At 55.3% G+C, this 66,994-nt stretch overlaps 4 protein-coding genes, 1 long non-coding RNA gene and 1 other non-coding gene across 10 annotated transcripts; 3 read left to right on the top strand and 3 right to left on the bottom strand.

The window, feature by feature from the left end:
* Positions 1-380: 380 nt before the first annotated feature.
* On the bottom strand, positions 381-11,239 carry TRUB2 (TruB pseudouridine synthase family member 2). Of its 2 annotated transcripts, XM_004757206.3 has the most exons (8): positions 11,029-11,239; positions 10,534-10,665; positions 8,510-8,584; positions 7,277-7,338; positions 6,025-6,106; positions 2,431-2,503; positions 1,797-1,933; positions 384-1,067 (listed from the first exon to the last, which is right to left on the bottom strand). In XM_004757206.3, the coding sequence occupies exons 1-8, from the start codon at positions 11,237-11,239 to the stop codon at positions 742-744; spliced, it is 1,098 nt and encodes a 365-aa protein (XP_004757263.1). In that variant the 3' UTR covers positions 384-741. The 2 variants fall into 2 exon arrangements, with proteins under 2 accessions (XP_044938434.1, XP_004757263.1); XM_045082499.1 differs by lacking the exons at positions 10,534-10,665; positions 11,029-11,239 and adding an exon at positions 7,648-7,712 and having other exon boundaries at positions 381-1,067.
* Positions 11,240-11,524: 285 nt separating this feature from the next.
* On the top strand, positions 11,525-20,289 carry COQ4 (coenzyme Q4). The gene is made up of 7 exons (XM_004757208.3): positions 11,525-11,639; positions 11,713-11,844; positions 13,186-13,282; positions 13,813-13,915; positions 18,457-18,586; positions 19,070-19,163; positions 19,669-20,289. The coding sequence occupies exons 1-7, from the start codon at positions 11,570-11,572 to the stop codon at positions 19,841-19,843; spliced, it is 801 nt and encodes a 266-aa protein (XP_004757265.1). The 5' UTR covers positions 11,525-11,569; the 3' UTR covers positions 19,844-20,289.
* A 5,343-nt stretch (positions 20,290-25,632) lies between these two features.
* Positions 25,633-25,723, bottom strand: TRNAR-UCU. Its single transcript is given in 2 exon segments — positions 25,633-25,668; positions 25,687-25,723. It is a non-coding gene; the product is annotated as a tRNA-Arg (tRNA).
* A 308-nt stretch (positions 25,724-26,031) lies between these two features.
* Positions 26,032-40,405, top strand: SLC27A4 (solute carrier family 27 member 4). Of its 2 annotated transcripts, none has more exons than XM_013058703.2 (13): positions 26,032-26,393; positions 27,701-27,867; positions 29,968-30,362; positions 31,808-31,966; positions 33,466-33,535; positions 33,626-33,717; positions 34,743-34,852; positions 35,079-35,288; positions 35,548-35,674; positions 36,326-36,463; positions 36,630-36,794; positions 36,889-37,035; positions 39,545-40,405. In XM_013058703.2, the coding sequence occupies exons 2-13, from the start codon at positions 27,707-27,709 to the stop codon at positions 39,700-39,702; spliced, it is 1,932 nt and encodes a 643-aa protein (XP_012914157.1). In that variant the 5' UTR covers positions 26,032-26,393; positions 27,701-27,706; the 3' UTR covers positions 39,703-40,405. The 2 variants fall into 2 exon arrangements, with proteins under 2 accessions (XP_012914157.1, XP_004757262.1); XM_004757205.2 differs by having other exon boundaries at positions 26,032-26,374.
* Positions 40,406-47,972: 7,567 nt separating this feature from the next.
* On the top strand, positions 47,973-62,627 carry URM1 (ubiquitin related modifier 1). 3 transcript variants are annotated; one of them, XM_013058701.2, is made up of 6 exons: positions 47,973-48,095; positions 52,209-52,279; positions 59,805-59,886; positions 60,663-60,777; positions 61,196-61,244; positions 61,577-62,627. In XM_013058701.2, exons 1-5 carry the CDS (start codon positions 48,028-48,030, stop codon positions 61,220-61,222), a joined length of 363 nt encoding a protein of 120 aa, XP_012914155.1. In that variant the 5' UTR covers positions 47,973-48,027; the 3' UTR covers positions 61,223-61,244; positions 61,577-62,627. The 3 variants fall into 3 exon arrangements, with proteins under 3 accessions (XP_012914155.1, XP_044938435.1, XP_004757243.1); XM_004757186.3 differs by lacking the exon at positions 60,663-60,777 and having other exon boundaries at positions 47,974-48,095; XM_045082500.1 differs by lacking the exons at positions 60,663-60,777; positions 61,196-61,244.
* A 1,208-nt stretch (positions 62,628-63,835) lies between these two features.
* Positions 63,836-65,357, bottom strand: LOC101685209. Its single transcript, XR_199791.3, has 2 exons — positions 65,013-65,357; positions 63,836-64,200 (listed from the first exon to the last, which is right to left on the bottom strand). It is a non-coding gene; the product is annotated as an uncharacterized LOC101685209 (long non-coding RNA).
* Positions 65,358-66,994: the final 1,637 nt, after the last annotated feature.

Consider the following 66,994-nt stretch of genomic DNA (forward strand, 5'->3'; position numbering starts at 1 on the left):
AGAGAGAGAGGAGGAAGCAGGCTCCCTGCCAAGCAGCAGCCTGATGCCGGTCTCAATCCCAGGACCCTGGGATCATGATCTGAGCTTGACTGAGCCACCCAGGTGCCCCTGGATATTCATTCTTCTTCTTCTTTTTGTTTAATTTATTTGACAGAGAAAGGTCACAAGTAGGCAGAGAGGCAGGCAGAGAGAGTGGAGGAAGCAGGTTCCCTGCAGAGCAGAGAACCCGGTGTGGGGCTCGATCCCAGGACCCCGGGACCACAACCCAAGCCGAAGGCAGAGGCCTCAACCCACTGAGTCACCCAGGCACCCCAATTTTTTTTTTAAAGATTTTATTAATTTATTTCTCAGAGTGAGCACAGGCAGACAGAGTGGCAGGCAGAGGGAGAGGCAGCTTCCCGCTGAGCAAGGAGCCCAATGTGGGACCTGATCCCAGGACCCTGGGATCATGACCTGAGCCGAAGGCAGCCGTTTAACCCACTGAGCCACCCAGGCGTCCCTGGATATTCCTTCTTAAACATATTACAAGTATTTTGATCTGTCTTATCACTTATCATCTGTTCCTCCATAGGAAAAGTTTTTCCTTTTCCGTGGGGTCAAGTCTGTTGATCTTCTTTCGTACAGTTTCAGAATTTTCTGTCACATGTAGAAAAGCTTCCCTTACTCTTGTATTCCACAGTAAGCTGTTCCAGCTCATGAACAATTCTTATCCATCCACTGTCCTGCCAGCCGCGGGGTCTGTCAATGCCCAGCACAGCTTTCCAGCCCCAAGGCAGAGCTCGGCCCCCTAGAGTCCCAGGGCCGGCCAGGATCCTGAAGCTGCTGGGTGCCCAGCCCTGGCCCCAAGCTCCTCTCCAGCTCTGCAGCCACCCGGGGAGCTGCAGCCTGGATGGCATCCTCGATGCTATGTAAGTCCCAATGGGTCCTCAGGAGGGCATCGTCTAGGGTGAAAAAGCCATCCCGTGTGCGCCGCACTTGGGAGCAGACGGCGGTGGTCTTCAGCTCCAGGCCGATCTCATGTACCAGCCTTCTCAGCTGCTTCTGTGTCTCATGCATGCACTGCACCTCTGTAGGGGACATACAACAGATCCCAAGGCTGGGTGCACAGCCTCCGGTTATCTTATCTAGATCGGCACCGGAAGACCAAGCTCTCCAGGGCTTTGCTATTCAAAGGGCAACCCAGGGGCCAGCCCTTAAGGTTGATTAGATGTGCAGAACCTTGGGTTCCACCCAGACCTGCGGAATCAGAGTTTGCTCCCCATCCCCCAAGACCTTCAGGGGATTTGTGTGCAGGTTAACTTCCAGAAGGCAGCTCTAGTCTAAGACTTAAGGCTCATCTGTAAAATGGGTGGTGAGGAATCTTAAGAGATAATGTACTCAAGGTGCTTATCATTGGGAGTCCCGGTGAGCACTCCAGGAGCCCTTATGAGTAAGGAGGAGAGAGAAGGAAGGAGAGAGGGGCTGAGCTGGGTGGGACTGGGGAGGTGCGGGCCGCTGTCTGATGGCCCACGGCAACTTGAAACATTGGGACACACCGGAAATGAACCACTAAGTATAAACTTGCTCGCTAAGGTCGGGCTTCATTCAAAGCTAACTTGGCAGCAGATAGGACAGGATTTGGTCTGTGTGCTCTGTGATGGGCCAAGTTCAGTCCAAGGCTGAGAAGGCAGCTGGCCGCTGGTGCCGTAGCCAGCAGACACCAGGGCAGGCATGCTCTGGTCTCTGCAAGGGCATTCCACAGTGCTCCCCAAACCCAGGAGCCCCGTCTCATGCTCCAACTTCCTGCGGCAACTTACGTATGAGGAATTCCGGAGGCGCAAAGTGGATGCACTGGATGGCCGTTACCAGCATTGGGGACTTGTTCATGGGCCGGATCAAGCCTCTCACAGCCATCTCATAGGCCTCCTGGGTCTGCAAGTCCAGGCTGGAGTACCTGGGCATCAGAAGAGGCTCGCATGGGATGGGGAGCCGAGCCCAGTTTACCCCTGGCCCTGCCCCGCTCATGAAGAGCTTCCCTGAAGCTTTTCCTGCACTCTCCATCTTCCCTGCCCCTCCAATCCCTAAACGCAGGCTCTGGCCTCCTCTGCAGTCTCCCTAGCTTCCAGTCAAGGGCATGCTGCCCGCTCCCGCCCACTGGCTCTAGGTCATGTGATCTGGGTTCCTGGCTTCCCTCTCCACTAAATCATAACCTCTCACTGAGGCTAGCTGGGGTCTCTCGATCCCCCCTGGTCTCCCCAGGGGCTGGCCTGGCACAAAGAAACACTTCTGGGTGCTGTGGAAGCAAGGGCTGGTCCAAAAAGAAAAGTCCTTAGAATCTGCCCCAGGGTGGGCGGAGCCTACAGGGAGCCCAGGGGGCACTTCTCACTTCTTACTCTCCCAGCACCCCCTCAAGGGTCCCTTTCAGGAGAGTGTAGATGGGGCCCCACTTACATCACCAGGGCCTTCTGATGGGAACCCTGGATCAGGGCCAGGATTCGGTCCAGCTTCTCTCTGGTCACATGATCTGGAAAAGCCAAGGGATGGTCAGCCCCCCAGGGCCTGCCGAGGACAAGCCACAACAAGCTGGCAGACTCCCTTCCCTCAAACCAGCCCCATCCTTGGAACCTGGAGGGGTCCGAGGGCATCCTTTGGTCCCAGGGCTTCCACTCAGGGACTTGAGAGTCCTTTGAAACTCTTACGAAAGCCCAGGACCCCCTTCTCAGAACGTTATGCTTGAACTCAGCATTGTGGGGACATTTTTTGAGGGGCTCACAGACTCCAAGTTAAGCATACTTTCTTTGGGAAAGGAGGCTCAAAGCTGTACTATGGCTTATTCAACATTCTAAGCCAGGTCCCCCGAGCCTCAGTCTGTCTGTCTGGGACCCTGGGAGGGAGAGTGCCATCTGTCTGAACATAGACACAGATGGCAAGAGGCTCTGCCTGCTGGTCCCACTGAGTGACTAGGACAGGCAGCAGCTAGGCCTGGGGATTCTCACAGACTGCTAGGAGGCTGACCCTGGGGCCTATCTGGGCCAGAGTTCTGAGCACAGGTGTGGTGACCAAAGATTTGTCAGCTCATGAAGAGCCCAGACCTCTGACCTCCTCTGTCTGGCTTTCTTCACGCTGCTGTTCTACCTGAAATGGACCCACCACCATTGCCTCCCCCCTCCTTGACAGCCCAGCTCAAATGCAGCCTCCTCCAGAAAGCCCGCCTGGACCATGTCACTTCTTTACCCTGCCTCCTGCAGCTCTGCCCTTGGGTTTCTGCCCAGCATTTAATTTGCTTTGGTTTGGGACACGGGGTGGCTTAGTCGGCCAAGTGTCTGACTTCAGCTTAGGGCATGGTCCTAGAGTCCCAGGATGGAGACCCACATCGGGCTCCCTGCTCAATGGGGAGCCTGCTTCTCCCTATGCCTGCAGCTCCTCCTGCTTGTGCTCTTTTTCTCTCTCTCAGATAAATTAAAAAAAAAAAATCTCTTAATTTACTTTGGTTTTAACATTATTTTTTAGTTATATAATTGACATACAAATCTTCTTTAAAAAATATGTTTTTAGGGGCGCCTCGGTGGCTCAGTGGGTTAAAGCCTCGGCCTTCAGCTCGGGTCATGATTCCAGGGTCCTGGGATCGAGCCCCGCATCGGGCTCTCTGCTCAGCAGGGAGCCTGCTTCCTCCTCTCTCTCTCTGCCTGCCTCTCTGCCTACTTGTAACCTCTGTCTGTCAAATAAATAAATAAATAAATAAATCTTTTAAAAAAAGAAAAAAAGAAATAAAGAAGTATGTTTTTAGGGGCACCTGGGTGGCTCAGTGGGGTAAGACTCTGCCTTCGGCTCAGGTCATGATCTCAGGGTCCTGGGATCGAGCCCTGCATCGGGCTCTCTGCTCAGCAGGGAGCCTGCTTCCCCCTCTCTCTCTGCCTGTCGCTCTGCCTACTTGTGATCTCTCTGTCAAATAAATAAAATTTTAAAAAAAGAAAACCAAACCAAAAAAAACGTTTTTACAAGATTTATTTGAGAGAGAGAGCATGTGCATGCCGGAAGAAGGGGGAGAGGGAGAGCATGTTAAGTAGGCACCCCTCTTCTTTAAGATTTAGATCAGGGGGCACCCGGATGGCTCAGTGGGTTAAGTATCCAACTCTTGGGGGCGCCTAAGAGTTCTGCTGAGGATGGCTCAGTGGGTTAAGTGGTTAACCCGGATGGCTCAGTGGGTTAAGTATCCAACTCTTAGGGGCACCTAACAGTTCTGCTGAGGTCGAGATCTCAGGGTTGTGACATCAAGCCCTGTGCTGGGCTCCGCGCTCAGTGTGGAGCCTGCTTACGGTCATCTCCCTTTGCCCCTTCTCCCTGAATACACGTTCTCAGTCTCTCTCTTAAATAAATAAATGAATAAATAAAATCTTTACAAAATAGAAAAAAGGAGAAAGAAAGAAATTTAGCTCAGCATTACTAACAAGCATCTCCCGTCATCCAAATTCCCACTGCCTCCCAACCAGAGTCAACCTGGTAACTGTCTCTGGATGTGTTTTGGATGCTGACACACCCACCCGTACGGATTACACAGTGTTACTCTGCCACGGTCTTAATCCTGTGCACAAGATGCAGAGGTGTGTGTCAGCTCTCCCTGCTAGAATGAGTTCACTGAGCCTGGGGACCCCATCTGATTCATCCTATATCCGCCCCCCAAGAGCCTGGTCCATGGCTGGTGCCCAAAAACATCTGTCAAATAAAAAAATGTAATTGGGGGTGCCTGGGTGGCTCAGTCGGTTAATCTTCTGCCTTCAGCTCAGGTCACCATCCCAGGGTCCCGAAATCGAGCCTCACATTGGGCTCCCTGCTCAGCAGGGAGTCTGCTTCTCCCTCTCCCTCTGTCTGCCGCTCTGCCTACTTGTGCTGTCAAATAAGTAAAATCTAAAACAAAACAAAACAAAACAAAAACATAATTGATCTTACAGAAAGTGTTAGAACATTGGGAGTGTAAGAAGTGAAGAATGAGGGACGCCTGGGTGGCTCAGATGGTTAAGCGGCTGCCTTCGGCCCGGGTCATGATCCCAGCGTCCTGGGATCGAGTCCCACGTGGGGCTCCTTGCTCAGCAGGGGGCCTGCTTCTCCCTCTGCCTCTGTCTGCTATTCTGTCTGCCTATGCCCTCTCTCCCTCTCTCTCTGACAAATTAATAAATAAAATCTTTAAAAAAAAAAGAAATGAAGAATGAGCCATCCAACCATCCATCCATCCACCTATCTACCCCCTTCCAAGTCCCAGGCTCTGCACTGCGTAGAACCATAGGCGTGGAATGACATGGTCCCTGCTCCCATGGGGACAGTGTGGGGTGGGAAGACAGATAATAAATAATCACTAATCATGGGGCACCTGGGTGGCTCAGTCAGTTGAGCATCTGACTCTTTTTTTTTTTTTTTTAATTTGTCAGAGAGAGATCGTAAGTAGGCAGAGAGGCAGGCAGAGAGAGAGAGGAGGAAGCAGGCTCCCCGGTGAGCAGAGAGCCCGATGCCGGACTCGATCCCAGGACCCTGAGATCATGACCTGAGCAGAAGGCAGCGGCTTAACCCACTGAGCCACCCAGGCGCCCCGAGCATCTGACTCTTGATTTTGGCTCAGGTCATGATCGCAGAGTCATGGGATCGAGCCCCACATGGAGCTCTGCACCCTGAGCGTGGAGTCTGCTTGAGATTCTCTCTCCCTTGCTGCTTCTGCCCTTCCTTCCGCTCTCTGTCTCTAATAAATAAACTTTAAGAAATCCTAATCATTAGTTGGTTCCAGTTCTCAGAGCCCATCTAGTTCATCTGGGGTTAGAGGAGCTTCCCTGGGGAGGTGACATTTGTGCCAGGTCGGGAGGCAGAGGGAGCGCAGGGCAACTGTACCTGCCAGACAGAACGATGTGCCCACAGGCCTCCCACAGCCAGCCTGAGCGTGCTGGAGTCAGCGGGGCCTGCGGGGCCGGCGTGGGGGTGAGGAAGCACGGGAGAGCAAGGCAAGCGCGAAGGCAGCCACAGCCCTCTCCTCCCGCCGCCCAGGCTCCTCCCGGCTCTCACCATATGTGGACTTCTCCACCAGCCGCCCCTCGTCACAGAAGTCATCTGTGGCTTTGCCCAGGAGGCCCCGTACTGTGTAATCCTGCAGGGGCAGGGAAGGAAAGATGTGCTCAGAGTCCCTGCTCACCTTTAGCACCGAGGAGGGAGGTGCGCCCGGCAGCTCCCATTCCCGACCTTCTAGACAGGCTGCAGATGTGGGGTCCTCAGGTCTCCCCGCAGGGAGCCAGGCACTCAGCCCCAACCCAGCCACCCCACTGTCCCCCCCAGGAAGGGTGCCAGACTCCCCTTTGACAGCAAGCACCTGCCCACAAAGGGCGGTGACCATCCTGTGCCTCCTCGTCTCTCCTCTCTAACGAGACCTGACAACTGTTCAGGCCGGGCCCCTCCCAGTGCACCTGGTTGGCTTCTCCCCAGCCTCCAAATACGATCCGTGTGGCTAGCGGCCTCTGCCACACAAAAGTGATGACAGCAGCAGCGATAATTTACAGAGCATTTACCATGCGCCAGTGACTGTGCTAAGTACAGTGCATGTAACTTAAACTTCAGAGTGACCCTAGAGAGGAGGTACTCTTAGCGCTCCCATTTTACAGATGAGGAAATGGAGGAACACGAGCGTCAAGTAATCCACCCAGGGACCCACGGCCGGCAGAGGGACAGAAGTCGGTTTCAAAAGGAAGCCATCTGGCTCCAGAATCTGTGCTCTTAACCATTAAAAATGGAGGCTCCCTAACACAGCACGTCTGTCCCCTCTCGTGGTGCCAGACTCCACAGCCCCAGGCCAGAGACAAACTCCCTGATGCCTGGATGGTGACATCCACCTCTCAGTTTTGGAGGTGGGGAGCGGGGATAGAGTGGGGTCACGATCAGGCTCTGGCCCTTGGACAGATCCAGGTGCAAACAGCAGTTCTGTTCCTTACAGGCTACGCGACCTGCGCAAATGACATCCCCTCTCTGTGCCTCAGTGGTCTCATCGGTGAGGTGGGTTAACAGCAGATCCCACTTTGTGGGGAAGCGGGGAGGCACCCACGAGGGAATCCACGTGCAGTGCTCAGCACAGAGCGGATGGCACGCTGTAAGGCTAGAGGTCATTACCACGCTATCCCTACAGTCTTCTCCAGCACCAGGCCATGAAACAAGGCTGGCTGATAACCTGGGTGTTACCCCATCGAGTCCTCTCAGCTTCAGATTTCCTGCCAGTGAGCCCCAGGGAAAGGAGCAGGGGCTGAATGAGTTGTCCCCAGCACCCCCATACCTTGGTGAGGTGAGCGTTGTACATGCTGGTGAGAAGCCTGCGTCCATGTCCCACGCCGAGCACTGGAAGACACCCAGGCTGATCTCACACCAGCCTCCCCCCTTCCCCTTGCCCTGGGACCTCCAGCCCCCACAACCACCACCCGCATACTTCCATCTCCAATGCTACTAAAGCCAGCAAGAGGACAAGCACAGTTTCTTCTACAGGGAGCAAGTGAGCTCCCCGGGGAAGATATGAAATTGTAGGTTTCGGGGCCCACCCATTGGTACTGACTCTGACTCGTGGAGGGGAGGGGCCTTGATCCTTAGTAAGTGCCCCAGGGTGTTCTGATCCACTCAAAAGAAACACACCAGTAGCTCAGTCACACAGACCTGCCCTCAAATCCGGGGTGGCTCTAAGCATGTCCATCACCCTCCTTGGGCCTCAGGCTCCCCATCTGTAAAATGGGGATACAAGATACTGTCTGATCCCTGTGTGTGTTGTGAACACTGAGGCAATGCGCAGGAAGTCGTAAGCATAAAGGAAGGGCCCAATAAAGGGGCATTGTGGCCGCTCCCTGCCTCTTCCTGCCTGTTTCTCCCTCTGGCTGAAGGAGAGAATGACCCTCCATTCACTACTGGAGCGGGAGGACAGGGAGAGGGAGCATGAGATCATGTCTGCCTGCCTGTGCCCCAGGAAGTGAGACCAGGGGGCTGTGACTACCACACATGGAGGATGTGGCCACCGCCTGACCCTAGGGACACAGATGGCTCGTGACTCAGGGCTTTGTGTGTCCAGCCCCAGCGACATTCAGACCCTGGCCAGTGGGGCCAGAGTCACGCGCTTGGCTACCCCACACAAGTGATGACAGTTTTTGTTCCCTGGACCAGGGGCAGTCACTAGCCACGTGAACCAGACCCAGTCACCTAAGCTCCTGGACCCTTCTTTTCTTGGTGAAAATCATAACCTACTACTAATAAGGTTGTCATGAAAACACGTGTATAAAGGGCTTCATACTACATGTGACACGCAGACATCACTTGATAAAGGTGAACAATTATGACATCCCCCCTTCTACTAGCTGACCAGACCTGGGGCAGGAAGCAGGGAAGGCAAGCAGTGGCAGGCAATGGCTGTCAGGCTGGAAGTGGGCGGGGTTCATGGTAACTCGCCCCCAGCCCTCACCTCCCCCCACTCCCAGGGTCTTCTCCCAAGACTGTATCACTGCACCCCTGGGCTCACCACATCACCTACCAAGCACCCCAGATGCTTGGGCATCCAGCCGGTGTCCCACGCCAATCTTCAGGCTGGTGCATGCTGGTCCACAGACTAGAAACAAACAAACGGGGTCCCTTTGCTCCCTGGACTGCTGGATCCAGCCTCCAGGATGACTTCAGCCTGCGCCATAGCTTCCTCCCTAGGATGTAGCCTCATGGAGCCCAAACAAAGAGCAGTTTGGACTCTCAGGCTTCCCCACTGCAGAATCTGGCACCTAGAACCATTTCCTCAGTTCCCTGGCTCCAGAAAAAGGGCCTGTTACTCTGCCTATCATCGTTCCCCCAGTGAGAGGCTTTGAGGGAACTAGGCAGAACACTGGGACCCAACTTTCCTGCTCAGCGGCAGCAGAAGGAGAGTCCTGGTCACCCCCAGTAAGAAAATGGAGGTGGAAAGTTCCTGAACGTGGGGTATGGGTCCCAAGTTCTAACCCTAAGCCCAGAACTCACCAGGTGCTCAGGAAATAACTAATGAGGGATGCCTGGGTGGCTCAGTTGGTTAAGCATCTGCCTTCGGCTCAGGTCATGATCCCAGGGTCCTGGGATCGAGTCCCACACTGGGCTTCTTGCTCAGCGGGGAGTCAGGCTTCTCCCTCTGCCTTTCCCCCTGCTCACACTCTGTAATAAATAAATCTTTAAAAAAATTAAAATAAAGGGGCGCCTGGGTCCCAGTCTAACCCTAAGCCTCTGCCTCGGCTCAGGGTCATGAAATAACTAATTTGGGATCAAGGATGGCTCAGTTGGCTCTCTGCCTCAGCAGGTCATGATCCCTGGGTCCTGGGATCCTCCCACACTGGGCTTCTTGCTGCCTCTCTGCCTGCTTGTCCCTCTGTCAAATAATAAACACTCTCTTTAAAAAAAAAAAAAAAAAATTAAAATAAAAACATTGTTTAAAATCTGCATCAATTATACAATGACGCTATAAAAAAAAAAGAAAGAACGTATGCAGGAATGAGCCAGAAGCATATACGTTTCCACAGAACAAGAGGTATTGGGGGAGGGATACGGGATGGTTATGTGCCTACTGAATCCAGGCTTTGTTATTTAATGTCAACACTGAGCCTCAGTTTCCTCATTTGTGAAATGAGAACAGGACCCACCTCACATGTGATGAAGATTTAATGAAATGGTACTTGGTAAAAGCTTAACATGGTATCTAGTACAGGAGAGATTCTCAGAACATACTTGTCACTGCTGTACTGTAGAGTCACTAAATATCACTGCCAAAGGATTTTAGTAGTTTCTGGCTGAATCCCTCAGTCTTCCTAATCTTGTCTAGTGACAGGGAGCTCACTACAACTAGTTCCATTCTTGGGCAGCTTTGCTGAATAAAAAAGTCACTCTTGGGGTGCCTGGGTGGCTCAGTGGGTTAAAGCCTCTGCCTTCAGCTCAGGTCATGATCCCAGGGTTCTGGGATCGAGCCTCGCATCAGGCTCTCTGCTTGGCGGGGACCCTGCTTCCCCTTCTCTCTCTGTCTGCCTCTCTTGCCTACTTGTGATCTCTATCAAATAAATAAATAAAATCTTTAAAAAAATAAGTCACTCTTTCCCAAGAACCCCAAAGTCCCGCCTTAGGACTTCTACCTGAGGGTCTCAATTCCCATCTGGAATCCCAGCATAGCTAAAAGGGCCAGAAGCTACAGTCTGAGCCAAATCCTCAATGATCCCCCTAAAATCAAGAAAATAATATTGTGTGACATAGGAAAATTATATGAAACTCAAATGTCACTTTCCATAAATAAAGTTCTTTTGGAACACAGCCAGGCTCACTGCATTCCATATTGCCTATGGGTTCTTTGCACTACAATGGCAGAATCGGGCCTGCAAAGCCTAAAATATTTGCTATCTGGCCCTTTTGCAGGAAAATTTGCCTATTCCCCGTCAAATCCTTCATCCCCGCTGTGGCCTTTCAAGGGACAAGAGTCTGAGCATGGACAGGGACACTGACTCTGAGCACAGACTGCCTGGGAAATGACACCCAGACGCCTGCCTCAATGTGCCTTACCCAGCGGATGGTTGGTGAGGGTGGGCACACTGGTGGCGGTGAGAGTAAGCGCCTTCTCTTCACCGTCCCCCACGGGGCCCAGCAGGAAACGAACACGCTGCTCAGGAGCGGGAGCCTTCCCAGCATTGACACCTGAATACACAAAGGTCAAGACATCAGGTCAGTTCTGTCCAGACACCTGGGGCAGGTGAGACTGGGAGGTACGGGAGACGTGGAAGAGAAGGTCCACGATGTAGCGAACAGTAGCAGTTAAGAAACAGGCGCGGGTTCAAAATCTGACTCTATTAACCTATGACACCAGACAATAGCGTTTAGCCGTCTGAACGCAGGGGAAAGTGAGGAATAACGGAGTGTACAGACTCCTTGATTAGGAAAGCGCTCCGCTCGGTCCAGAGGCCTGGGTCACAGAACCTCATTTTGCTGGGAGGATCGGAAGCGGAGATGGACTCCCGGGAGAACGGGAGCAGGATCGTGGGTCTGCTTCGAGGGGCTCACCCTTCAGAAGCTGCAGCTCCACGGTGTCCCGCACGTGCTTCCATTTCAGCCCCGGGGGCTTGTAGACTGCGAAGAGCCCGTGCAGCCGCGCCAGGCCGCGGGACCCCATCCCCGAAGCCCGCGCAGCGCCCGCTGGTGAAATAGCTGCACCCGAACGGAAGTGCCGTACGGTCCCTCTCCCAAATGTAGTCGGGACCATGGGGGCCGCCATGTTTCTTAGCCGGAAGAGGTTCACGTCTTATTGGCCTCGGGGAAAACGCACGGAAGAGAGGACAATAGGGCCCGACGCTGAACCCCGAGCGGGGATCACTCGGGGACCCTTTCTGGGAGTGCGGGGAAATGGGGAGAGTTTTTCTTCGGTGGGAATAGATGGTAGACAGGTCGCCTGGGTTTCCTTCTCATACTGAGTGATAGGGCCCTCTCCTGTCCGTGCTACGATTTTTCCTCCTTCAAAGGAGGAAGTCCCTCCGCGGCCGGAGAGGTTTGCAGCTTCGGCCCTGCCCGCGCCCGTTCCCGCGGCCGCCGGCGGGTGCCCGCTGCCATGGCGACGCTGCTGCGCTCGGCCCTGCGCCCTCTCCATGCACTCGGCGGCCCCCGGGGACCGGCTGCAGGCAAGTGGCGGAGGTGGGAGGGAGGCCTGGGGTGCCGGGCTCTTCTGACCGCGGCCTTTTCCTCGCCCAGTAGATGTTCCGCTCCGAGGCGTGCGCCATGGCGCCGGCCTGCTCTACCCCGGGCACATCCCCACCTCCCCGCTGCAGAAGGCGCTGCTGGCCGCCGGCTCGGCGGGAATGGCTCTCTATAACCCGTACCGCCACGGTAAGGTCACCCGCGTCCGGCGCTCCCGGGAGAGCAGCGGGGGCTTGGCGCGCGCCCTTGGCCTGGGGAACCTGGGCAGGTGCCCGCCCCTTCCTCTACCCGCCCCCTAGGGGTAACTGGAGAGTAGACTAGGTCTGGGTTCCCAAACCTGGCTGCATCCCATCACCACGCGCAAGGTTCACAAAAAGGCAGATGCCCAGTCCCACCCTGAGCTCAGTCCGAATCAGCCCGAGCGTGGGGAGGGGAGGGAAGGGCCAGCATTTTTAAAGTTATTTTTTATTTATTTTTTTTATAGTTTCATTTCTTTTTTTTTTTTTTAAAGATTTTATTTATTTGTCAGAGAGAGAGAGAGGGAGAGAGCGAGCACAAGCAGACAGAATGGCAGGCAGAGACAGAGGGAGAAGCAGGCTCCCTGCCGAGCAAGGAGCCCGATGTGGGACTCGATCCCAGGACGCTGGGATCATGACCTGAGCCGAAGGCAGCTGCTTAACCAACTGAGCCACCCAGGCGTCCCTAAAGTTATTTTTTAAAAATAACCACCTACCGGAAGATTCTGCCAACCAGCCACATTGAGAAACCCGTGGATTAAATAGATGATTTACAAAGTTCGTTATAACATACATCAAACTATAACATTCCACTAAATATTCAAGTTTATAAGGTCAGACACCCCGACTGCCCTGTTGCACTCTCAGAAGTATTTTAGGTTGTGCCTGGCACATAGCAGATGCTCAATAAATGTTTGCTGGATGTATGACTGGAACATCTTAGGGTTCTACAGTAGTTTTTCTCATCCTCAGGATTCTAAGTCCGGAAAGTATTATTTATTCTACGAATAGAAATGACAGTGCTAACTGACCCCATATGCCAACTGCTCCCTGAACTAAATGTTTTATTTGCACGAGGTTCTTGATTTTTCACATTAACCCTGTAAGAAGGGTGTTCTCCACATTTCATAAATTAGTACCTAGCTTGGAAATGTGAAGCATTTGGCACAAATTCACTTACACAGGGATTATACCTAAATCCAAACCTAGCACTCTGATTTCAAAGCCTGTGATCAATGGAGGCATGATATTCTGTTGTAATAATGGGTGTAAAAGTGACATAAACTCGAGCGCTGTCCCAGCCAGCGCCATCTCAGCCTGATAGATTAATAACAGTGATAATGACGATAGGTACATACGTTGAGCCCTTACTGTGTGCCACGGGATTTGCTAAATGTTTAACATGCATCCTTGTAACTAAGAGATAAGTTTTTGGTTTATCATGTAGGAGGCTCAGACCAGGTCTGATACCCAAGATCATATCTTCCATTTGCCCCCATTTCTTCCCTTTTAGACATGGTCGCAGTTCTAGGGGAGACCACAGGACACTGTGCCCTGAAGGTCCTCAGGGACCAGATGAGGAAGGATGCAGAGGGTGCTGAGATCCTGCGGTAGGTCCCAGCTGTACCTGGAGGGTTGGGGACATTCTCTGGGGATCCTGACCTCTCTGGAGTTACACTGTGTACCTCTAGGGAGCTCTTCTTGATGTCCTGGCCATATGCACGTGCTGGGCACTGCCTAGCTCCATGGGTGCCATTCATATATACACTATGATGACCTGTGGGTAGTGCAGTGTGGTGGCCTCAGCCCAGATCCCACCGTAGATCCCTCTGCCTTCCCTTAGCTCCCATAACAGGCTAGCTATAACCCCTGCCCCTGCAGTGCCCTTTGTGAGTACCTGGATCACACCTGAGGCTTGCTCCTGAGATTATGCCACTGCAGGCTGGAACCATGACCTTAGCCTGTGGTAGTCTCCTCAGTCCCTGCCACTGTCCTGGCCAGAGGCAGGTGCTGCAATAGGATTTGTGGCCCCTTTGTTGCTCTCTGCCGCTTCGCCTCCCATACCCTTGCTCTCGCTGGACCTCTCACCAGCCTCTGCAGCTGCCCTCCCAGTACCTAAGTCCTGCCTTCTGCCTTGCAGGGAGCGTCCCCGGATCTCACTGTCCACCCTTGACCTAGACAAGCTCCGTAGTCTGCCTGAGGGCTCCCTTGGCCAAGAGTATCTCCGTTTCCTGGATGTTAATGTGAGTTTCCAGCTTCTGTGCATTTGGCAATCCCTAGGAAAGGGAGAGAAGGGCATGGGAGTGACATCCTGAGGAAGGAGGAGTCCTGAGAGGCCACCGTGGCCAGGTGTGCTTTTTGTCTCTTGTCCCAAGGCTTTGTTGTCCAAACAGTAGTACTGGCCAGTGTCTAATAGCCGCTTACTGGGTGTCAGCTGCCAGGCTCATACCTGATCTTGCTGAACCCTCCCAGCAAGAAGGTTCATGCTTGACCCTCCCTGTTGAGTATGTCCTATTATTATCCCTTTTAGTAGGTGAAGAAATGAGGCTCAGAGCCCTTAAGCAACTTGATGATTCCATACAGCCAGTATGAATTCGTACTCACTTAATGCCTTTTATTTTTTTTAAGATTTTATTTCTAAGTCTATCTCTGTGCCCCGTGTGGGGCTTGAACTCACAGCCCCCAGATCAAAAGTTGCATGCTCCACAGACTAAGCCAGTCAGGCGTCCCCAGATCATGCTTTTATCTGCTTGCTGTATTATCCCTCTGTTTCAGAGACAGTACTTTCCCCAGGGTATGACAGGCTGTGGCAGTCTCTGCCCCAGGCAGGGAGGAGAGAGTCCCAAATCCTGAGGAACTCATCACGCGTTCAGATCTGCCGTGTGCCACCCATCGTTCCAGGAGCTGGGGATAGAATCGTGACCTAGACAAAGTCCTGCTCTCGTGGCACTAATACTCTGGTTTGGGGAGGAAATCAAGTAATAGAAGAAAAAATTTCATATAAAAATTCAGGTCAAGGGGCACCTGGGTGGCTCAGTGGGTTAAGCCTCTGCCTTCGGCTCAGGTCATGATCCCAGGGTCCTGGGATCGAGCCCCACATCGGGCTCTCTGCGCTGCAGGGAGCCTGCTTCCTCCTCTCTCTCTGCCTGCCTCTCTGCCTACTTGTGATCTCTGTCAGATAAATAAAGAAAAAATCTTTAAAAAAAAAATTCAGGTCAAATATTTATTGACTGCTTGAAATCTAGAACACTGTTCTCAGTAATTGAGGTACAGTGAATGTACTTGGGAGAACGAGAGAGAGCATGAGTTGGGGGGAACGAGAGGGAAAAAGAGAAGCCGAGTCCCCCCTGAGCTGGGAGCCCGACACGGGACTTGGTCCCAGGAACCTGCAATCCTGATCTGAGCCAAAGGCAGATGCTTAACCCAGGCGCCCCAGAAACAGATAATTCTCTGTTTGTAAGGGCTGCCCAGTGCTTTCCGCGATGGTTGGCCACATCCCCGGCCTCTCTCCATGGCTGCAGGTAGCATTCCTACTAAGTCACGATGGCCATGAATCTCTGCAGACATGGCAAATATCCTCCAGGGAGAGGTTAAGAAGCTACTGCTCTAGATTTGTCCTTGAGATAATAATCTGCTCCCCATACTCTCCGACACTTGCTCCTGCCTCATTTCCTACCATCTCCTTGGATTTCATCAGGAAGCAAGTTACTTCATCCATGGGAAACCCACCAGGGTGGCCGCCTTCTTCTGAAGTCCCCAGAGTCTTTCCTCTTGTTACTGTGGAGGGGATGGGACAGCCAGGGCCTCCCTGGGCGCCCTGCCCAGTCTCAGCACTAGTTGTAATAATAGCCATAGAGATTGTGACACTTGTAGGGCACTGAAACCAGCAGCCCACAGAATGTGAAGGAACACCTTTGTCCCAGCAGAGGTTGAGATCAGAGTTCAAGGTAAGGCCACCCTCTCTGAGGCTGTCATTGGTAGGGGGTATGGTCATCTTGTGGCATCAAGATTATGGGCATAGGCTCTGGAGTTAAGAGTAGCCTGCATTAGAACCTACCTCTCTTCTCAGCTTTATGGCCCTGGGCAGATCAGTGGACTTCTTTGAGCTTCCTATTCCTTATCTGAAGGCAGGGGACCTAATGTTTATCTTCCAGGGCACTTGTGTGGCTTATAATTAATGGATGTTAAGGCTGTTGGCTTTGGAATCCAGTTGACTTTGTTTCAAATCCTGATTCAGCCACTTGCTTAGCTCTGTGATATTGGGCAACTCACTCAACTTCTCTGAACCTCATCTTTCTTATCTTTAACTGAGGATCCTAAAGTGTCTACCCTCCAGATGGTTGTGAGGATGCCTTATGATGACATATGTGAAGGACTTCATAGAGTGCTGGCACATAGTAGGTACTCTGTAAATGTCACTGCTGTCACTCTGATCACCCTCAGCTTCACACGACATGTAGAACTCCCTGGAGAAGAAATTAGGAACTGGGACCCAGTGAGATCACAGACCACAGACGAAGGCACTGAGCCAACAGCCCGAAACCACCAAATCCTTTGGGCTCTGGACAGGCTGACACCATGCTTGGGGACAGGAACACTAGGCTGCTCCCGTTCTGCATGGGTGCTGCTGAGGACTCAGAGAGGCAGTGGGCGGGTCACAGAGAGACTGTTGACCTCCCTTCCTGGGGTCAGAAAAGTCCCTGGCAGTCTAGCAGTGAACAAAGCAGCCAGCAGCTGTGGGCAGCCTCAAGGCCGCTACAGCACTGCTCACAGAAAGCGACCACAAGCCGATAGGTCACTTCCAGTCTGTTGTTAGCCACTTCGGTAAAAGCAAAAAGAAACACGTTAATAGCCTTTTTTTTTTTTTAACCCAGCGTACTGACCATACAGTCATTTCAACATGTTATCACTGTTTCTAAATTACTGAGATTTCATTGTTCTCTTCACATCAAGTCTTTGAAACCCGGTGTGCATTTGATGCCTACCATGGCATAGCTAGGTTGAAGCTATCCCATTTCCAGGCTCAGTGGCCACTTGGGGTGAGTGGCTGCCATAGTGGAAAGTCCAGGTCTAGAAGAGGGCCACATGCACTGCACATCACAAGGCATGGAACACTACATGAGACAGTAATGTGGACCTTAGCAGTCTGAGGGTCACGGACTGCCTCCCTGCAGTGGGGACACTTAAGGCGAGTCAGAAAGAACAGGTGGGAGTGCCTGGGTGGCTCAGTGGGTTAAGCCTCTGCCTTCGGCTCGGGTCATGACCTCAGGGTCCAGGGATCAAGCCCTGCATCGGGCTCTCTGCTCAGCAGGGAGCCTGCTTCCCCCCTCTCTCTGCCTACTTGTGATTTCTCTCTCTCTCTGTCAAATAAGTAAAATCTTTAAGATAAAAAAGAAAAGAAAGGACAGGTAGGCATTGTCAAGGTGAAGCTGTGGCTGGTGGGGGAGAGCACCCTAGGCTGGGAACAGCTCATGGGAAGGATCGGGGCTGGGGCATCCTGCTCGCTCAGTCAGTGGAAAATGTGACTCTTGATCTTGGGGTTATGAGTTCAAGCCCCCCCCCCTTGGGTATAGAGATTACTTAAAAAAATTAGGGACACCTTGGTGGCACAGTCATTTTAAGTGTCTGACCTTGGTTTTGGCTCAGGTTGTGATCTCAGGGTCCTGGGATTGAGTCCTGTGTTGGGCTCCACACTCAGCACAGAGTCTACTTGGGATTCTCCCTCTCCCTCTCTCTCCCTGTGTGTGCACCCGCCATCTCTTTCTCTCTCTCTCTCTCTCTCAAATATATAAATAAATTTTATTTATTTGGGTGAGGGAGCAGCAGACTCCCCACTGAGCACGGAACCCGTGTAGGACTCGATCCCAGTTCCCCAGAATTATGACCTGAGCCCAAGGCAGATGCTCAACCGAATGAGCCACCCAGGCACTGCCCACCCCGCCCCCACTTAAATCTTTAAAAAAGAAAGTATCGGGCACTTGGGTGGCTCAGTGGGTTAAGCTGCTGCCTTCAGCTCAGGTCATGATCTCGGGATCCTGGGATCGAGTCCCGCATTGGGCTCTCTGCTCAGCAGGGAGTCTGCTTCCCTCTCTCTCTCTCTCTCTCTGCCTGCCTCTCTATCTACTTGTGATCCCTTTCTATCAAATACATAAATAAAATCTTAAAAAAAAAAAAAAAGAAAGTATCAGGGGCCTTGGAAAGTTCTTAATTCCTTTTTCTCCCCATTTTATTTTTACTTGTGGTTAAAAAAAAGACACAATAATGGTGTAAGGTAACGTAATACAAGAGTTGTCATCTCAGGGGGGCCTGGCTGGCCCAGTCAGACGAATGTGTGACTCTTGATCTCAGGGTTGTGAGTTCTAGCCCCATGCTGGGGGTAGAGTTTACCTTAAAAAAAAAAAAAAAGTGTTGTCATCTTAACCATCTCCAGCAGACAGTTCAGTAGTGTTAAATATATTCACATTGCTGTGAAACCAACCTCCGGAGCTTTTCCGTCTTGTAAAACCGAAACCTTATCCCCTTAAGCCCCCATTGCTTCCCCCTACTGCCTGGAGCTGTTTTGCCATAAATTCCAACAGGCTTGGACATTATGTGTGTCAGGGTAGGCCATGGGGGTGTCTGCCACTATGTTCCCTACCTGAGGACTCATCCCCGCTTGGCCTGTGTGGGCAGAAACCATCCATGGTATGGGTTGGGTGCGAGTGGTTTACAGTCAAGGAGAGGCTGGCTAGTTTGGGCTTGGGAACAGTTGGGAGGAGATCTAGGGGAGGTTCATGGTTGTCAGAGGGTCTCCCCAGATACCCGAGCACCCACCCGATTCGTGGATGATGAGGAGCTGGCCTATGTGATCCAGCGGTACCGGGAGATCCACGACATGCTCCACACCCTGCTGGGGATGCCCACCAACATCCTGGGTGAGTGGTGACCCCTGGCAGCCCTGGGGCTGGGGGGTGGGGGACAGGGTGCTAGCCAGCCTGTCGCCCTGGGTCTGACACCCACCAGTCAGCCGGCTCAGTGCCTCATTCTCCGCATTCTGAACATCTTGGTAGCATCTGTGCCATGCGTCCCCCTCTGTTCCACTGCCTCTGTGGTTCCTGAGCCGATGCAGCATCCAAGCATCGGGCTCCCTGCTCTCAAACCTGCCACACCTCCTACGGCCTATAGGAACCACCCTGGACTTCTCAGCCTGGCTTTTGGAGTCTTCTGCGCTCTGAGCCCAAGCTTCCTTCCCAGCCCTTATCTCCTGCTCTTCCTTGGACCCTCTCCTTCACCCAAAGCCCAGCAGGGGCCAGGCCTGGGCACAAGAGAGAGCAAAGAGGAGCAGATGCTTTGCTCTGTCCTTGCGGGAGCACCATGGCCTCTCCTCACCCCCACCCTGTCCCTCGCCCTGCCCCCAGGGGAGATCGTGGTGAAGTGGTTTGAGGCTGTCCAGACCGGCCTGCCCATGTGCATCCTGGGTGCCCTCTTTGGACCGATCCGACTCAGTGCCCAGTAAGTGCTCAGGTGGCGAGGGGTTGAGGGAGAGCTCAGAGGAGCCGGGCTCCAGGAAATGGGACAAGCATGCAGCCTTCCCAAGCAGCACTGGTGGTTCTCCAGAAAGCCAGGGTAGAAAGACCGGGGCAGGAGGGAACAGCTGGCCTGGCGCAGGGTCTCCAGGGCAATGAGGGAAGCCTCGATGTTTCACAGGACTCTAGGGTCTCCTGGGCCAGGCCTCAGTGTCGGGTCAGAACATGGAATGGGGGAGGGGGTGGCAAATCCAGTGTTAGTTCCTGAAGTTAGGTAGCCCTTGTTTAAATCTGGGCTTTGGCATATTCAAAATGTGTGATTTGGGGCACAAGATTTTACCTGAGTTTCTGTTTCCTCATTTGCTGCTGGGGATAATAACTACCTTCCTTTTAAGGTGATTTTTGAAGGCAGAAAATGCACATCAACTTCTGGGCGTACAGCACACCCGGCCCTGTGGACCTTATGTCTTTTTTCCTCTGCTGCCCCACAGGAGCCTGAGAGTGCTGGTGTCAGAGCTCATCCCATGGGCGGTTCAGAATGGGCGCAGAGCCCCGTGTGTCCTCAACCTGTACTACGAGCGGCGCTGGGAGCAGCCCCTGAGGGCTCTACGGGAGGAGCTGGGCATCACAGACCCCCCCAGTGTGCATGTCAGGGGCCTGGCCTAGGCCCTGAGCTGCCGCCCACACTCCCCCCTTCCCTGGGGGCAGAGGACTGCTTGGCCATTACCTTTGTACTTTTCCTTTGAACACTGATCCTTGGACATCCTTTGTCATAATTTGTCATAACCACTGATGAGTGGCTTCGAGGACCACCCAGGAGGGAGGAGGCAGAGCAGCAGGGCTCCCAGGAGAGCCAGGAGCTGCCCAAAGAGCACCAGGTGTGAGCGAGAATCCGTCATCCAGCCTGGTGCTGGGGTGTCTCAGGTCCACTGCTCCGTCATCCAGCCTGGTGCTGGGGTGTTTCAGGTCCACTGCTCCTGTTCTGGACCTGTCCTTGCCAACTAGGGTTTTCTGGGCACCAGGCTGGGTATCCTCCAGGAGGAAGGGCTCTACCAGTTCCAAAGACCTGAGGAGGGCAGGTCTCCACTGTCTGAATAAAGTCTGCTATCAGACCAAGTGTCCGCTTCTTCTGCTTTTGCCCCATGCTGCCCATGGTTCTTCGAGCCCCGGGGCACACATCCCCTCCAGCCTGAGCTTCAGCAACGTGTCCTCTTTCCTTTGGTCTGAAGTCAGCCAGACTGGGATTCCGATTCCTAATTCCTCCATCGTTTTCCAGCAGAGGGACTTAGGGCAAGTTTGTTCCCTTTCCCTCAGCCCATTTCATCATCAGTAAAAGGGGACGAGAACCAACACCCACTTCCTAGCATTCCTGTGAGGGTTTTGGAAGGGCTTCAGAGAAAGGGCCCTCCCAGGCAGAAAGCGATTATCGAAACTGTGTTCATAGGTCAGGAGGCAGCTTTGAGGCTGGTTCATTCTGGAGTGGCACCTGGGCATTTTCTCTGGGGCAGGGCCAAGGAGTGGGGACAGGCAGGGTAAAAGGATCATGGCAGGAGCAGCTAGCCCTGTCTGGAGATTTGCAACCAGACACAGTCTCAGGATGGCAGAGCCTTTAGAGTTTTGGAGGGCCAGCTCCCCACTGTATGGATAGGACAACTAAGGCCTAGAGATAGGCAAGGAATTGCCTGAACTAGCTAGAACACAGGCCACAAGACTTCCTGGTTGGGCTTCCTCTGCCTCAGTTTCCCTATTCATAATAAGGGCTACGGTTTTTTTTTTTTTTTTTTTTTTAAAGATTTTATTTATTTATTTGGCAGACAGAGATCACAAGTAGGCAGAGAGGCAGGCAGAGAGAGAGGAGGAAGCAGGCTCCCTGCAGAGCAGAGAGCCCGATGTGGGGCTCGATCCCAGGACCCTGGGATCATGACCTGAGCCGAAAGCAGAGGCCTTAACCCACTGAGCCACCCAGGCGCCCCAAGGGCTACGGTTTTATAGCTCTACTATGTGCCTAAGCAATTGAGATACATTATTGCATCGATGCCTCCAACAACCCAAAGAGATGTATTATTACTTGTGAGGCAATAGGAGCAGAGCTGGGACTAGAACCAGGGACTGTCTGAGACCTGCCCCACACTGGCAGCCCAGTGCCTCAGCCTACCTTGTGCCAACCACATCCCAACTGGGGCTCCCAGTGGCGGAGTAGGGAGGCTGGACGCCTACCTCGGATCCAGAGCTTTTTCAAGAGGGAAGCCTTGTCCTGAGCTCTTTGAATTTCTGCAGAAAAAGGAGGAATGAGCTTCCCAGACCTAATCCATCTTTGCACTATGGACCACCTTTCCAGATCTGTCCTGTTTCCACAGCTTTCCAGAGTCCAGGCACCCCTACCCTCATGTCAGTAAAAGTCAACCGTGCCAGATGCAGGAGCATGCCTTCTCTGCCCAGCTGGGGACCCAGGGCCCACCCTGAGACTTTACAGCATTGGCGAGATGGACACTGGGCATCATGGTTAGCTGGAAATGGAGTCTGGTCTCCAGATCTTAAGGTGGCATTTTTTTTTAAAGATTTTATTTATTTATTTGACAGAGGGAGATCACAAGTAGGCAGAGAGAGAGAGGGAGGGAAGCAGGCCCCCTGCCGAGCAGAGAGCCGGATGTGGGACTCAATACCAGGATCATGACCTGAGCCAAAGGCAGAGGCCTAACCCACCGAGCCACCCAGGCGCCCCTTAAGGTGGCATTTTTGCCACAGACTCATGACTGGCAAAAAGTTCTACTGGCAGTAGCTACCGCTTCTTTACATCTTATCACAGCCCATAAGTCTCTGCCAATTTCTACCTAGAAACTTCCATTCTTCATCTTCATAAACTATATTGGCTTTCTTCCTATCTTTGGGAATAGCGTTCTGTCCCCTGGTCATCACACAGCCAACGACCTCATTCACAGTTGTGTTCAAACGTCACCTCCTGGGAGAGGCCTTCTCTGGCCAGTCACTTGAAGAAGTGCCCTGCCCCTTGCTGCACACATATGTCACCTCATTTTCTCTCTGGCACTTACCACTCTGAAATGATCTTTATTCATTTATTCCTGAGTTCTGTGTCAGCCCCAGGAGGGCAGGGAACCTGGTTCTTTCCGCTCACTGCTGGGAATAGTGCTTGGCCCACAGTAGGGGCTCACTGCTTCTTTAGTTGAAAGAGTGGACGCTGATCCCGGAGCAGAGAACCCCACAAGAACCTCACTTCATGGTAAAGACCATGGGTCTCAGGTTTGGGATGTGGCCTCTCAAGTCACACAGCTGGGTTGTGGTGGAGCTTGTCTTGAGTCTTCTCCTGGTAGCTCAGAGAAAGCTCCCTTTCCCTCTGCCTGATAATAACCATTGGTAGCTGGCTTCAGAGCAATGTTTGGGGGCACAGGCTCTGAGGACAGACAGACCTGGCCCTGCCCCTGGCCAGCACTGCACCCTTGCGGTGGTCGTTTCCCCCTTTGAGCCCCTGGTTCCCCACCTGAAACACGGGGAGAGTACATACCTATCCCACAGCAGGGCCATTATGTGTGTGCAGTGACTGACCACATAGTACATGTTCAGGGAGTAGAAGCTGTCATTTGCCCGGAAGTTCCTTCAAGGCCTCTGAAGTCACCATGTACTCAGTGAAGCCAGAGGTGTTTGTTTTGCATATACCCAGAGTGCGAGGACTTCTGTAGTTCAGAGGTCCCAGTGCCAAGCGTGACCATGGATCTACAGGGTAAGCATCCACTGCGTGCCAGGGGCCAAACCACTTCTGTCCGCTGGGGAACTCAAGCGCCTTCAAGTGAGTCTGAATGGCGTTCTCTCATCTGGCAAGTCTGGAGGTTCGAGTGCTGGTGTTGATTCTCCAATGCAGGGCAGATGGGGGTCATGTGAGTGGAAGGGAGCCCACAGTGAGGTCAGGCTAAGCTCAGCCTGTCCCACAGACAATAGCACCCAACACCTGGCCTTCTCAGGAACCCTCAGTGGCTCTTCACTGCCTGGCATGCAAAGGCCTTTCCAGTTTCCCACCACACGGCCCTCCCCTGTCCATGTGTCCTGCTGCACAACGCCCCTAGTTTCCGGTTATTCCACAAATACCACCTGAGTGTCAGCCAAATGTGAGGGGTCCCGTGGTGATGGAGACAGCGGCATGCCTGCCCTCTTGGAGTCGAGCAGTTACAACAGCCAACAGCCTTCGATGCCCCCGCCCTGTGCCGAGAGCCTGCCACGCGCCATCTCATTGAGTCCATACCCAGCGCGAGGAGGCAGGAACCATGATGACTGTATTCCCATTCTGTAATGAGGACACTGAGGGGGCATCTGGCTGGCTCAGTCTGTAGAGCATGGGACTCTTGGTCTTGGGGTTGTGAGTTCAAACCCCATACCGGGTGTAGAGATTGCTTAAAAATAAAATCTTTTTTTTTTTTTTTAAGATTTATTTATTTATTTATTTGACAGACAGAGATCACAGATAGGCAGAGAGGCAGGCAGAGAGAGAGGGAAGTAGGCGCCCCGCCGAGCAGAGAGCCCAATGCGGGGCTTGATCCCAGGACTCTGGGATCATGACCTGAGCCAAAGGCAGAGGCTTAACCCATTGAGCCACCCAGGTGCCCCTAAAAATAAAATCTTAACACACACATAAAAAAAAAATGAGGACACCGAGCCTCCACAAGGAGAGGTGATTTGCCCAGTGCCTCAGGTGCACCTAGGAGTGAAACCCAGATGTACCTGACTGGGAAGGCAAAGAAGACAAGTCATAATAGTGTGCGGTGGGTGTTGACAGAAGTACAGTGGGCACTTGCTGAGGGGCAACCTATTTAGTGATCTAACCTCCACTTGCCTCTCTCTGCGTCCATCTAGATTGTAAGCAATTTGAAGACAGACTGTTCTGTTACTTCTGTGTCACATCTCCCCCTCAGGCCAAGTCCGGGGGCTGGGTGGAGTACTGCTTTGGCCTCACCATTGTGACCAGGCTATGGGGAGGAGAGCAGCAGGGCTGCCCACGAGCACCATCTTCCATCTCTGCCCACATCACACGTGACCTCAGCAGACAATGTGGAAATGATCATGTTTGTTATATCCATGGATCCTGGCCTGGATCAAGTCAGAGCCTTCAAGCCTGTCATTCATTCAACAAATATTTATCAAGCTAAGCCCTGCAGACATAATCAGAGATAATCTTCATGCCTAGATTTTGAATGTGCTTTGCGGTCAGTACGCTTGTAAACTACAATAGTAAATAAAAGATGTCATATGCCAACTCGAACTCTGTAAGGTTTGAGCACTCATAGTACGTCCTCATTTTCATACGTAAGAAGCAGAGACTGAACTTTCAGCTGAGAAGCTGTTCCATATCTGTTAGACGCCAACGCAGAAACCCATCACCACTGCACCACACTGCCTCTTGAATGTAATAGCCATGGGGTGGGGCAGAGCTTTCATTTACCTGGGTTCCCCAAACGGATGCACTCTATACTCTGAAAAGAATAAATCCAAGTACTTCTCAGACCAAAATTCATTTTTTATTCCTATGAGGAGACCCCGAAAACTGCCCTTCCCCTCTTTATGGACTTCTTCCCAGATTAAGGAATTAGGGGATGTATTTAAGGATAAGGGGTGGAGGGGCACCCAGGTGGCTCAGTGGGTTAAGCTTCTGTCTTCGGCTCAGGTCATGATCTCAGGGTCCTGGGATCGAGCCCCACATCCAGTTCTCTGCTCAGCAGGGAGCCTGCTATCCCCCACAACTCCCTATCCCCCCATCTGCCTCTCTGCCTACTTGTAATCTCTCTGCCAAATAAATAAATAAAATCTTAAAAAAGGGGGGGGGGTAAGTGGTGGGCGCCTGGGTGGCTCAGTAAGTTGAGCTACGGACTCTTGATTTCCTCTCAGGTCATTAACTCAGGGTTGTGAGCTCAAGCCCCATATTGGGCTCCAGGGTCAGTGTGGGGTGTCGGCTTGCCCCTCTTCCTCTTCTCCTCCCCCACTCGCATATTCTCTCTTAAACAAACAAATAAAATATTTTTAAAAATAAAATAAAAGGATAAGTGGAAATTGTGCATGCCCAACATGTTTGATTATCAAGGAAACAAGTTTTCAGAGGCCCAAAGCCACACAGCACTGGGCAGCTGGCCAGTGTCCCGGGGGCTTGGCAGGTGGGATGGCAAATCCAGTCCTAGGCTTGGAAGTTAGCTGATTTCCGGGCAAGGTCCAGAGCGATCAGAGGCCGGTTAGGTACAAGTCTACAGATCCGTACCCTTTGTACCACCAGGTGCACCTGCCTGCTTGCAAGATACCAAGGATGGGAAAGAATGCTGAGGTAATAGCCCTGACGTCCTGTTTATTGCTGTCGCAGATACAGAGGTCCCCGCCTCAAGTCTGCCCATCTTCTGAATCATGTGAAGGTACTGGAGTCCCTAAAATATCCACATGAAAGTGAGAGAGGAGCTATCAAAATTCGACTCTGGTGGGACTCGAACCCACAACCTTTGAATCACCACACCGGGATCGGCTAGAAGTCCAATGCGCTATCCATTGCGCCACAGAGCCAGCTACTTAATCCTCTCTCAGCTCACCTCTCTGCCTACACCGCCCTTTTGGCGTTCTTTCGGTGTGGCGTCTGCCTTGGTGGAACCCTGCCCGTCTCTGCGCGCAGACTCCGGATTCTCCGCCCACGCTGCGGGTGGGGGTGCTCCCCACAACGTGCCAACGCCAGGGGCTTGCCGGCTCCCAGCCTAGACCCAGCCGCCCGTTCTCCTTCCCTCCCGGGGGTCTCCGCGGCGGGGCGGGGCTGCGCGGTGCGGACTACAACTCCCAGCGTACCGCGCGGGGCGCCGCCCGGGGCCGTCGCGCGCGCAGGGCGGGCTGGGCCGGGCGGCGTCGGGCGCGTTGGGGCTGCGCGGCGCCGAGGTCTCTGCGGCTCACGGGCCGCGGGGAAGGCGCGGGAGGCGGTGCTGCGGGCCGGCGCAGCCGGTTTGGGTTGCAGGAGGCGGGCGGGGGAGGAGCGCCGCGGACGGGCGGGGCCGGGCTGCGGGCGGGGCTGGCTTGGCGGCCGGGCCATGCAGGGCGCAGAGCCGGTGAAGCTCTGCTGAGACCCGGCTCTGCGCGTTCAGGGGCGGCTCATGCCCCCCGCGCTACCCACTACGCTGCCGCAGTCAGGCCGGATCTGGACGGGGCGCCGCGCGGCGGGGCCGACTCCGGGTGAGCATAGGCCAAGTCGGTGGGTCCCGGGCGGGGAATGTGCCCGGCTGAGGCGTGGGGAGGTGGTGGGGCCGGCTGGGGTGAAGGGGGCGCCCTGCTGCTCTGTCTCCTTGCCTGGCGCTATGCTGTCCTGGCTGCTTAGGGGCAAGGGCGGTTCGCAGTGACACGGGACGGGGGCCCGAGGGATGTCGGCATCCCCTTCCCTTCTCCTCCCATCCCCCAGCCTTCCGGGACGGGTTCCTGTTCTCTGCCCTGGCCGACTTTGGGAGCCCAGAGGTCTGAAGACCTTAGAGACCTTGGCATTGTATATGGGAGCGCTGGTTTGGTCCTACTCCCGGCTTTTGCTTTTTGTGTGAAGTGGGGAGATGGTCTGTAAGGACTCCCTGGGGTCCAGACCATGTCTTCATCCTGGCTTGGAGACCGTGAGGCTACATCATAGTCATGACCTTCAGCTCCTCCCCAGGAATAGGAGAACCCGGAGAGAAAACTGAGTCCCATCTGCCGGCTCTTAAGCCAGTCCCTGAAGCGCCTGGAGTAGAGACCAAGAATCTTAATGTCAGTCCAGTCAGCCGTTCCCCTTCCTCTTTAGCCCAATCCCCAAAGAGTCATCGGAGTGACTTGCCGAGTGTGTTTGCAGGGGGTGACTACAGGGCCCTCCAGTGCTCCCTCAAACACCTTTCCCTTCTAGACAGTCACCTCTCAGGCACCTCCAGGCTCTAACCCATTTGCTCTGTCGCCCTCTGTGGGCCAGCAGAGGCATGACACTGTCTGAGTTTGTGAGCTGGGTGGGAGCCAGGCCCCTTCCCGGGGAGCTGCCCCTTTGGGTATTGTGGCTTGCCCTGTTCATCCAAAGACCCAAGGAGGTTCTTTGGATGAGGAATCAAGCCAGAGACACTTAAGTTAATAATCCCCTCTCTCCAAGCTATTCTGGTTAGAGATCCTGGATGTTAGGGGAGTGGACTGTCCTGTTTTGGCTGGAAGGGCTTCCGGGAGCAATTCTCACTATACCCATAACGTAGAGGGGGAGGCTAAGGCCTAACATAGGAGAGAACTAACTTATCCAAGGTCACGGGGACAGTTGTAGAAGGAGATGGGACTAAGAAGCTACAACTCAGCCTCTGCCTCCTAGCCATGGAACTCCTCTTCTCAAGTCCCATGCCTCTAGCCTGTCTCTTCAAGACAGCCCTGGAAAGGGTCCCCACCCTCAGCTACCTGCTTGTATGACTAAGCCTCACTACAGGTTGACCCTTAGGATCATAGTGGCTGCCTGGACCTGGAGGTAGGGGTGATAGACATTTGGCTCCACTAACTATTCTGTGCCCACAGGCCACAATGCTGCTCGGAGCATCTCTGGTGGGGGTGCTGCTGTTCTCCAAGCTGGTGCTGAAACTGCCTTGGACCCAAGTGGGGTTCTCCTTGCTGTTCCTCTACCTGGGGTCTGGAGGTTGGCGCTTTGTCCGAATCTTCGTCAAGACCATAAGGCGTGATATCTTGTGAGTATCTGGTCCAGTCCATCCAGCCCTGGATTCTCCTATAACATGATAGGCTCCTAATTCCCAAAGTCTCTACAGACCAGGTCTCTGTGAGCACAGAGGCCCCCTGGGCCCCAGAGGAGCAGCCTCTGCTTTACCCCCTTCCCCAGGCCCTGGTACTTGGTATCTCCATTGCCAAGGTGAAAGTCTTCTCCTAGGAGATCTCCCTAACTCGGTGCTGTTTAGCCTAGGGCAGACTTAGGGGCCCAGGACATACACTGAACTCCAGGTGTATCAAGACATCTGCAAAGGGTCCTAAGGCTAAGCAGTAGCTTGTGAGAAAATGGAAGAGGAACCCCATGGGAAGGTCTGTGTCTGTAAGTCTGAGAAGGCACAGGATTCAGAGCAGGGCCCCATATCAGATGTCTGGGGAAACCTGCTCCCCAGAGAAAGTCAGGTACTGTCCAAGGGCTCTCCTGTACCAGAAACACCTGCTGCTACCTGCTGTGTGACAGGCATTAGGCTGGCTCTGGGTCTCAGGGAGGGGAAGGCCGACCTAGTCTTGGGCCCAGCTTAGACTGGTCAGGGAGATAAGGAGATCCAGTAAATCCCTAAACTAACAGTACTGTGTGGGCAGAGACCCTGGCAGCCTTGCTCGCAGTGGTGTCCTAGTACTCGGCATAGTGACCCACACTCAGAACAGGCAGCTCAGCACCTGTCATCTGAATTATTTGTAAAAGGAAGTACTGAGTGGCCACTGCCGGAAGGGTGCTAGCAGAGAGCTGTGGGAGTGTAGGGCAGGGAGAGATGGCTTCAGGCCAGGGCCTTGGGGAATCAGAGAAGGCTGCCTGGAGACAAAAAGCTGTGGTTGAGCAGCATCTCCAGGTGATGGGAGCTGGGGATTCCAGCCAGAGGCACAGCATCTGAATAGGCAGAGAAGTCAGGGAACTGGAAGCTTTCAAAGGTCAGAGGAGGCAGAGGCAGGGCAGGAAAGGGGGATATTGCCAAGTAATTCTTCCTTTTTTTTTTTTAGTTACTTATTTATTTAAATTTAAATTTAAATTCAATTAACATAATGTTTTATTTGCTTCAGCAGTATAGGTCTGTGACTTATCAGTCTTATATAATACCCACTGCTCTTACAATGTGTATCCTCCCCAGTGTTCCCCACCCAGTCACCCCATCCCCCCATCCCTCTCCCCTCCAGCAGCCCTCAGCTTGTTTCCTTAGATTAAGAGTCTCTTATGGCTTGTCTCCCTCTCTGGTTTCATCTTGTTTCATTTTTTCTTTTCTTCCCCCATGATCCTCTGCCTTGTTTCTCAAATTCCACATATTAGTGAGATCATAGGAGAATTATCTTTCTCTGATTGACTTATTTTCCTTAGCATAGCACCCTCTAGTTCATCCGTGTCATTGCCAATGGCAAGGTTTCTTCTTTTGATGGCTGTGTAATATTCCATTGTATATATATATCCCCCATCTTCTTTATCCTTTCATCTGTCGATGAACATCTGGACTCTTTCCGTAGTTTTTGCCCAGTGATTCTACATTTGGTGAAGGTCTAGGCCCAGTGCTGAGTGGGGCGCAGGGGACAAGGTGGTGAACAAGATGGAGCCTTAGCCTTGGTGGGTTCACAGGGAAGGAGACTGAACAAGTCTCAAACTTACCCTTTATTTACTGTGGCAGGGGTCTGCAAAGGTGCACTACAGGGCGGTCCCAAATGAGTTGGGACTTTGACTTGGACCCTGGAGTTCAGGAAGGCTCTGTCTGAGCAGCAGACTCAGAGCAAAGCTTCGAGGGTCGTAGGTGTTAAACTCTGGGGCAGAGAGGACGGGGCTCCTGATCTCAGCCGGTGAAGCCTGGGCAAGCTGTGTTGCTGCAGACCCTGATTTCTTCCTCTGCACTGGGGGCGGAGTCATTGCCCAGGTGTCTGGTGTTACTCTGCAGCATCGGTGGGCCAGCACCTGTCACAGTGCCCAGCACACCGGTGCTGGGAAAGGGGAGTGTTGCAAGTGATTGGGCTCAGGAGCCTCCAGCTTGTGGGACAGCCACCTGGGCCGGGGTATCGGGACCCCACTCGCAACCCCAGTAGTCATGGCTCCCTTGCTTGCTCCCACCTAGTGGCGGCATGGTACTCTTCAAGGTGAAGTCAAAGGTCCGGCGGTACCTGCGGGAGCAGCGGACAGTGCCCATTTTGTTTGCCTCTACGGTACAGCGCCACCCCGACAAGACAGCCTTGATCTTTGAGGGCACGGACACCCACTGGACCTTCCGCCAGCTGGATGATTACTCCAGCAGTGTGGCCAACTTCCTGCAGGCCCGGGGCCTGGCCTCGGGCGACGTGGCTGCTCTCTTCATGGAGAACCGCAACGAGTTTGTGGGCCTGTGGCTAGGCATGGCCAAGCTGGGCGTGGAGGCAGCACTGATCAACACCAACCTCCGGCGGGACGCCCTGCGCCACTGCCTGACCACTTCCCAGGCCCGCGTCCTCATCTTCGGCAGCGAGATGGCCCCAGGTGAGCCCCGGGCTGTGGGGTCAGGGGAGGAGGCCCACAGGGTCTTGCACAGACCACAGCATCGCCCCCGCCAAGGCCTAGAGGAGGCTGTATGGCTCAGAGGCAAAGGCCATGAGCCCTGATATCAGACAGCGTGGGCCCTACCACTTGTAAGCTGGAGATCCTGAGTAAGAGACTGGAAATGTCTGTGACTCCGTTTCCTCACTGTAGTACCCGCCCCATATCATTTTCAAGAAGAGCTTTCGCCTGAAGCACTAACAAAGTGGCTGCTAGGTGAGCCTACAGAGATAATGGTAACCATTCCTGGTGACTAATTAGGCCTCATTTGCCTCATCTATAAAATGAGAACAAGAATGTATTCTTTTTTTTTTTTTTTTTTTTTTTAAAGATTTTATTTATTTATTTGACAGAGAGAAATCACAAGTAGACGGAGAGGCAGGTAGAGAGAGAGGAAGGGAAGCAGGCTCCCTGCTGAGCAGAGAGCCCGATGCGGGACTCGATCCCAGGCCGCTGAGATCATGACCTGAACCGAAGGCAGCGGCTTAACCCACTGAGCCACCCAGGCGCCCCACAAGAATGTATTCTCTGGTCTCTGGCAAAGCTTACGTTTTCTTTGCTGCCACATTGAGCACTGACTGAGTACTGAGCTCGGTGCTTTACAAAAGCAGCTCTCCTCTCCACAAAGCCTGGTGAGGTAGGGATGGCTCTCTTGGCTTTACAGATGAGGAGACAGACGTTCAGAGTGGCGAGAGGAGCTCACATAGGGTCACACCGAAGCAGGATTTCATCCTGGGCTTGACTGCCATGGTGGGGGATGGCGGCGGGGAAGGTTACTGATGTGCTGAGACGGGGAAAGGAAGGATGCCACAGGGAGAGAGTGGAGCGTTGGACAAATCTAGAGGGAGGCAGAAGTGGAGCCGAGGGGGCCAGGACTGGTCTGTGTCCAGTGCAGGTGAATATCTAGACTGCTGCTGTGCACCGGGGAGCCTGAGGGAAGTTTCCCACCTTCTGAAGAGGCTGGAGGCCGCTGACCTCTGACCCTCCACACCTCCCTTCTAACCGGTGCCTGTGGACGAGCATGGTACAGCGTGTAAGGGCGCAGACGTCAGCATGCAGTAGAGCTGGCTTGGCATCCCAGCTCCAGCACATTCTAGCTGAGAGCAGGCCCTCCCATTCTCGGATCCTTGTCTTCTCACCTAGGAGCTGCTGTTGGCACCTACCTCCTGGGCTGTGTGAGGAGGAGCGCGCACGTAAGGTGCCCGCTGGGCAGCCAGGGAGCTCTTGCTCCTGTTGGCATCTCCTAACCGGGACCCAGGTGCTTCACGTGTCCTCCTCCCTGCACACAGCCAGTCTCCCCTGACACTACGCCAGCCCTGACACAGGTAGAGGTTCTGGGGATGTGAGGTTCTCAGCCTGCCGGCTGATCGCCCCTGTCTCCCCTGCAGCCATCTTTGAAATCCATGGCAGCCTGGACCCCTCGCTCAGCCTCTTCTGCTCCGGCTCCTGGGAGCCAAGCACAGTGCCCGCCGGCACAGAGCACCTAGACCCCCTGCTGGAGGAAGCCCCCAAGCACCTGCCCAGTCGTCCCAACAAGGGCTTCACAGGTGGGTTCCCCACCCCACGGAGGGCTTCTCAGATGGGCCCAGGGCCAGAGGCCTGGGTTCTTCTGCAGACTTGCTGTGTGTCCTGGAGTGAGTCCTGTCACCTCCCTTTTTCCATCTGGGAAGATGAGGATAGTGACTATGGGGTCACTCTGAGGGCTAAAGAGCCTGGGTGTGTAAAGATGCCAGGCACGGTGCCAAGTACTCAGGAGTTCACAAAACCTGATCCTTTGACTTGTTGAACAAGGCTTCATGGCCGCCTGTCACACGCAGCAGGATCATGTGGAGCCCAGGAGACCGCTTGGTCTGAATTTCGGCTGGGGTTGGACCAGAGGCTAGACCTCCTAAATATTCACCCAGCACCTGTCAGCCTGGAGTCCTCTCTGCATGGGCTGCCTTGCCTCCCTACCCCCTCCTCCAGGCAGCCTTCTGACCCTGCAGCCTCTCCTGCGCTCCACCCGGCCCTGTGGAGCCCCCAGTCTGCTGCACTGCCCGGAGGGTCAGAGCTGGCACTGAGTTCATCCCTCAGTCCCGCTGCTTCACTGGTGTCCTGAGCCCCTGAGCTCGCCTCTCTCTGAACCTCGGTTCCCACAGCCGTGACAGCAGGGCCAGTAACAGAATCGATTTTATGGAGCAGCTTTGGGGTTTGAAAAAGGTAGACTGGAAAGCTGGGGTGTGACAGAAAGTGCTCAGGAACTGGTCTTTGTTGGCCTCATGGTCATCTTATCTCTGTCATGTGTGAATTCTGTCTCCCTGGTGCTTTTGGTTTTTTTGTTCTTTTTTTTTTTTCTTTTTAAAGAGAGAGCGAGAGCGAGCACAGGCAGACAGAGTGGAAGGCAGAGTCAGAGGGAGAAGCAGGCTCCCTGCGGTGCAAGGAGCCCGATGTGGGACTCGATCCTAGGATGCTGGGATCATGACCTGAGCCGAAGGCAGCTGCTTAACCAACTGAGCCACCCAGGCGTCCCTCCCTGGTGCCTTTTTTTTTTTTTTTTTAAGATTTTATTTATTTATTTGACAGAGAGAAATTACAAGTACACTGAGAGGCAGGCAAAGAGAGAGAGAGAAGGAAGCAGGCTCCCTGCTGAGCAGAGAGCCCGATGCGGGACTCGATCCCAGGACCCTGAGATCATGACCTGAGCTGAAGGCAGCGGCTTAACCCACTGAGCCACCCAGGCGCCCTCCCTGGTGCTTTTGTAAGCAGCTCGAGGGCAGGGTCTCTGCCAGGGTCAGCCTGGTGTCCTCAGGCCCAGGCACACATGCTATGCAGTCATCCCAGGGCGTTCCTGGCTTCCTAGAGTGTCCCGCCGGTGGGGGTGGGCGGCTGGGAGGTGGCTGAGCCTCGGCCTAACTGAAAGTGACAGTCCCCGAGCTGGGCCACTGGGTGATGTAGAGACAAGATCTGCGGTGCAGAAGCTCCGTGGACACAGCTCCCGGCAGCCAGTGTCTCCCTAGCCCTGAGCGGTCTCTTCTCACAGCCCCTCATGTCTCTCTCTCTTTTTCAGATAAGCTCTTCTACATCTACACATCGGGCACCACGGGGCTGCCCAAAGCCGCCATCGTGGTGCACAGCAGGTAAGGGGTACGTGCTGGGGGGTGGAGCCTGGGAGTCCCTCCTCTTGCCTCCCCAGTAGCTTCCGAAGCGCCATATCTGTGCCCTCCCAGGTACTACCGCATGGCCGCCCTGGTTTACTACGGATTCCGGATGCGGCCCGACGACATTGTCTACGATTGCCTGCCCCTCTACCACTCCGCAGGTAACCGGGGCCGCCCTCCCAGCCTCCTGCGCTCCGGGGCCTCGGGACGCCCACCCCTCTTGGTAGGCAGCATCTTGTGGGTAGAAGCACGTGAGCATTGGAGTCAAATCTGGGTTCAGATTCAGATGTGGCCATTGACTGGGCCTCTGAATGAAAGACTGCCACACCAGTTCCACAGTGTGCGTGGCCGCGTCCCGCAGGATGCTAGGGCTGGTCCGGCCCGGCAGTTTGTTTCCTCAGGTGCACACAGCCTTGCAGCTTGGGAAGGGCAGCACAGAGATGGAATGGTTTATTCCTGCCCTCAAGGTGCTTAAAGTCCAGTGTGGATTTAGGGCAGGATGAAAAATGGGAACTCGGGGCGCCTGGGTGGCTCAGTGGGTTAAGTCTCTGCCTTCGGCTCAGGTCATGATCCCAGGGTCCTGGGATCGAGTCCCTCATCGGGCTCTTTGCTCAGCAGGGAGCCTGCTTCCCCCACCCCCCGCCTCTCTGTCTACTTGTGATCTCTGTCTGTCAAATAAACAAATAAAATCTTAAAAAAAAAAAATAAAAGAAAAATGGGAACTCACCTGACTTTAATACAAGAAATGGCATGGTGAGTGTGGAGACAGGCAGGGAGCAGGAGTTCAGCTCAAGAGAAGAGCCCAGTGATGGTCAGGAAGGCTTCCTGGAAGAGGTGCTCCCTAGTCAGGCAGATGTGAGCTGCAGAAGCGAGGAGAGCTAACTTGGTCCCCCTCTGGCTGAATGGCAGCCTTCTAGGTACAAGAGCAGGAGTTTGGGGCCAGCTCCAGGGCCCCCGGGACCGTCTGAGGAGCATGCCCTCGATCCCATACTGGGGAGGCACTGGGGAACCATGGGAGGTGTCTGACGAGGGGAGAGATGCGGTCAGTTAGTGCTGGAGGAACAGGACAGGGGAGAGGGCCTGGGAAAGGGCTTTTGAGGAGATAGGCTGGGCCAGAGGAGACTCTGGAAGGAGGGGTCTCCTGGCTCCCTGACCTCCATGCGCCCCTCCCCGCCCCGGCCTTTAGGAAACATCGTGGGCATGGGGCAGTGCCTACTGCACGGCATGACTGTGGTCATCCGGAAGAAGTTCTCAGCCTCCCGGTTCTGGGACGACTGTATCAAGTACAACTGCACGGTGAGTGAGGAGGTCAGAGGACGGGTATCCCTGTGTCCGCATGACCTGTTGGCCTTGTTTGGGGACATCTGCCTTGCAGCTGAGGCCAGTCGTTCACCGAGGGCACCAATCGTTCACCGAGGGCACCATTTGCAGTGTTCCAGTGGGGAGACTGAGGCCCAGGGCCCATGGGGTTAGAAGAAGGGAGAGCGGTTGCGGGCCAGCCTTATACCCGCTCCGCCCGCAGATCGTGCAGTACATCGGTGAGCTGTGCCGCTACCTCCTGAACCAGCCGCCCCGGGAGGCGGAGCACCAGCACCGGGTGCGCATGGCACTCGGCAACGGCCTCCGCCAGTCCATCTGGACCGACTTTTCTAGCCGTTTCCACATCCCCCAGGTGGCCGAGTTCTACGGGGCCACAGAATGTAACTGCAGTTTGGGCAACTTCGACAGCCAGGTGGGCAGTGGGACGGTGGAGGGCGGGCGGGGTGCAGCGTGGAATGTGGGCGCTGGAGGGTCCCACCGTCTGGTTGGGGCAACAGGGATGCAGCATGGAATGAGGCTGCTCTAGCCCCCTGCTGTCTGGTCAGGGCAGCGTGGGTGCAGTGTAGAGTGTGGGCGCCGAGCCCCCCGCTGTCTGGTTGGGGCACTGTCTGGTGTGGGCACCAGGCCTCCTAATGCTGTCCAGTCTCAGACCCAAGTCTTGGCCTTTGCAGGTGGGCGCCTGTGGCTTCAACAGCCGCATCCTGTCCTTTGTGTACCCGATCCGGCTGGTACGCGTCAACGAAGACACCATGGAGCTGATCCGGGGGCCCGACGGCGTCTGCCTTCCCTGCCAGCCAGGTCTGCCCCAGGGTTGGGAGGAGGGTCAGGGCAGGAGAGGTTAAGCCGGGAGGGAGACGGCACTGGGCTGGGCGAGTGGGAAGCCCTTCTCTCACCAGTGGCCATCACTCCGCTCTACTCTTAAGAACGACACATCATTTATTTTTTCTCCACCTGTCCTTCCATTCCTCATCCCTTCTTCCCATCAGTCCATCGATTCACTGTTGTGTGGAGGACCCCCAGGTGGACCCTGGCTTAGCCTCTCTAAGCCCTGTGCCCGAGTCCCCTCATGTGCCATTGAGGCTGATGGCAGCGCCACCTCCAGGAGTTGCCCTGGGGGTCGTGTGTGCTAACGAATGTACAGCTCTTTAAGCAGAGCCAGGGGTCCAAGGAGCGCTGGCTCTGGTCAGGCTGTCCACGTAGAGCTCGGCCACCCTTTCGTGTCATTTGTCTTGCCATCTGCTCCGTGACCAGACATTACTGAGGGCCCCCGTGCACTGGACCCGCCAGGAGCAGCTCCCTGCCCTCGGGGCTCCCACCCCAGAGCTAGATAGGGTTTCTGTGGGAAGCGGTGTGACCAGAAGTCAGATTAAAATGCAGGGCACATTTGGGGGTGGGGAACAGGGAGTGGAAGCCACCAGGGTAGAGCTCTGCTGCCCTCTCTGCCCCCAGGGGAGCCGGGCCAGCTGGTGGGCCGGATCATCCAGCAGGATCCCCTGCGCCGCTTCGACGGCTATCTGAACCAGGGTGCCAGCAACAAGAAGATCGCCAAGGATGTGTTCAAAAAGGGGGACCAGGCCTACCTCACTGGTGGGTGGGCACCAGCCCCTTTGTGGGGGGGAGGCAGGCGGGAGAGAAATGAAGGGCCCTCCCCCACCTTCTGAGAACACGACCCCAGTCCCAACCTGCCCCGTCAAGCAGATCCTGGGGTCCTATGCGGCTGGCCCCCGCCCTGCCTCATACTCTGCCCCTGCAGGCGATGTGCTGGTGATGGACGAGCTGGGCTACCTATACTTCCGAGACCGCACGGGAGACACATTCCGCTGGAAAGGGGAGAACGTGTCCACCACCGAGGTGGAGGGCACGCTCAGCCGCCTGCTGGCCATGGCTGACGTGGCCGTGTACGGTGTGGAAGTGCCAGGTACCCGCGGGCTGGTGGGAGTTGCCAGGCATCTGTGGGGAGGCACCTCCGGGGGGCACGACCGGCCCCTCACGGTGCCCGCTGCCACCCCCAGGAACCGAGGGCCGGGCCGGAATGGCTGCTGTGGCCAGCTCTGCCAGCGACTGTGACCTGGGGCACTTCGCACAGCTGCTGGAGAAGGAGCTGCCTCTTTACGCCCGCCCCATCTTCCTGCGCTTCCTGCCGGAGCTGCACAAAACAGGTAGGTCCCCTCCCCTGCCCCAGCTTCAGGAGGGTTCCAGGCCTGTGCCCCTAACTGGCTCCTGATGAGACAGCCTCTCATCAGCTGTCCTTTGTCCTTCAGCCATAGCGTTGCTGTGTCATTGTACACAGACCTCCCTCTGTACAAGGGAGCGGACTGAGCCCTCAGACAGAGAAGGCTCACGTACCCACGAGTGGAACGAACATTCACTGAGTACCTACTGGGTACCTGCCAGGCTCTGTGCTAGGCCTTGGCGATTGAGGTGACTGATTCTGATGGGACCCTTGCTATCTAGGGGTAGGCAGCACAGGACAAGGAATTCCAAGGGCAAAGAAGAGAATACATACAGATGGAACTGACAGAAAAGCAAATGAAATGGGTGTGGTGCCGGGGAGGCTCCGCAGAGGAGGTGACCTTTGAGCCGAGACCTGAATGGAGTGGGAGACATTCTGGGCTGGTCCCTGAGACCAGAGGGCACTTGGACAGGAGAGGAAGGAAAGGAGGCCCCTGAAGCTGGAGCCAAGGAGAGCTGTGGACAGCGGCGCCAGGTGGGGCAGAGAGGCCAGAAGACTCTGGGCTGGGGAGGGCCTGGGCTGTGTTGGGGCAGCAGGGAGCCTCAAGTGTTTGAGTAGAGCAGTAACCTGTGTCAGGTGCATGTTCCACACAGCCCTCTGGCTGCTGTGTGCAGCGAGGGAGAGGGCAACAGGCCCCCGGGGAGCAGGGAGACCAGCAAGGGGCTGTTACTCTCGTCGGCAGAGAGGTGAGTGTGGGTCCACAGTTACATAGCTGGGTGGTGCCAGCCTTCTGTCTGTTGGACCACTGACGGGTCCCCTGATGGGCAGAAGTCAGTCCTTGCTGCCCTGTCCTGACCAGCGCCCCCTGCCCCCCGCCTCTCATCAGCTGCTCATCCTTGGGCCACCTCCCTTGTGCTCATCATGTCAACCCCTGCCTTACTGAAATGTCTTCCCTGACCCATGTCACCCCTGCGAGGTGGAAGGCTCATAGGAGCACCGAAAGCAGTGCAGAGTGTCTAATGGGGACACTGCTGCTGGGCTCGTGCTCAAGGCTGGGAGCCCCCGAGGTTTGGGTGACATCTGACTGTGCAGGAGAGAGGCAGGGAAGAGACCTCGGGTGTCAGGCTCTGCTGCAGAACAAGCATCCCTAAACTCCCTGCAGTGCTTAAAACAGCCGTATTTTTGCTCTAGATTATGAGTCAGTAGTTTGGGGTTAAGTTCTGCCGAGCGGTTCTTCTGTCAGCCCCACCTGGTGTGGAAGAGCTGTCATCATTCGTGATTTAGCTGGGGGCTGGAAGGGGTAGGATGTCCTTACTTGCCTATCTGGCTCCCAGCAGGCTGCTCTGGCAGCACCCACCTGCAGAGCCGTCTGTGATGAGGATGATGTCCGGTGTGTGCACTGAGCAACGCTGCGGCCACTAGCCCCGAGCAGCCACTGAGCACTCCCCCTGAGGCCTGGCAGCCGGAGGAGCAGAATTTTACATTTGCCTTCATTTTAATTAAATGTAGAGAGTCCCATATGGCCAGTGGCTATCCTACTGGATAGGGCCAGTCTAGGGCGGGGCATCCCTGGGCTGTCTCACCTCTGCTCTCTGCAGCTTCTTTCCCTTCAGAGACTATACTGGCAACAGGCACCCCACCTGGAGTGGAAGCTGCAGGACCCCTCGAGGCCTGGGCTCTCCAAACCCTCATGTTCTGTGGGTCAAAGCAAGTCACAAGGTCACTTCGGATTCAGGTGGCGGGTGAGAGACACCCCAGCTCTGGCTGGGAGAAGTGGCCAGGCCACCAGGCGGCAGAGTGTACGTCCAGGGAAGGAAGGAATCTGGCCATTTCTGGCTATCTGTTGCACCCGGCTTCAGATCCCAGCTCCAGCGCTTATTAGCTGTGTGGTGTTGGCCCTGGGGTATGCCTCGCCACCCCAGTCTTCTCCTCTGTCCCGTGGGCTGATGCCAGTGACTGAGACCTGTGCAATTTCCGTGAGCTACCACTGAGAAAACAGGGCTGCTGTTGAAACTGTTGCTCTAAACTATAGAGATGTTAAAAGCTGAAAACACGTGCAGTGTAGCAGACTCCATAAAATATGGTGGATACCGGCCCCTGGGATTTATGTGCAGCTGAGGTGAGCTCACACCTGTACCTGGGAGGTGCCCAAAGCACAGAGGCCCCGAGCTCTGGCCCTCCCTCTGCTGTCACTCAGGGCGTGTGGCCTTAGAGGGATAGTTTCCCCTTTTGGTGCTCAGTTTCCCCAGCTGCAAGCAGAAGGCAGGTAGTGTGGCCCCCACCATGGTGCCAGGGCCTCTCTGAGCAACAGTACGTGATCTAATTAGCGGGAACCACCTTTGCAAAGTATCCAGGGCTGTGCACTGCTATGCTCCATGCCCCATTCCCGCGTCTTCCCCACCCTCTTCCTCTGCTCCTCTTCAGCTTTGTATACGGCTTCCCAGGGCTCAGGCCCCTGCCCTGCACCCTTTGACCCATCTTCCCTGCTCCCTCAGGGACCTTCAAGTTACAGAAGACAGAGCTTCGGAAGGAAGGCTTTGACCCGGCGGTTGTGAAAGACCCGCTGTTCTACCTGGATGCCCGGAAGGGCCGCTACGTCCCGCTGGACCAAGAGGCCTACACCCGCATCCAGGCAGGCGAGGAGAAGCTGTGATTTGCCCCGAGTCCCTCTAAGGGCCAGCGGGTGCTGGATCCAGAGCCCCAGCTCCCACCCCAGAGGGGTCCAGGGCAATGCCAGACCAAAGCAAGCAGGGCCCAGCACCTCCACCCCGAGGTGCTGGCCCCCTCCCCCTCAAAACTGCCAAGTGACTCACTGCCGCCTCCCCCTGCCCCCCAGAAGGCTTTCTGTGAAAGCCTCAAGTCCATGTTCTGTCTTCAAGGCCAGGTGGGGCCTCTGGCCCCAGGCTGAGACAGACCGGGCCCCTTATGATGATGTCTTGGGTAGGGCAGGGGCAAGCGGAAGGTTGCCAAGCACTCTCCAGAACGCCGGGAGCTTGTAAATGGGACCAGGGCAGAAACCCCCAGACTCAGGAAGCCAGCAGAGTGGGCGGGGGCTGCAGGAGGAGGATCAGCCCTGGAGCTGTTCCAGTGTCACTCAGCACTGCCTGAGCCTCCAGGAGGATCGGAGGAGGACCGCAGCCTGCAGCGACCTGCCACGGGCGGCCTGGATTGGGTGCCCCCCCCCCCCCCGCCTTCCTCCTCTCCTGGGTGACAGCCTGGCTGCCCCTCAGGTGGGACCTTTCTCCTTGTAGGTCTGTCCCCATCACTTTCTCCATCGCAGTCCCCGGCTGGCTATGAGAGGAGGAGGGGTTGGGGGGGGTCTTTCAGGGGCCAATAAACTGCCTTGACTCCCCCTAGCCTGTGTGCGCCACCGCCTGAGCTCACTGCTCCTGCTCAGGCCCCACCTCCCGCCCATCCACCCGGTTCACTCGCTCAGACTTAGGGACTCCCCAGGTTTCCCGCCCTCCACGAGTTGGCAGTGTATTTAATAGCATGAGCTTGAAAGTCCAGACCAGCTGTGTCACTTTGGAGTTTGCGGTCTAGGGCAAGTGACTCGTCTCTGTATCTGTGAAAGGAGGATCCAGAGAGCACAGGTACCCATTTTGAGGAAAGGGCTGTGTAAGCCTTTGAGGGAGAAAACCTTAACCCGGCGTCTGATCCCATCTCCAGACCCTTGCTCGTGCATTTTCCCCAGGGGTCTGGGGGCTGTGCCAGCCAGAGCTGAGCTGCCTGACCAGCTGTGGCGGAGTCCAGGAAAGCTTCCAGGGCTGCAGCACCAGCTGTACCAGTGGAGAGGCAGCTGTCTCTGAGGCCCCATCGCTGGAGTCTCACCCAGGCTGGAAACGCAGGGCGCACTGGGAACGGGTCCGACCCAGACCCGAGCAGAGCAGTAGGCGAGGTGTGCCCCTGGGCCTTGCCTTCACTCTTCAAGCTTCCCTGCAGTCTGTCAGTCATTTGCTGAGGTCACACAGCTGTAGGGGGTGGGGGTAGGCGGCTGGAATGCAAACCCAAGCCCCTGGGGCTTCCTGCTCCCCCACCGGCCTCCTGGTGTAAAAGGACAGGGGAATGCCCAAAGAGCTTCCATTCCACCCATGCCTGCAGAGCCAACTGTGGGCCCCGCCCGAGGCCTGCAGCTGAGGGCCAGGGTGAGTTCCGGGATGCCTCCTGGGGGAGTGACTCTGAAAGACAGAGGAATCTGATTCTGCCCTTGGGGGAAAATGGGGGGTAGAGCTGGAGTCCTTGCAGTGGTGCGGAGGGGGTTGTGGAGGGGGTTGGCAGTCACCGCTGCAGTGTCCTAGTGTGACCAGCAGAGGGCAGGCAGAGCCTGGAGAATGCCATCTTGGTCCTTAACCACTGAGCCTCCAGACAGCGGAAGGAGGGGCTGTGAATCCCACCTCAGGCCCAGGCAGGTACCCAGTCCACAGCGCCAGTGTCAAGGCTTTCATGGACTAGAATCAGACTTCGAAGACCTGGCTGACAGTGTGGCTTTTTGTTTCTTTTACCCTTAGCCCTGAGTGCTTCCCAATGGGATAGCGCCCCCAACTCAGGGGGCCCCATCCCTTCCTTGAGGTTGAGCACAGTCACCAAAAGGCAGTATAGAGTGGCAGTTAAAAGCCTCAGCTTGAACAGGCAGATGTTCAAGCTGCCAGGCTAAGCCTCAGTTCTTCCCATGTAAATGGAGCTCTAGGATAACTGTGAGCTTGCGTTGTGCCTGGAGGTCTCTTAACATGCGGTCTGGTGCTGATGTCTGCTCAGTACGTAGCAGTTACAAGATTTTAAAAAGATCTATATTCAGGTGTTAAGACCCCAGACTAGGCCTGAGTTGACCACCTCCACACCGATCCTCCGAACCCCCGAACCCCCTTGAAGGGCCTTGGGAGCTCACCCATCTGCCTCTGATCATCCTCACCGCAGCCGCCATGTGAGTCACCACGCACACGCAGCAGATCACAGTGTGTGCTTGTGAAGTTAACGGCAGCTACTGCTTATTGGGCGTTTCCTGACGTTTATATGGTGTTTCATGGTTTACAAAGTGTCGTGTAAGTTCATCTATGGAGCAGACTGTAAAGGCGGGGTAGGGGGAGCAGGGGGGGGGGCGGGGAGGGGTGCGGCAGAGGCGGTGCAGGGTTTGAGCAAGACAGACCAGGGAGCTGACTGGGGACGGGAGAGAGGGAGCTAGCGAGTGAAGAGGCAGAGTGTGTGTGGTGTTAGCTGTACCTCTATTAACCCAGCACCCCGGTGAGGCGGGCAGCCCTGTTTCCTGGTCAGGGAGGTTTTCAAGGAAGAGGTATCCAAAACTGGGGAGAGAAGAGTGTCCCAGACAAAAGGCCTGGGAGTGTGCAGCGAGCAGGGAGGCTGCAGGGGAGTGTGGGGCAGGGGTGGGGCAGAGCTGAAGGAAGATATGATAAACGAGCCCTTTGTGGGCACTTGTCCTTGCGTGCGCTTCTGGAGACCAGGCCAGGCTAGGAGGTCCCTGCATCGGGTCAAACCCACTTCCTTAGACTTGCTAACGGCCACCTTGAATGAGGTCCCTGCATCGGGTCAAACCCACTTCCTTAGACTTGCTAACGGCCACCTTGAATGGAGACCCTCCTCTGTGCTAGGCGCTTTGCAACGTGCTCTGTGCCTCGGTTCTTGAAATCCATACCACAAAGCAGCTGCTGTTTTCATCCCCATTCCACAGATGAGGAATCTGAGGCTCAGGGAGGCAAAATCTCTCCCTAGACCACAGAGCCCATGAATGGCAGCGCTGGGCTGCAAACCCCCTTCCCCGAGCCTCAATATTGCCATCTGCCACAGCGCCAGGGGGAGGCTGGAAAGCGCCCGCCTCGAACATCCCCGGAGGTCCTACCGCCCTCAGGACGGACAAGTGGCCGACCAGGCCAGTGCTTGGAGTATCAGTTTCAATCCCTGGGAAGAAGGTTAAATACCTCCGAGGGGCCCATTGAGGCGGTGGCTGTAAGGGAGGGGGTGACCAAGTGACTTTCAAAGGGGCCTGAATGCATGGCTGGCCCCTCCCCCCCGAGGAGGGGGCCCTGCTTCCTCCAAGCCTAATGATATTCCGGACTCAGCCCTCGTCTTTGGCGGCAGTTTAACCCGAGCCTGGGCGGATTTCTTTCTCACTGATCTCAGCTTGACACCCAATTAGCACAAGAATGGGAGGAGGAAGCCTGCGAGAGGCGCCTCCCAGCCTCCCGGGGCGCACGAGGGGAGCAGGCGGGAAGACAAAGGGCAGCGGGCAGCGTCCCCCCCCCCCCTCCCCCCCCCCCACCCCGCGCCCTCGGCTTCCCCCTGCAGACCCTGCCCATTGTCTCCCGGGTTGCTTCTGAGGGGCTGGAGGCCAACGCCCGGGCTGGCCGGACTGCTGGAGGGGACTGGGGATGGGGCCCAAGCCCTTCTTCTGCATCGATCCCAGGGAAAGCATTTGGGTGATCCGGACCCAACGGGAGGCCCCTGGGGTCAGTGATGCTGAAGGCGCTACAACCTGGGACTGAGGCCTGACACTTAGGGCCTGTGAGCAAACCACTGGTTCTGAGCCTCGATTTTCTCGTTTGGAAAATGGGGATGAGAGTAGTCCCCATGAGCTGCCAGGCAGTGAGGTACCGCACCTGGCGGCTGTGAGGCGGGCATTCAATAAACATTCCTGGAACGGATATGTTAAACTAATATTGTTACTGATTAAGAGGTTGAGTGGGTAGGGGTGCCTGGGTGGCTCAGTGGGTTAAGCCTCTGCCTTCGGCTCAGGTCATGATCCCAGGGTTCTGGGATCAAGCCCTGCATCGGGCTCTCTGCTCAGCTGGGAGCCTGCTTCCCCCCTCCCCTTCTCTGCCTGCCTCTCTGCCTACCTGTGCTCTCTGTTAAATAAAAAATTTTTTAAAAATTAAAAAAAAAAAAAAAAGGTTGAGTGGGGTAGGCTTCAGGTCAGGAGAAGGATTTTCTGAGACCCAGGCATTCACAACATGGGCTGATGATGGTAATGATGATGGTTTTAACTTTTATTTGAGAGAGAGGGAGAGGGAGAAGCAGACTCCCTGATGAGCAGAGGCCATAGGGCTTGATCCAGGGACTTCAGGATCACGACCTGAATGGAAGGCAGATGATCACCCAGACTGAGGCCCCCAGGCACTCCTAGAACAGGCTGATTTACCCAGAAGGGAACTCCCATCTCTGGGACTAAGCAAGAAGCTAGAGGAATCCCTGTCTGTTGAGATGTGGGAAGATGCCCTCTTCCTAGGTGACCTCTCCCACCTACCATTCCTTTGGATTTGGGCTTAGATGTGATTTCCGGGGAAGCCTTCCCCGGATACCAGTGCTGGGTTAGGGCCCTCCTCCAGCTCCCCCAGGAACCTATCCTCCCCCTTTAGAACACTAATCACACTACATGGTCCGTTTTTACATCTGTATCTTCTCCTAGAACAGCCCCAGAAGGGCAGGGACCTGTTGGTTTTTTTCACTGTTGTGTTCCCAGCACCAGCACTGGGCCTGGCACTTACTTAATAGGCGCTTAGTGAATGTTTGTCAGATGGCTGGCGCCCTTCAAATGCTCCCTCGCTCTCGAGTTCCAGCCCCAGGAGGGGACAGTTCCCAGGATGAGAGGATACTCAGTGCATAGAGGGTGAGCTGAGATCAGAGGCTCAAGGGCTCTGAACACCTTCTAGGAAGGCCCTTATCTTGTTGGCAAAAAGAAGCCAGTGAATGACTTTGAGTGGGGAGTGGTATGTGTTCACTCACTCTCATCCTGCACTTAACCAAACCCGTACGATTACAAAGCTCCTTACCTCAAGCCAAGGATCAAAGAGGGATCAAGCAAGATTTCTGCCCTGCAGGAGCTGGGTCTAATGGAAGAATCTTAGAATATTTTTGCTGAAAGTACCTTAGATCATTTGGGCCCCAACCTTCTTTAAAGATTGGGGAAACTCAGTTCCAAAGAGGGAAAGTGACCGGCCCGCACAGCGTGGTACACGTGGGGCCTTTCCATTTACCGCAGGATTCCTTTGTGCCCTTTGAGGACCAGGGCTCTGTCTCATTTGTCCTCACTTTGCCAGTGCCCTGGAACTGTGCCGAATAGATTGAAATGGCTCAGGGTTCTCCATGGAGTCAAACTGTGTACACTGAAGTCAAGGCCAGAATGAGGGAGGTGGGAGGCAGGCAGAGCCACAGGTACAGGTGACGGGTGCTGGTGGTGTGGAAGACTGGGGGAGGGGGCGGGTTGCAAAATCAGCTTAGACAGGAGATGAATCCAAATCGGTGACTTGAATATGGGAGAATTAAGAACAATGTCCAAAGTTTCTTGCTTGAATGTTTCAGTGGATGGTAGTCGTATCCTTGAAATGGGGAACAGAGGGGAGGACCTAGTTTAGGGAAGGAGCCATGTGCCTAGAACTCAGTTAGTCCTTGCTACAACCCTCAGTTAGGGGTTGTTGTTATCCCTATTTTACAGATGAGGAAACTGAGGCACAAACATGTAAGTTAAGGGACCTACTTAAAGAAAACAGCTAGGGGTGCCTGGGTGGCTCCTGGGTTAAAGCCTCTGCCTTTGGCTCAGGTCATGATCCCAGGGTCCTGGGATCAAGCCCCACATCGGGCTCTCTGCTCTTCATGGAGCCTGCTTCCTCCTCTCTCTCTCTCTGCCTACTTGTGATCTCTGTCTGTCAAATAAATAAATAAAATCTTAAAAAAAAAAAAAAAAAGAAAACAGAAGTGGTGGGACCTGGGTATAAAGCTGGCAGGTGAATGCCTAGCTGCTGCTTTTTTTTTTTTTTTTTTTTTTTTTTAAGATTTTTTAAATTTGGGACGCCTGGGTGGCTCAGTTGGTTAAGCAGCTGCCTTCGGCTCGGGTCATGATCCCAGGGTCCTGGGATCGAGTCCCACATCAGGCTCCTTGCTCGGCAGAGAGCCTGCTTCTCCCTCTGCCTCTGCCTGCCTCTCTGTCTGCCTGTGCTCGCTCGCTCTCTCTCCCTCTGTCTCTGATAAATAAATAAAATCTTTAAAAAAAAAAAAAAAGATTTTATTTATTTGACAGATAGAGATCACTAGTAGGCAGAAAGAGAGGAGGAATCAGGCTCCCTGCTGAGCAGAGAGCCTGAAGTGGGGCTCGATCCCAGGACCCTGGGATCATGACTAGAGCTGAAGGCAAAGGCTTTAACCCACTGAGTCATGCAGGTGTTCCCCCCCCCTTTTTTTTTTTTTAAGATTTTACTTACTAGTGCTAGAGAGAATGAGTTGGGGGAGGGCCAGAGGGAGGTGAATCTCAAGCCAACTCCTTGCTGAGCACAGAGCCTGGTCCAGGATTCAATCTCACAACTCCGAAATCACGGCCAAAGCCAAAAAAATCAAAAGCCTAACTGACTGTGCCAGGTGGGCGCCCTGAACTCCTTGCCCTTAACCATTGTATCATTCCACCATTGACCATCAGGCTACCCCACTGTAGGCTACCAATGCTGAGTTCAATTTGGAAGTGTGGTTTAGATACCCTGGGACATTTGTGTTACTCCAATTCTCCCCTGGGCTTTTGTAACCAGCTCTAGTGGTCTCCCATCTTCCTGTTCTCCTTCAAACCATTTATACTGCAGCAAATAAGGATATTTTATTTTACTTTTTTAGTTTTTTTTCTTTTTAAAAAGATTTTATTTATTATTTTTTAATTGACAGAGACAGACACAGCAAGAGAGGGAACAGAAGCAGGCTTTCCACTGAGCAGGGATCTCAATTCGGGGCTCGATCCCAGGATCCTGGAATCACGACCTGAGCTGAAGGCAGATGCTTAATGACTGAGCCACCCAGGCGCCCCAAGTTTTTTGTTTTTGTTTTTAAAGATTTATTTATTTAAGAGAGACTGCACATGAGTGGGGAGAGGGGCAGAGGAATAGGGAGAGTGAGAATCTGAAGCAGACACGTGCTGAGCTCAGAGCCCTACTCGGGTTGGATCTCAGGATCTTGAGATCATGACCTGAACTGAAATTAAGTCAGATGCTCAACGGACTGAGCCATCCAGGTGCCCCAGGTAAGCATATTTTAAAACATAGTTCAAATGTCACCCCTTTCCCCCAAACCTTTCAAAGACCTCCCACTGCTCTTAGAACAGAGACTGAAATTCTTACCTGGCTCCCAAGGTATGATTTGGCCCCTGCCCCCTTTCTAGCTTCATCTCTTGCCATGCCTTCTGCTTCCCCCAACTTCCTATTTCCCTTCTTGGGGTGCTCCAGCACGGTCTCCCACCCAGAGTCTTTGCATCTTCTGTTCTCCTTACTGGAATGCTCCCAGAGGTTTCTCTACCCCTCACATCCACCTACTTTATTCAGGCTTTGGAGCGCAGTTCGGATCCAGCCCAGTGTGTTTTCTTTTTTGAAGTTCGTGTCACTTCAGATCACTTCCTCCGGTTTGAGATTTTATATTTATTAGTATGATTAGTTCGTTTATTTGATTACAGCTATCTTCGCCCACTAGCCTGTGAGTGCCCTAAGGGCACGAACCTCGCCCACCGCGTTCACCACTGCACCGATAGCAGTCACCAAGATGACTGGTGCACGGAGGACCGGGAAGAAATACCTATTGAGTGAGTAAAACCCAAATCGATAACCAAAGGGGCGGATGGACAGCGACTCAATAGCTCAGGAGAGATTGCTGGGCTGGAAATAAAGATTTGCAGTCGCTTGTAATTCAAGTCAAGACGAATGGATGTGCTCCCCAAGCGCTGTGCGGACCTAAGAGAGATTTGTAACGTGGCTCACAGGTTCTGTGCGAAGATGCCCGGGCTCCCGCCACGTTGTGGCTCGCACAAGCCGCCGTCCCCCCGGCCCGCTGAAACCCTCACTAAAAGGCAGAAGGAGACCAAGACAACAGCCTCCAGCAGCGCCGGGACCTACCCGGCTCGGGTCCTCGCTCCCGGCCTTCCTCCAATAGCTGCGGAGGATGGCTCCCTGGGTGCCGCCTCTTCCGTCCACAGCGACCGGAAGTGAGGCGGGAGCGCCGGAAGTTGATGGGAATTTCCTGTGAGCTCGGCTTCCTCAACATGGCAGCGCCCTTGTCAGTGGAGGTGGAGTTCGGGTGAGTCGCAGAACTGGGGCGCCGTGGGGATGGATTGAAGTCGTCGGGCCGGAACTCCCCTCCCTCTGCTTTGGGCCCCGTCACGACCGAATCGCTGAGGCTCCCAGCGCCTTCCCAGAGCTACGCCACCCGCCTCGGAGAGTCTGAGAGGCTCGGTCTCCCTTGGCGACGGGGCCGTATGTCCGGGAATAGAGGCGCAAGCCCAGGCGTGGAGGTGCCCTTTGGGCATTCCTCAGTGCCCTGTGCCTTGCCGGACCCACTAAGCGTGACGGCCTCCTTACCTTCCTTGATAATCCCGTTTTGGACCAGGCCCGTGTGTCTGGCATCTGAGCTCCTAGAACCGAGAAGGATCACCCTTCACCCCCAGATTTCTTCCCCTGGACAGCAGTTTCTTGCACGGTTACTAGAACCTGTTTCTCTTGGGATATGTAGCCAAAACGGGACTCCTTCTCTTTTTCAAGATTTGGGAGTGTTAAACAGACCTGAAGCCCTTTCAGGATCTTCAGGATAAACTTGCTGATAGCCTTCTGCAGATCTTGAGTCAGGTGGAAATATGGGGATAAATAAAGAGCACAGTGGAGGAGGCTAAGTTGACAGTACAGCTTGCGTGAGACGAGAGGAGTGGGATTGGGGCACACACACCAGCAGCTGAAGAAACCCAGATCAGGGAGAAAGTCTCCTCAAGCCAATATTCTGTCCTTTACAGACAGATTTGTCGTGTAATTTCAGAGCTGAGAAAGACCACAGAGCTTAGAGTGAATGGCAAAGAAACTGAGACCCAATAGATGGGTGGTAGAATTAGGGTCACATGGGAAAAGCCAGGACTAGATGTGTGTGTGCACGTGTGTGTGAAGATAAGCCAAGGCTTATATGAAAGGGGAAGTCTGAAACGGGAATCTAAAACCTCTACCCGTAAATGCCTTTCCTTCCATTGGGTGCCCGCAGTTTCTTTAATGTTTTCCCTTCATTGGATAGTCCATTCAGTAACTATTTATTGAGTGCCTATCATGTGCCAGGCAGTGAGCCAGGCACTGAGGATACAAAGATAAATAGAACTCTGTCCATGTCCTCCAGTGTTCAGTGTTTCTGTCCGTTAGAATAAGGGAGTAGTCTCATGAATGTTAACTGCATTTTAATTGACAATATTGTCTGGCCCCATGGGTCCAGTGAGAACGATACTGGTCTGGCCTCCGGTCTATTTCGCTTCACTAACCCTTGGCTCAGCTATACACCCCACCCTACTCCAGGCCTCATAGCTTGGATGTTGTAGGAGGATCCCTGCTGTTCTGACCTCTCCTGAAAAGGGAGAAGCTGCAGGCTGCCAGTGTTAAGGTTTATCTGGAGTGCGCTTACCTTTCATTCTTACTGAGTCAGACATGGTATTTGTTCATCAGGAATGTGTCTGCCAGGTACTGTGCTGGCAGCAGTGGTCAGTCCTACTATGAGGAAGATATGGCCCCCGCCTTCCAGAGCTTACGGACTAACTTAATTACCTCTTTTTTTAGCCTAAATGTCTCTAGCTTCAGCCTCCCTCACCCCTAAGAGCAAGAGTGAGCCCCGCAACTTTCCTACCCTGTCTCCCCATCTCCCAACACCTCCTGTCACTGACACAGCATCCCAGGAGAATGGCACTTTCTCAGGAAGCAGGACTGTCTAAGATGTATGCCAAACCCAGTTTCCTTCTCTCTTTGTCCCAGTGCATGTTTCACCCTTAGCTTCTCTTTCATTATCTACATTTCTTAGTGGATTTCCTTCACCTGTCACTGTGAACCTGAGCAGATTTGCAAGGAAACTGCCTTGCCCATCATCCTCTCCCTTCTGTCTCTTGAGGGCCACTCTGGTCCTTGAAGAGTCTAGTTAGGATTTTGCCTCTTTCCCCTGAGCAGATGTGGTTCTGTCAGTCCCACCAGCTTTGACAGACTCTCTAGAAGACCTCTCACACCTTTCACTCTCTTGTCAGGAACCAGTTCTGCCATCCTATGTTGTGCTTCCTGAACTGTCCTGAGCAGCATATCTTCTCCTATCACACAAGATTCAAAGTATGCAGTGGAGATGTGTTGTGTGTCCCTGCAGTCCAGATGTGAGATTATCATCCCTTTTCCTTCTTCCTGAGACTGGTCAGTGTTGGCAAAGGGAGGTAGGGCCATCGAGGCCAGAGAAGGAGAAATGGGCATTTTCATTTATTCGGCAAATATTTCTTGAGTGCCTACTGTGTGTCAGACCCTGTTTTAGGCAGAGCTTATAGTCTAGCAGGTAGAAGGGAAATTAAACAAAACAAAAAATAGATGAGATGAGCTGATGGAGATAAGCTAGAAACAGTGAGGGCAGTTTGGGGATCATCTGTACCAGCCACTAGTACCAGCAAACACTCCCATCAGGAATTAGGGGGAGAGGGAAGATGAAGTAGCTTCAGATGTAACTCCCTAGCTGAGTTTGAACAGCAGACCCTGGAGGACATCAGAATGTCTGGCTTTGGTTCTCTTCTGTGACCAAAACAGGCCCCTTGCCCGCCTTCCTGAATCTCTCCAGAGGCTGGGTGTTCACCTTCCTCCCCTCCAGATGCGCTGGCAGTAGAAATGCCAACCCCTCCCTTGGGGGCCCAGTGAACCCAGTGGTGACAGGTCACTCTGAGCGAGACTGCTTCTTCCATTCTCCGCTTGCAAAGGAAAAACAGCCTTGGCCTCTGAGCCTGGTACCACCAGGTTTGGCCACTCTTGGTTGTTTGCCTTGGTCCCAGTGCCTCCAGTTCCCACCCCTCTTCTCTGACCCCCAACTCCTAAGCCCCTTGCCTGTCACCCTCCCCCACCCCAGCTGCTGCATGTGCCAGCCCCCACCCAGGAGAGAACGAGGCTCTTGGAAGGGGATAAATGGAGGCTCTGTGCAGGCCTGCAGCTGAAATGGCCCTGCGCGCGGCCACAGATGGGCCTCCTCTCCCCCTCCACATTTCTGCATCAACAAAGCGTGACCTTGTTTAGATGACAGTCGCCCCATGTTTCCCCCATGACAATGCTTGCCTTGCCTTTGCCTCCCAGTGGACTGTCTCAGGACATCTCTGTTCTCTGAAATTGGGAAAGGGTGGCGGGGTGGGAAGCGTCACATCCATCACAAGTCTGTTAAGGCCTTCTCAGTTAAGATCCACGTGAAGTCTGAGATGGGAATCAGGAGACCCAGAGGAAGACGCACTATGGGGCATTGAAAGAGCCCTGGTGTCCTTATCGTAAGCTGCAGCTTCTGGACTTGGCTCCAGTCATCTCTGTGTCCCAGCTTCCCCTTGGCCGGGTCCTGGCATACGGAAGTGAACCAAGATCTGCCTTCAAGAGGCTTTCTGACCTTTGCGGAGTCTGGTTTTCTTTCTGCCAAAGTTGCTGGGGCTGAGCAGAAATCAGTTGGAATTTAGATCTTACTTCAGCCACTGCTTGTATGACTTTGGACAAGGCCGTTAACGTCTCCGGGCGTCGGTCAGCTTCTCCACTGGATGGAACTGATAATGTTTGCCTCCCTTCCTCCTTACCTGGGATGCTCTGCGGATGAAATGAGATGGAGAGAGTTCTAGTAAATGGCAGAGTCATTGCTCAGCCCTGTGGAGTCTCGGCCTGCAGCACTGTGGTGTGCCCACCAGGCCAGCAGTGAGTGGCACAAGCAGAGACATTTCCGACCCACCCCTGGCCAGCGGAAACCCTTCAACACACAGGGTCTCTATCATGTCTGATGCTGGTTCCTCAACATTTGTGTAGATAGAAAGAGATTGAGGCTTGGGGTCTGGGCATCAGGTAGAGGTGGCGCGTGGTCTCCATCTCAGGGCAAGGGCTCCAAAGCTTGTGCCCACACCCATATACTGAGCTGCCTCTTGAGAAAGCAGAAGAGTCAGAATGACACTCTGCAAACTTGGGTGCCTGATCATTGGTAGAAATTATTTACATCCCCCTGGTCCACATCAGGAAGTCACGTGTGCGACTCAGTCACATCGTTGTATTTGTACTCGAGCTGTCCCTGGGCCTTGGTCTGTGCATCTCTTGGGCTTCTCATGTCAGCCCCCTCCCTCCTCAGTTCTCAGTCTCGGCTGGGTTTTTGCAGGAGCTCACCTGGTTGTCTTTCTCTGGCCCTCCTTTGCAGAGGCGGCGCGGAGCTCCTTTTTGACGGCGTAAAGAAACATCAGGTCACCTTACCTGGACAGGAGGAGCCCTGTGAGTATGCGCTTCCCGAGCCCCTCTCTGGGGGCCACTGAGCAGGTCCTGTGCCAGAGGGAATGGGTAGGCTATCCCTGGCCAGTGGGAGGAGAGTAAGGAAGAGATAGCACCAGAGTACCCTTCCCCCGTGCTCTCTGGGATGAGCCCACTTTGCAGGAGGAACATAACGTAGCTTAGTCCTTATAGATGCAGGTTCTTTATTCAGACAGACTGGAGTCTGGATCTCCTTAAAACCTCAGGCCCGGCGGAGCCTCACCTCTCTGAGCGTTAGTGTCCTTACCTACGTGGTAGGGACGGAAGTCCTTACGTGCTAAAAGCTATAGCATGCGTCTCCGTTGTCATTCGATGGCAAGCAGAGTGGTGTCCTCGCTGAAGGGAGTCCCCTTTAGCAAGGATGGAACAGTGTGGATGGGCTCACATGGTGAGAGGATTTAGATGAGGCGGAAAGTATCCAGCGGAGAGGATAGGGACGTCAACTAAGGGACACAGTGGGGTTTTTTCATTTGTCCATCCTAACACTCGTTCATCTTCCTTCCGCAAGTATGTACTGAGCACCTCCTGTGTGACAGACTAGGAGCCAGGCACCGGGGAGACAAGCGAATATGAGCCAGTTCCTGCCTTCACGCTGGGGGGTGGGGTTCGAAGAGGTAACCTGCAGGCGTCCAGCTGGGTCCATGTCCCTGTAGCCCAGAGGCAGGAGCCTGGGCATCGCAACCCCAGAGGTGCTCGGCAGCCCTGGCAGCCCCAGGAGTTAGGATTCATTTCCCCTGCGTTCGCATGGCGCGGTCGTCCCCAGGCTTAGTGACTCCAGCTGCTGTCATTCGTTCAGTGGCTGAACGGCCGCCGTGGGCCAGAGCTGGAAAATGTGCTCACTCCGAGGCTGTGGTTGCCAGATCTTGTTCTGGTGCCTTTTTGTATCAGGCACAGTGCTAGCTGCTGGGCACACGGTGGTGAGCAAAACACTCACGGTTCTTGCCCTGCATGGAATGTAGCGGAAGTGGAGGCAGGCTGCAAACCAGGAGACACCGCATGTGGTGGGCATTGGCGTGAGGAAGCAGACAGGTGTTTCGAAGGAGAACACGTGGTGAGAGAAGGCCTTGAGGGGGTGACTTTGAGGTGAAGGCCCGAAGGGTAGAAAGCAGCCAGCCTGATAAGTTGGGAGGGAGAGCAGAGGTGCAGGGGGCCCATTCCAGGCAGAGGGGGTGGCTCTTGTGAGGGCCTCCAGGTCAGCGGCCTCAGGGTGGCCTTCAGTCCGGGAACCGAAGAAGGGCCAGTGTGATGAGGACCACGGGCTGTTGGGCTTGGCAGGCACAGCCCTAGTTGCTTGTGCAAGTAGTTGTCACAGATTCTTAGATGGTGGCCGCCATTACTGTTCCCATTTAAAACAACTGGAAACCCCAATTCAGTGGTGTCAAGGGTCATCTTAGTCCACACCATGCAGTTATTTAAACAGCTGAGCTGGGATTTAGAACCCGATTTCAGGGTCTCCGAAGTCCTCGCGCGGTGCGACGAACTCCCTGAGTCCCATGACGTCTCACGCCGCGGTGTACTGTCTGGTTTCTGCACTTTTCATTCGCTCGCTCGCTCGCTCGTGCCTTCAACAGCTACTTACTTTAATTTTTGTGATGACCCCAGTAGCTATTATATATGATCAAGGAAACCAAACCTCAGAGAGAGAGACCTGTCCAGAGCTATCTGAAGAGGGAGGCGGGGCTGAGACCCAGGTGGCTGACCTCTCCTCCTCCTCCACTGCTTAGCGGGTAGCTGGGGCCTCCCTCCCACCTCTGGGGTGGCAGAGAAGCAGGCATGGGAGAAGCTGAAATGGCCCCTTTGATGAGGGAGCAGGAGGCTGGCTGAGGACAAAGCAAAAGCTGGCGTCTTTCTTTAGTCGTCGGCTCCGAACCTCCTCACCCCACCGAACCTGACTTAGGTTCTGGGACTTCATCACCTTGACTTAGTTTCTGGGCCCTTGGCTGTGGGTTTCCATCCCTGGTCCCATGTTTGCCCTGCTGTGCCCAGAGGCGTAGGTCACAGCGCAGCCGCAGAGCCGGCTGGCAGCTGCCAGGCATCACCCTGGCACACAGGAGCCCAGCGGGTGCCGCCGGCAGAGTCTCACTCTTCCCCCCGGCCCGTGCCCAGCTCTGTCGCCTGGCAGCCTTCCCAGCCCAGGGGCTGCCACTTGGCCAAGCAGGTCTTGGAGACTCCGGCAGAGAAAATAGCAACCATAAGATTATGGATTGAGACAAGTCTCACAAACAAGGGGACTCCAGGGCCCTGGGTCCCGGGCCAGGGGAGAGCTTCTAACCCAGCCAACTTGGGAAAAGAGGATGGGCAAGAGTGAAGGGGGCGAGCCTGCCCGAGGAGCTCCAGCAGTACGTGTTTGCAGATCCCTTACTTCTGTGGGTCTCTTTTTTCCCATCTGTGAAACTGGCCATCGGGCCAGAGTTAGTCTTTTTTGAGCTGGTTACCCGTTGCACAGCCACAGTTCAGAAAAGTTGTTTCCAGATCTGAGCACACAATTCTGGACATGAGGATGTGTCGTTGGTGAGAAGTGTGCTTATCGAGGGGGACGTCCTGACAGCCATCTCTGAGGAACAGGCCATCTCCTTGATTGGCAGGGGTTGGTCCGCGCCATCAGTTTCGGACATTGTGGCCACTGGGGGCCGGTTTTTAGGCATCAAGGTCTCTTCAGTGCAAGGCTCCCAGCCTGTGATGGGTCAGTGGCCTGGAGCAAACCCAAAACAGCAGGGGAGACAGACTGACTGTCCCTGTGTGGGCCTTACCTGCCCTGGTCCCCAGGAGGAGACACCAGGCCTCACCTTTCCCTGCCCTTCTCCCTCTGCCCTGTCTTTGTATTGCAGGGTGGCTGGCCTGGGAGCTGGAGCTCCCGGCGCTTTAAACTGCTTAGCATGCATTTCACAGCCTCTCTGGGGCCAGCTGTTCCTTTCTCTGCTCTGGGGCCTGTTTGCCGATCCCTCCCCCCCACCCCTCCTCTCCCCCAGCCCCTCCCAGTCCCTGTGCAAAATTGCTTTTGAAAAGATCCACTTTCTGCTTAATTAAACAATGAGGAGCGTCCCCTGCACATCTGTAAACCTCCTTCTGAGGCCAGTTTAGCCCACAAACTGCTCCATTCTTAGCCCCATTCACTTGTAAATGGACCCTCTGATGTTCCCTCTACCCTCTCTTCTCCTCTACGCCCCCCATCCCTGCTCTTTCTTCTCCCTTTTCAGCTAAGGCCTGGGGTGGGCTCCCAGAAGAGCCTGGAGCCTGGTGGACTTGGTGGGAACTGGAGCAGTTTAACCTTATGGAGGAGAAGACTTAGGGGAACCAGCTCTCCCAGATCTGAGTGGCGTGGGGAAGAGGGGCCGCTTTTGTTGGTGTCGTCGCCATGGACCAGCAAGGCTCCTTGCGGGGAGTGTCAGGAAGACAGATTTCTGGTTAGGAGAAAAGCTCTCCCTGGAGATCGTCCAAGAGAGGCTGGATCTGGATCTTTTGCAGTTGGGGTTCAATAATAGATAAGACCTTTTCAGCCTTAGAAGCTAGGATGGACACCGGTGGAGGAGCCCTGCCACAGTGGAGGGTCAGTATCCCCAGACAAGGACAATCTACTGGAGCGGGCAGTCCTGGCAGGAGTTTCTGTAGGTGCTTCCTAAGAGTGATGTGCATGGTGCCCCTTTGCCGACAGCTGTCAGCCAAGAGGGTAAGGAGCCTTGAGTCACTGTGGCCAAATGGACATTGTCATGTGTGTTGGACACTCCATGGGGCCTGCTGCTGCCTTGTGCCTGAACCAGCAATGTTTTGAGGTTTGGGTTGCTGTCCCCATTAGTCAGAGGCTGACCCTGAGACTGAAAGGCGGGGTGACTTACTGCCCAGGGCATCTGGCAACAAGCAAGCAGCTCAGGGTCTCCTGGCTCCAGAAGCCCAGGCCTTGGCCACCCTGTCGCAGAGCAGCGGCTGAGTGCTCGGGCCAGGCTTCCTCACCAGAGACCTCATATTGGGTGCTCATTTGGCGCTTGTGTTCTGGGTCCCCCTCAGCCTCAGAATGGGATTCCTTCCATCTGGGTTGTCAGGGAGCTTGTTAGGGCTCTGAACATCCAAAACGGAGGGAAGGGGCCACCTGGCTGGCTCAGTCAGCAGAACATCAGACTCTTGATCTTGGGGTCGTGAGTTCAAGTCCCACGTTGGATATAGAGGTTACTTGAAAAAAATAAATCAATAAAACGATTTTTATAAATAATTAAATAAAATGGAGGGAAGGCCAGTGTCTGGGGCCCCCTCACCATTCCTAATCCCCCCATTCGTTCATCGCCTTTCCTGCTTCTGATGCCAAGGTTCATGGGTCCCCTGGAAAGCCCCAGCCAGTCCCAGAGCTAGCCGATGAGTGAACCCCACCTGCCAGGCTGTCCAGACAGAATCCGCAGGGGCCAGGGGCCTGCGCAGAGCCTGCAGAAGCTCAGGACATTGGGAGAGGGCAAAGGGTACAGGTTTCTCCTCTGGATCACAGAACGATTACGGCACGGAGGTGCCGGGAGCCCCATGTGGGTCGTCTTACGTGGTCCTCACAGTACCCCTGTTATTGGCATTCTTCCCCTTCCCACTTCCCAGGGAAGGAAGCTGAGGCTCAGAGAACCCCGTGGCCAAGGAAGGGTTAAGCAGAGTCAGGGACTGGTGGCTCTGGGGGATCTCTCGTGCACAGGAAGTAATAGCTGAAACCCAGAACCAGAACTGTCTGGGTTCTCAACCTCTCCTCCCCGCTCTGCAGTTGTCCACGTGTCAGCGGACATCACGGGCGGGTTCTTTACGTGAGACTCGGTGCTGTGTGCTGGGGGCCAGTGCCGGGTCCTTGGGACACACTCCAGTTCATAACGGTCATGCGTGCATTTGAGCTGGATCTTGATACTGCGTGTCACCAGAGAAACACGGGGCACATTTGGGGTTCATGAGGAAGGAGAGGCCTCTTGCAGAGCAGACCTATCTCAAGGCCCCTGCACACCTTGCATGGTCCAGCCCCTGGCGACTGCTCTGGCCTCCTCTCCTGCTGATCTTCTTGTCTTCTCCATTCTGTTACCTTGAACCTGCCGATCCCATCTTGCCTCAGATCTTTATGTGTGTTCCTTCTTCTGCCCGGGGTGCTTCTCCCTCCCGCTCTACTCATCCTTCAGGCCTCAGCATCAACCCCAACATCTCAGAATAGTTTTCCTGCCCCTGCACTAAGGAGATAGCCTTTATGGCAACTAATTCAATCAGTGGTGGCCGTCTCCCCTGCTAGCCTGTTAACTCCCTGAGGGTGGGCTCTACGTCTCCCGTCTTCTAGCACCTGGCACATAGTAGTTGCTCAATAAATATTTGTCTTGTGAATGCCTGCATGGGATCCCAGGAGAGAAGCCACCCTCAGTGGAAGTGGGAAGGCAGGAGGACCTAGGGGGGAAGGTGAACGGGAGATCCCCCAGAGCCACCAGTCCCCGACTCTGCTTAACCCTTCCTCCTCCCCTGGGCGCCTTTGGAAGCCGACCATCTGGCTTGGAAGCTATTTGCATATTGTCTGGGCCTCAGCAAGCCTAGCAAGATGTCCTTGGGGGTGTGTTTCAGGCCAGGCCAAGTGGCCCTTGCGAGGCCTCCCTGCGAAGGGAGCAGCGGTAAGAGTTCGAGCTCTCCCCACCCCCAGATCCAGGCATGGGGGAACAATACGGCGACCTCACCATGGAAACAGGCTATCAAGAATGTGGGCAGGCCTGGGGGGCACAGAGGAGGGAGGGAGTGACCTCAGCAAAGAGGAGCATCATGATAAATGAGCCTATACCGACAGCAGACTCACCCCCCGGTCCACCCCTCTGGGACTCCATGATGGTGCCATCTCTCGGATGACCCCAACATGACCACTAGCCCTCCCCCCCCCCTTCCCCCAGCCTGCCCAGAGTGGAACAGAAGCCCCCTCCTTTTGGAAGGAGACCGGGCCCTTAACCCAACTGGGTCCTGATTCTGTACAGGCCAGCCGGGGCCGTGGAGGTGCAGCTGGTGGCCCTGGGGCCAGGTACTGCCCAGCGCCTCTCGGCTCCTCCACACACACAGGCACAACCCCGCCTGCCGCGGTTGGCTGATGGATGTGTCAGACCCCGGCGGCCGTATCGAGCGGCCACAAGATGTATGGGCTGGCGGCCCACCAGACAGTGCCAAGATGGAGGCCGAGGGGGAGCCTCTGAAACCAGGCCTCGGCGGGGAACCCAGCCAGGAGTCCGAATGGACTGCAGCTAGTTGGAGGCGACACTCTGCACCCGCTGCCCACTCCAGGGACCATGAGGACTCCAATCTGCTTTGTTTAAAAGCAGGAATTACAACCGAAAGGCTGCAGTCTCAGATCTTGGACACTCTGCCCATGGCCCTGTGCTCCGCTGGCGGATGATCTGGGGAAGTTGGCACGGAGCAGAGTGAACAGGGCCATCCCGGGTGCAGCCTGCCGGCCTCCCAGGAGGGTGGCATGCAGGTCAGGGAGAATGGTCCAGAACTCTGGCCAAGGCCAGTTCTGTGGTGGAGACACACCACTGGGCCGAGACTGGGGCAGAGTGGAGCTTCTCGGCCAAGCAGCTTTTCCCGCAGCGGCAGGTTGGGGCTGTCGCTCTGTGCAGAGAAACCAAGACGCTGCCTGGGCCCATCTCCAGCTTCACCCCTGAGCTCTGCTCATGTGTGGGTCCAGGACAGCAGACCCCTCTGGGAGACTAAGTCAGGATGGAGGTGGCTGGGCCTTCAGCCCTCAAGTGGTCTCGGGGAGAAAAGGACCTCCTGCAGCCTCAGGGACATCTGTTGGAGGACTGGATGCTCAAGAGCCGTGGGCCTTGAGGAGTTTATGGAGGCAGCTGTCAGTGTGCTGGGGTCTGGGACCCTGTTCCTAGGAGAGGAGAGGTGATCAGGGCACAGGTGGCTCAGAACCTCCATGCGGTGTGCCTAGAGCTCAGTGGCTGTCCTGGAACCCCTGACGGGCTGGTCTCAGTGTCCAAGCTGAACCTTGTGCCTCTTCAGGGTGGCCGTCCCCGGCCTGGGGGGAGCTCTGTGAAGCTGGGGGTAGCAGGGCAGTGATTTGTCAGCGGCTCTGGCTGGTGAAGGATCCTTCTGTCCTCTGCCAGAGGAAATTAACTGATGTTATCGGCTCAGCAATTGTTTTTCTTCCCTCACAAAGGGAAATATATGCAGACCCCCTGAGAGCAAAGCTGAGTCCTCCCCATCTGGGACTGGCTGGAGAGAGAAGGTGGAGGGGTCCTTCAGGCTCTTCAGGAGCCCGTCTGTCAGGAGGGCCTGTCGCCTCTTTCAGCGCTGAGCAGCACCACTTTCTCTGAAGGCCTCTCTGGCAGGATGCTGGTCCCCTGACCCCCTTCCTCACTCTGGGAATCTGCAAGTCCAGGGCCATGAGAGCCTGGTCTCAAGGCGGCCCCTCACGCCCCATGTTCCCTTCCTTCTGATCCAGGCAAGGCTCTGGGGGCCGGGAGTCGTTGGGATTTGACACGAGTTCGTTCTGTGCCTTCATCTCTAGGGGTCATCCGGGACCTCCTTGTCTGGATCAAGAAGAATTTGCTAAAAGAGCGGCCAGAGTTGTTCATCCAGGGAGACAGCGTGTGAGTCCCTTTCTTCCCTGAGGGTGGGGGGGGGGCGTGGGGGGGTAGGTTTGAGCCCCTATCCTTGGGTTCACCCACAGCCTTCTTGGGGTCCTGTTCTCCCCATTATCCTCCCTCCATCTCTGGGCCTCAGCTACTCTCTCCATACAGGAAGGCCTGAGAAAAAGATGCTGCCCACAGTCCCTTGCATCCCTTGACAGTCTGGGGCTCTGGTTGTCCCATAGAACTTCCTGTGATGCTGGAAATGCTGTGTATTCTGTGTATTCAGGTTCCTCGTTGTAGCTGCTAAGCACATGAGTCTGTGGAGCCCTAGAAATGCAAATAGTGCCTCAGATACCGTACTGGAGAGCACAGGTCTGAAATTCCAGGGAATCACTGTGCACATGTGCACACACGCAGGTGCGCACACACACGTGCACTGGGGTGAGCACACCGCTATCCCTAGCTGAGAGCTTCTTGACCTGTCCCAGACCTAGCCCAACCTCCTGGGAAAAAAGGCACACTCCCTGTGCCAGGAAGTCATTCTGCTTCTGCAAGAAGGCAGCCTAATGTGTAAGAGAGGTGGGCAAGGCACTAGTGGGTCCCAGTCATAATCCCCTTGAGGCAGAGGTCACCAGCCGGGGCTAAGGCTGCCATTCAAACCCTGGCTCAGGTCATGGTCCGGCCGTCATGGAGGTCACCCCCCGCCGCCAAGGACAGTAGTGCTCCCTGGGCTATTGCGAGCAGGGGCCAGGAGGGTACCTGTCCGGTTGTCAGCCTCCCCTGCCTTCCACCAGGACAGGCTGCTCTCGGGCTTGTGGGTGCTTGAGGCCCCGGGCAGCCTCCCTGATTCCAAGGAGCCAAGAGAGCCTCTGCTCCAGGACAGGCCTGTGGGAGGCCCCAGAGAGTGAGGTGAGACCCCTGGAAAAATATGCTGCCGCTAGTGGTTACCGGCATAGTGTCTAGTGGGCAGGCACCTAACACGCATCGTCCCGGCTCATCCTGGCGCAGACCTGGGAAGGTGGCTGGGTAACTTGTCTCATTTTCAGATGAGGAAACTGGTGCTCAGAGAATCAAAATGAGTTGTCTGTGGTCCGGGAGGTGGTATTGGAATTCGTACCCATTTTCCAGATCATCCCAAAGGCTATGACTAGCCTGGTTTCCTTTAGATTCAGTGTCCCCTCCACTTCCTGGGTGCTTTTAAATTCGAACCTCAGGAGGACAAGGTCCCACCACATTGTCCTCCAGCCCGAGGGTCTCAGCCTCTACCCCCTGCTGCCGGCTACCTCCTGTCCTTCCCTCCCTGCTGCTCACACCCTCTTTCCCACAGGCGGCCAGGAATTCTGGTGCTGATTAACGATGCGGACTGGGAACTACTGGTCAGTACCTCAGGAGACGTCCCTCCCCTCACTGCTGCCCCAGGACAGTCTTGGGTCTTTCATCAGGCCCGGCGGGCATAGCTGACTAGCCCCCTGTCCCACTTGGCTTCTAAACTGGGTCACTGAACTGTCCTGCCCCAGGGAAGAAGGAGCAGGGAGCTGGGGGAGAGGATGCCCTCTCCTTCTTCCTGAAGATTTGCAGGTTAACGTGCAGGGCCCCCATTTTTCTGGTAGATTTTCTCCTCCTCTCCCAAAGTGGTCAGGCCCCGTCCTCCCCTCCCGCCAGCTGAGGAGAAGCCCCTAATGGTCTCCTCCTCTCTCTCCTGGGCCAGGGCGAGCTGGACTACCAGCTGCAGGACCAGGACAGCATCCTCTTCATATCCACGCTGCACGGCGGCTGAGGACCCCGCTCTGTGCCCAGGCTCCCGTCAGACATCCGCTGGGGCCCCGCTTCCAGGTCTCCCTGTCCCCCTTGGCCGCCTTCTTCCCGGCTCTGTCCCCCGAGCTCCCTCCAGGCAGGGAAAAGAGGCCAGGTGCTAAAAATGAGCCTTTCTCAGGCACGTGAGTGGGGGCAGGCGGGCTCAGCCCTGCCTCCCCCACCAGCAGCCGAGGTGGGGGAGGGTACCCCTCTGGTTTGTTATAACAGGAGGGGGCTCCCTGGCCAGGTGACCCAGCTGCTACTCCTTGTGTCTCAGTCCAAACACTGAGTGACCCCTGACGAGGCACTCTACTCCCAGGCTCTGGTGTCTTCATGGGGAAGATGAATGGACCGGAATAGCTGATAGGAGGCCCCTCCCTTCTCCAAGATAGGAGGGGTCTCTGCCTCAGTTTCCCCATCTAGACAGCAGAGGGCTCTGGCTGTCCCCCACTGATATCATTATGAACCCCAGCTGGGGTCCCCTATTCAGTGCTGACTCCCCCCTCCCAGCAGCTGCTCTCCCAACCACACCCCTCCTCCTGCTCCCCCATCCCCAGCCCTTGACCCTGGCTGGCCTCCCCCCCCCCCACCACCACAGGCCACCAGATGGGCTCCTAAGACCCTCCCCCAGCAAAAGGCTGCCTGCAGCTCGTTCTGGAGAGGGAGAGCGAGGAGCAGGCAAAAGCTTGGACGGGCACATAGAGGCCTGAGGGGTCAGAGGGCCTCAGTTTCCTCCTCAACAGCAACTGAATATTTATAAGTATCTGAAAGCAGGCGTGATCCTTGATGGCACAAATGTAGGCTTCATCTCCTTTCCCACCCCCTGCAGGAAGCAGGGTGGGGGCAGGCCGCACCTGGTAGGCAGGGTGGTTTGCCCCTCCTCCCTCTGTGCCTTCTGGAAGTCTTGGGGCCTCAGTGCCTGCAACAGCTGGCCTTGGGCAAATAAAAGACCAGGTTGTTTACTAGCTTTGCCTGGAGTTTCATCCTTAGAAACCAGTGGCACCCCAGAACCCCCCGGCCATGGTCCATGGTCCAACCTCTCTGCCCTCAGCCTAGGGCTTTCAGAGCTGCCCTTCACCCAAAAAGAGGGCAGGGGTTAAAACCCAGACTACACAGACGGTCTGGGAGAGAGTGGTCTGCTAGGGCCATCTGGAGAAGGGGATGGCAGAGCCTGTCCGTGCTGACCAGTCTGGGCCCAGGACACTTCTTTACTTGTCCAAGACCAGGCTTTGTTCCACCAGCTGCAGCCTGCAGCCCCAGAAACGAGACTGGGGGTGTCCTATGAGACTGCTGAACCTCCCTTCCCATGATCTGGAGAAGAAGCTTCACTAGTGGGGGAAACCTCAAAAAAAAAAAAAAAAAAGACATTAGCATCATCCCACCCAAAACATTGCTTTTCATTAAATGTCAGTAATTTAAGGTGGAACCTCCCTCCTTCTGTGGAGGTAAAAGTGCCAGATGATTGCCTCTGCAGTGCCGGGGGTGGAGGGGATGTGTGCGCGCACCGTTCTCAAGGCCTAGAGGACACACGGCCCCTGGCTTCTGGGCTTCTCTTCAGCGGTCTGTGGGTAGAGAGCCTCTGGGTATGTGTAGGGAGGGGCCAGCCATGTTGGGGTTATGGGTAGGAGCTGGTCTGAGTGCAAATTGAGGCCAGTGTTGGGTCAGAGTTTTGTCTAGAAAAGCACTATGACCAGTGGAACTTGGTGCTGAGGTCAGGGTCTCCATGTTAGGGAACGATGCAAGGGATTTGAAATGGCCCCCTACAATTGCACTGATTCCTGTAACCCGGAGATCCCTCCTTGCCTCAAGTCCCACTGGAGTGGCCCATTGTCCCACCTGGGAGTCCAAGTCCTGGAAACTGGAGGAGAAAATTCCTTTCCTTGCTTGCACTGGGAAGAGGGAGAGTAGGTTCAGGATATCCCTTCTGCCAGGGCACCCCAATTAATGCTGAGGAGTAAGGCAGGACCCTACACTAAGAAAACCGGGTTCTCCGCACCGTCGCTGAAACTGTCCCAAGCCCCGCTCCGCAGGATTTTGGGTCATTTTCAGTCCCCAGTAGGACAGAGGTCAGGAACAGGTGACCTGGGCTCAGCCCCAGCAATGCCCAGCTGCCCCCCACAACTCCCGAACCCCCACTTTTGAGGAAATAAACGAATAACTAAACCCCACTATCTCCGAAGATTTGTCTTTAATGAAAAGGATTCGTTTGTCCAAGTTGTTTCCAAAGCCGAGGGGATGGCCCGGCTGGAGCGCATCATTCCCGACGCTTCTCGGACTCCTGAGTCCTGCAGCGGCTGGAGGAGGCTTAGCCCATCGGTCCGTCTGGAGGGGCTGGCGGGAGGGGTCGGTTTATTTGGGATTTAGGGGTTGGTTTAGGCTGTTTTGTTTGGGGGGTATTGGTCGGGGCTAGGTTAAAACCAATTCAAAACGAATTCGTGAGCGTTTTCTGCCGGCATCTTCTTTCGCCCCCGACTTGCTGCGGCTCGGGCCGAGGGCAGGCTCTCCGGACCACATTCGTGTCCCGCCGCGGCGTGCCAGCTTCATTCCCGGCCGAAATTTGAAAAAGGGAAAAACGACGCTATCGACTGGAGGCCCCCGCCAGCCACGACTGGTCACCCGCAGAGGAGGAGGAGAAGGAGGAGGAGGCCGACGACGACGACGAGGATGAGGATGGCGGCGCTGGTGGCAGGGACCGGCGTCCCTCCTTTGCGCGCCCGGCTGGGGCCGCGATCGTCGCGCTGGGGCCAGCCAGCCGCCTCCCCCGAGGGGTCTCGCCGGTGCCGAGCTTGGTCCCTGCGGCTTCCGCCCCTGTTGCGCCCGGAGCTCAGCCACAGATGTCCAGCCACAATTCTCGGTTGGCCGCAGACTCGTACAAGAATTGCGTTTGGACAATCAGTGGCGAAGCCCCCGAGTTCGGGGCCCCGGTTTCCTGCGTGCGGGGTTCCGCCTGGCTCCTTAAAAGCGCCGGACCAGGAGATCTCCGGAGCTGCGCGTCCGACTACCTCGCAGACGCTCAGCAGTCGCGGCCCATCCCCGCGGTAAGGTGGATGAACAAGCACGCGGATCCCGACCCTGCATGGGGATCCCCATCGCCCCTGGCGTGTGGCTCCTTCGATCGCGGCCCGGGGTCCCTAGAGTAGCCCGCGTTGGGTCTCTGCGCCGCCCTGAGTCGGGGGAATCTCCTCTGTCAGGCCCGGGGAACCCCAACTCCCTTCTCCCCGCCCCCAGCCTGCGCTCCCCGGGCTCGCCGGGAATCCGGAAAGCAGGGGCCCGAGGCCGGGTCTCCGAGCCCGGGGTGCGGGCTGCTGGACTCGTGGGGTCCCCGCCCCCGCCCAGCCCCGCGCACGCACCGGCTCCGGCGCTCTCCGCTTCCCTGTGGCTGAGTCGCGGCCGGGGCGCCAGCGGTAGCGGTGGCGGCGGTGGCCCGGGCGGCGGGGAGCGCTGGAATGCGCCGCCGGGTCACCTGCAGCGCCCGGGGAGCCGGGCTGGGAGCCGGCGGGCTGGCGAGGCGTAGGGCTGAACCCGAGCGGGCGCCTCTGGCGGCTCGGGGCCGGGGCGGGCTTTTAGTGGGCCGCTCCAACAATACGGGCCTGGCGCGGAGAAAGGGGCTCGGCTGCAATTGGTACTGGATTTGAATAACGCCACGGGGCCATCAATGGTCATTGTGTCGGCGGGTAATGAATCTCCGCTGTCTCTCGGGCTGGCCAGGCAGCTGCAACCTGCGCTCAGGCAGCTCTTAAAGACATAGCGTGCCCCTCCCCGGGGGCGCCCCCCTCCCCTGCACCGGTGGGACCCCTCGCCCTCCCACCCCCACCCTGCGCCCTAGACTCCCAGTGCCCTGCCTGCTCCCTAGGCCGAACCCTTTGCTCATCGCCCCCTCCCTCGTCCTGGGCCAGGCACCCGCATCTCGGGGCTGCACTCCCATGGACCTGACCCAGGCCCCCTGGCCTTGGCTGAGCTCCCCAGGAGTGCCCAGGGGACCCCAGAGGCTTTTCCAGGCCGACCCCTGGCCTCCCGTCTGCAGCTATACCTGAGGGCCTCCGGAGCCCTTCTTTCAGCTGCTGCCCTAGGGGCTTCCAGCTAGAGGGTGAGGGGGAACAGTCTGGAGGTCAGGGGGTCACCCCCTTAAAAGGCTCTGCTCAGGGATAAGGGAGGAGGGCGTGCAGTCCCAGCCCCCAGGCTGAAGATGCCATCTCCAGAGACCACACCCCCACTAGGGATCTGGAGACTGCCCTCTCCCCAGACCAAGGACAAGGGCTTGATTCCCAGGATATCTCCTGCGGGCTCCTGGACACCTCAGCTCCGCGTGGAGGGGGCTGGGTGGGGGTTGGAGGAGTAGGGGGAGGGTGAGAGGGGCGTGGATGCTATTAATGTTTATCTTGTCTCTTCCACTGGACAGACCACTGGTTCTGGAGGGTTTGGGCTCTGTCTAGGTCTGATGTGCCCCCCACCCCCAGCCCAGCCAGGTCTGGTGCAGAGAAAGTTCTGTCAGCTGGGGGAATACATACCAGTTCCTCACCCACACTGCTCAGCCTGCCTTTCCCAGGGAATCCCACACCCCGGGCCGGTAGAGTGCGGCCGATCCGCCCATACATCCTGTGGTCCTCCATCCACCCCAGGGTTCCCCAGACACTCAGCGGACCCCTGTCACCCCCCTGAAATCCTCTCCTCTGCCCATCTGTCCACGTGCACCCACAGGATTGCGATCATCAGTGTGTCTGTTCTCACCAGACAAGAAGTGGATCCTACTACTCTTGCCTCTGGAGCCTAGCACAGTGCCGCCCCCCCACACCCCGCCCATCACTGAGTGTCCATTATTATCCGCCGCTGGCTTAAACGTGAATGACGTACGCCTCTTGGAGTTTCTTCCAAGAAACTGGAAAAATATATATATATATGGCTTCTGGGGAGCAGTACTTCAAGTCAGGTTTTCATGGAGAGAGAACCCTGCTAATCAGGTCCCAACTCTCGGGATGAACCATCTAATAATAATAATAATAATAATAATAGCCACAACAAATATTTGAAGTCCCAAGAACTAAGCCCTTTAAAGGCAATAGCCTGTGGACTGTCCTGAGAAGTGGATACTGTTAGCAGCTCCACTTTACAGATGAAGAAACTGAGACCAGAGGCAGTGAAGTTCATAGCCGGTAGCCAGCAGGCGACCAAGTCAGAGCTGGAACTCACTGGCTGCTGGTTTCCAGCCTTCACTCAGCGGGGCAGAGATACCGACGGGACTTGTGGAAAGGCACACGCAAAGTGGTAGGACCCAGGAGACACCCACGTCTTAGAAATCCAGTCCCAGACCTGGTCCAGTCTGACAGGAACACAA

This window comes from Mustela putorius, unplaced genomic scaffold (assembly GCF_011764305.1).
Source record: "Mustela putorius furo isolate JIRA1106 unplaced genomic scaffold, ASM1176430v1.1 tig00000596_pilon_pilon_pilon, whole genome shotgun sequence".
In the NCBI taxonomy this organism is placed as follows: Eukaryota; Metazoa; Chordata; class Mammalia; order Carnivora; family Mustelidae; genus Mustela; species Mustela putorius.

Excerpts from the sequence above, each read along its gene's own strand:
- TRUB2 (XM_004757206.3), bottom strand. The coding sequence starts at position 11,239 with ATGGCGGCCCCCATGGTCCCGACTACATTTGGGAGAGGGACCGTACGG. Across the intron at positions 2,504-6,024 it reads GGTGGAGAAGTCCACATATG|ATCATGTGACCAGAGAGAAG; the intron begins GTGAGAGCCGGG and ends TGGCTTTTCCAG. Across the intron at positions 1,068-1,796 it reads GCCTCCGGAATTCCTCATAC|AGGTGCAGTGCATGCATGAG; the intron begins GTAAGTTGCCGC and ends TGTCCCCTACAG.
- COQ4 (XM_004757208.3), top strand. The coding sequence starts at position 11,570 with ATGGCGACGCTGCTGCGCTCGGCCCTGCGCCCTCTCCATGCACTCGGC. Across the intron at positions 11,845-13,185 it reads CTATAACCCGTACCGCCACG|ACATGGTCGCAGTTCTAGGG; the intron begins GTAAGGTCACCC and ends CTTCCCTTTTAG. Across the intron at positions 19,164-19,668 it reads CCGATCCGACTCAGTGCCCA|GAGCCTGAGAGTGCTGGTGT; the intron begins GTAAGTGCTCAG and ends GCTGCCCCACAG.
- SLC27A4 (XM_013058703.2), top strand. The coding sequence starts at position 27,707 with ATGCTGCTCGGAGCATCTCTGGTGGGGGTGCTGCTGTTCTCCAAGCTG. Across the intron at positions 33,536-33,625 it reads GCCATCGTGGTGCACAGCAG|GTACTACCGCATGGCCGCCC; the intron begins GTAAGGGGTACG and ends GTGCCCTCCCAG. Across the intron at positions 34,853-35,078 it reads GTATCAAGTACAACTGCACG|ATCGTGCAGTACATCGGTGA; the intron begins GTGAGTGAGGAG and ends CTCCGCCCGCAG.
- URM1 (XM_045082500.1), top strand. The coding sequence starts at position 48,028 with ATGGGAATTTCCTGTGAGCTCGGCTTCCTCAACATGGCAGCGCCCTTG. Across the intron at positions 48,096-52,208 it reads TCAGTGGAGGTGGAGTTCGG|AGGCGGCGCGGAGCTCCTTT; the intron begins GTGAGTCGCAGA and ends CCTCCTTTGCAG. Across the intron at positions 59,887-61,576 it reads TTCATCCAGGGAGACAGCGT|GGCGAGCTGGACTACCAGCT; the intron begins GTGAGTCCCTTT and ends CTCCTGGGCCAG.